General features: G+C 32.8%; 6 protein-coding genes across 10 annotated transcripts in view; 4 read left to right on the top strand and 2 right to left on the bottom strand.

Annotated features, from left to right (window-relative positions):
• LOC104890221 (hypothetical protein) overlaps window positions 1-6,135 on the top strand; it is a 6,842-nt gene extending 707 nt beyond the window's left edge. For 2 of the 3 annotated variants that reach the window (XM_010675619.3, XM_010675620.3), the window contains exons 2-15: window positions 1-97; window positions 1,699-1,818; window positions 1,971-2,030; window positions 2,102-2,197; window positions 2,445-2,525; window positions 2,612-2,730; window positions 2,903-3,004; window positions 3,124-3,240; window positions 3,515-3,571; window positions 3,789-3,855; window positions 5,002-5,055; window positions 5,146-5,235; window positions 5,410-5,442; window positions 5,728-6,135. The exon at window positions 1-97 is cut by the window's left edge and continues 22 nt beyond it. In XM_010675619.3, coding sequence (XP_010673921.1) covers window positions 83-97; window positions 1,699-1,818; window positions 1,971-2,030; window positions 2,102-2,197; window positions 2,445-2,525; window positions 2,612-2,730; window positions 2,903-3,004; window positions 3,124-3,240; window positions 3,515-3,571; window positions 3,789-3,855; window positions 5,002-5,055; window positions 5,146-5,235; window positions 5,410-5,442; window positions 5,728-5,847 — 1,131 coding nt within the window. In that variant the 5' untranslated portion in view covers window positions 1-82 and the 3' untranslated portion in view covers window positions 5,848-6,135. The remainder of the gene's footprint in view (window positions 98-1,698; window positions 1,819-1,970; window positions 2,031-2,101; window positions 2,198-2,444; window positions 2,526-2,611; window positions 2,731-2,902; window positions 3,005-3,123; window positions 3,241-3,514; window positions 3,572-3,788; window positions 3,856-5,001; window positions 5,056-5,145; window positions 5,236-5,409; window positions 5,443-5,727) is intronic. The other variant, XM_057394503.1, reaches the window with a different exon arrangement.
• A 15,598-nt stretch (window positions 6,136-21,733) lies between these two features.
• On the top strand, window positions 21,734-22,960 carry LOC104890286 (uncharacterized). Its single transcript, XM_010675706.1, has one exon. The coding sequence runs from the start codon at window positions 21,734-21,736 to the stop codon at window positions 22,958-22,960; it is 1,227 nt and encodes a 408-aa protein (XP_010674008.1).
• A 799-nt stretch (window positions 22,961-23,759) lies between these two features.
• On the bottom strand, window positions 23,760-30,054 carry LOC104890223 (zinc finger CCCH domain-containing protein ZFN-like). 2 transcript variants are annotated; one of them, XM_010675624.4, is made up of 7 exons: window positions 29,573-30,054; window positions 28,418-28,590; window positions 27,582-27,644; window positions 25,990-26,109; window positions 25,601-25,891; window positions 24,912-25,223; window positions 23,760-24,377 (listed from the first exon to the last, which is right to left on the bottom strand). In XM_010675624.4, the coding sequence occupies exons 1-7, from the start codon at window positions 29,703-29,705 to the stop codon at window positions 24,096-24,098; spliced, it is 1,374 nt and encodes a 457-aa protein (XP_010673926.1). In that variant the 5' UTR covers window positions 29,706-30,054; the 3' UTR covers window positions 23,760-24,095. The 2 variants fall into 2 exon arrangements, with proteins under 2 accessions (XP_010673926.1, XP_010673925.1); XM_010675623.4 differs by having other exon boundaries at window positions 24,912-25,229; window positions 29,573-30,046.
• A 6,276-nt stretch (window positions 30,055-36,330) lies between these two features.
• Window positions 36,331-47,433, top strand: LOC104890287 (putative pentatricopeptide repeat-containing protein At3g23330). The gene is made up of 10 exons (XM_010675707.4): window positions 36,331-36,760; window positions 36,843-36,911; window positions 39,213-39,332; window positions 39,493-39,591; window positions 39,748-39,820; window positions 41,493-41,578; window positions 42,146-42,229; window positions 42,409-42,468; window positions 42,687-42,872; window positions 45,088-47,433. The coding sequence occupies exons 1-10, from the start codon at window positions 36,656-36,658 to the stop codon at window positions 47,431-47,433; spliced, it is 3,228 nt and encodes a 1,075-aa protein (XP_010674009.1). The 5' UTR covers window positions 36,331-36,655.
• A 117-nt stretch (window positions 47,434-47,550) lies between these two features.
• LOC104890224 (CRIB domain-containing protein RIC4) lies at window positions 47,551-51,846 on the top strand. Of its 2 annotated transcripts, none has more exons than XM_010675627.3 (4): window positions 47,551-47,689; window positions 49,772-49,904; window positions 50,012-50,158; window positions 51,281-51,846. In XM_010675627.3, the coding sequence occupies exons 1-4, from the start codon at window positions 47,678-47,680 to the stop codon at window positions 51,547-51,549; spliced, it is 561 nt and encodes a 186-aa protein (XP_010673929.1). In that variant the 5' UTR covers window positions 47,551-47,677; the 3' UTR covers window positions 51,550-51,846. The 2 variants fall into 2 exon arrangements, with proteins under 2 accessions (XP_010673929.1, XP_010673928.1); XM_010675626.4 differs by having other exon boundaries at window positions 47,553-47,689; window positions 49,727-49,904.
• Window positions 51,847-52,462: 616 nt separating this feature from the next.
• On the bottom strand, window positions 52,463-55,039 carry LOC104890225 (photosystem I reaction center subunit XI, chloroplastic). Its single transcript, XM_010675628.4, has 2 exons — window positions 54,757-55,039; window positions 52,463-53,065 (listed from the first exon to the last, which is right to left on the bottom strand). The coding sequence occupies exons 1-2, from the start codon at window positions 54,913-54,915 to the stop codon at window positions 52,574-52,576; spliced, it is 651 nt and encodes a 216-aa protein (XP_010673930.1). The 5' UTR covers window positions 54,916-55,039; the 3' UTR covers window positions 52,463-52,573.
• Between the last annotated feature and the right edge of the window lie 2,625 nt (window positions 55,040-57,664).

Below are 57,664 nucleotides of genomic sequence, written 5' to 3'. Positions count from 1 at the left end.
TGGGAAAGACTGAGATTGAAGATTTTGTGTTTCTTATGAAACTGATGTTGAGAAATAGAATTGAATTGTAAGACAAACAAACATGGCTGTGAAGAACGTAAGTGTTTTTTCTTACATATTGACATTATTATATTATTGGGTTGTTGTTTTTATTATTATTATTATTTTGTTGATGGAATATTTTTTCTTTTTTCCATCTATTGTCATTTGATTTATCAAAGTCTTTGCTGAACTGTTCATATCTGCATGTGGGTACAAGTGTTTGATTTGTTTTTTTTATGATTGTGTATTTCTTTGTTATATACTCTCTCGGTTTCTATTTGTTCTTCCTATTCGGAATCTTATTAAAAGACGGAAAAAAAAGTCGAAGTAGGAAAAACTGAAGAACATTTTGGAATCAGAGGGAGTATTTTATCATTTGAATCAGTAATTGTTTATCATGGTATCAAATTCGGAATTTTGTTGCTTTTGTTGTTGGATGGATTATTACATTACTATAGTATGATAAAGGGAGTTACATATTTGTGTGGAGGATCATTGTAGGAAGTTTACTGTATTGTTTCAGACTAATTCTCCTCTTATCATTCCAATTGTTTAATGAGCAAGACATTTCTGATTGATTTATCTTCTATTATGAAAATCTTGCCTATTAGTCTATTAAAATAGTCTGCACAAGTGATTTTTCTGGTTTAGACAGCAGAATTCTGCTTCAATGTGGACTTTCTTCGTATCTATACTTAATCCGCGGAATATCAGTTTATGATGTTGCAAACACTGGTTTTGTTTACCATACTTGGTCAAATAATCATACTAGAAAGTGAAAGAAGTAGTAGTATCATTTTTGGTAATGTTCAGCTGTAGTTTCTGTGAGTGTAGTGACATTCTTGGTACATATGAGGATTCAAGGGTCATGGTTATTGGTTATTGGTGATCTATAATAAATACTTTGTTTATGCTTTTTAAGAAGGGATTAGAGCTTTAGGTCTTAGGGAAAACGAACGTATATGATCGACTTCTGCATCACCTCCTTAGCACTGGGAATTGGGATGAGACAATGCGATATAGCAGTAGTGAGCTTCTTTGGTGCTACTGAGAACATGTGCTCCTGGATGTTGTGGCAACAATTTGTAGAAGTATGAGGATGGCCGCCTTTATTTTCCTTATTAGATTGTTGTCACATTATCTGGGAGATATATAGTTTAGGTGCATCTATTTTTCTCATAGGCAGTATGTGTTAGGACTTAGTACGTAGTAGAGCAGCTTTTAATGGTAGGTGCTTATCTAGGATAATTGGTTAAATTAACCCATGATTGACTTAGCTTCTTTTTTCAACTCCAGGCTTCTCAGGATAAGGTAAGTTGCACTCGTATTGCTGGCATTTCATGAATAAAATTGTCTATTATAGTAAATTAGTATCATTGGAAATTGTGAACACCTTTGTTAGCTATGCATTTATCACAAACGTTAGAAGATTAAAGAAAGATATCTTCCTTTCAGACATTCGATGTTCTTATTCTCTGCATGAATACGAAGTTTACTCTGTCTATGGACACTGTTGGGGTTTTGATGTATGAATCAAGATTATTTTACTGAATCTTGATTGTGCCAACTGTTCCAAGTCTTTAACAGCACATTCAAGTTATTTCCTTGTTATAAGACTTTACGAAACTGATAATATCATGGTATCTTGAATGCCAGATTGTATTAATTTCTGAAAAAAGCCGAAGATCATGGATTTGCAATGTTTTTCAAGCAGCTTCTGCACTTGTTTTAACTTACGTTATAGGAAGTGTGTTCATTTTACCAGTTTACAGACAGGTATCTTCTGTACCCTACCAAAATTCTACTTATTACGTTGCACTCTAAGCTAAGTTCGTAAGAGAAATTGCTGCTTTCTTCTAGTCCTCCAACAGATGGTTTGCGGTTACACTCCAGTAACCTTACATAAGTAATCTTGTCTTTCTGTGCAGGAGACTCCGAAAATGGCATTAGCTGAAAATATGGACATATTGCTGGGTAATAGATGTGAGGTCTGTTTTACTTCCTATGCGGTAACTAGTAAAATGGGTTCCTTTCATCTTATGCTTTTTCTCTGTTTTAGAACCAGTGCAGACCACGTGGAAGCGAGTCCTTGCCTCAAGGTATAGTTGCAAAGGGTTCCAATCTGGAAATGCGACCACTATGGGGACTACCAGAGGTATATGGTGTTTCTTTACGTTTATTTAGTGAGTGAGGCTATTTGCCAACTGCTAACCACACATGACACAACAAGGGTAAAATGAAGAAAAAGAAAGTTTTTTCCTTATTCTTATCTGTTCTTTAGCTCAGTGTTGGAGAGTTTTTCCTATTTAGCTGAAAAAATCTTTTATGTTTTGATACGTTTTTAAATATCATATCACAACTGTCATGGAACATTTGATTTTGTTGTACATTTACTTGAACAGAAACGTAACTCGTCAGTTAGTTTGCTGGCAATGGCTGTTGGCATTAAGCAACAACAACTTGTGAATGCAATGGTTAGCAAGGTAATTATCTCAACAGTGTTCATCCTGGCTTACTTCTCTAGCTCAGGTACTGCATTACATTTTAGTCTTTGAATGTGGTATTGCAGTTTCTCTCGAGGGGTTTTTCAGTAATGCTTTTCCATTATGATGGTAAAGTCAATCAATGGAACAACTTTAGTTGGAATGATCGTGTCATACACGTATCTGCAATAAATCAAACTAAGTGGTATTACCCTCGTCTAATTTAGCATTGCTTATTCTCATGTGATAATTACCCTTTTGGCTTATTCAAAGCATATTATATCATGTGCTATGCAGATAGTAGGTCCAAATGGTGTCTTTGATATTAGATTAATTCGTATGTTCTGACTTTGCTCAGGTATTTTATGATGGTATAGGTGGTTTGCAAAGCGGTTCATGCACCCAGATGTAGTTGCTGCCTATGAATATGTTTTCCTCTGGGATGAAGATCTTGGGGTAGACTATTTTGACCCTATACGGTGTGTACTGTCCTGCACATTTACAGCATGAAACGTTAGCCTAGGATGAATTATTATTTGTAATTACGTCAATGAGTTAACTTTGTGTAGAAACGTGTGTAAAAATATCTTTATTGTAGGTATGTGTCGATTATTAAAGAGGAGGGGCTTCAAATCTCCCAGCCAGCACTTGATGGTAACAAATCAGAGGTGCATCATCAGATCACAGCTCGTGGAAGGAGAGGAAAAATTCACAGGTTATTGCTATATATATTATTGATACTCCACTGTTTCACTTTGACTTCCTGATGTGCACTTGTACTTGGGTTGCTTACTAGTTGCTTGTGAATCAAGCTGATAGATCTCTAACTTTCATGCATCAATTTTATATTCTGCCTAACTATCTCAAGCTATCTTCCGAAAGCAAGTTAAGAGCTGACATATGAATACTTGAGATAGTGCAGAATCTTTCTATTGGCTCTTCTGTTCTCGGTTGTTGTAAGCTAACTGGAACTAATTTACGCTTTGCAGGAGGATGTACAAGCATGATGAGTGCTATGAAGACAGTAAAGGTCCTCCTTGTACTGGGTAAGCTTATCTCTAACTTTTAGTTGCCAGTACCAACTCCAAGGCCCTTATCTGAACCTTTTCTGCAACTTATATTTTTAGATGAAAAGAACGTGAATATAAAAATGGAAACAAAGGATAAGAAAATTGAAAATATAATCCGTTGGCGCTCTATAAACTTTAGGACGTAGTAAGGAGTCTAAGAGCTGATTCTTCAATAATCTTACATGCTTTGCAGATGGATAGAGGTCATGGCTCCGGTATTCTCACGGGCAGCATGGCGTTGTGTATGGTACATGATTCAGGTATGCCTGCCTTTTAATCTATAGTTTTCCTTCTTGACATAATGTAGGGAATCTTGTGAATCATGTATTCTATGATTGATATCTTTTGCCCCTTCATTGCTTTGGTATCCTGTCACAAAGCTGTGCTTAATTGGCTAGTATTCTAGATCATACTTCCTAACTTGTGGTGAACAGAGACTAGTCTCTGATTATGCTAGTACTGTGCTTATAAGGTGGGGAAAAGCTCATAAAATTGGAATATGGTGTGTGTTAAGAGAGGGGATCTTGAACTTTAACTGTAAGAGAGGATGGTTAAAGATGGTGGAGACGTGAGAGCCTGGTAGGTGCGGGATGTATAGGGCTAGTCCCAGAAGAAACTAAAATACTTAGAACATTATTAATATCAAGTGAAGTTCTTTCGGTGCGGGATGTATAGGGCTAGTCCCAGAAGAAACTAAAATACTTGGAACATTATTAATATCAAGTGAAGTTCTTTCTCATAGACAAAACTAGAACCTTATATTATTAACAAGCCATGTTGTGTTAAGTACTTGGAATAACAATCTTAAGTGACTTTTGTGTATGTGCTTAGTGCTTACTTTCTTAGTTTCTTTCACACATGTATTAGAGCCCTGTAAATGGGGTCTTACGGAGATATTAAACGAAACTAGAATACTTGGAATCACAATCTCATGTGACTTTCTTTGATGTGCTTATTTTCTTGCATACAATTACCACTAGTGCAAAGGTGATCATGCCTTGCATCACTTCCTGTAATTAACTACTAATCACTCACCTTATAGGAACTGCCAAGGATTTCCTACTCTACTGGACTTCTTATATTATTAATTATTAAACTGATCATGCTAGAAGCTTAATCACATGATATATTACAAATAAACAAAAAAATGTAAAAATGGAAAACCTGATAATAGTTGTACCTTCTCTATTATATCTGCGTCACTTGATTTATGGAGTAGCATACTAGAACAGACCATTAGTATATTAGGAAAAATTAGAACTTTTTTTCTGAAATTCTAAATTAGTTGTGTGAATATTAATTCCGAATGGAGGCAATATTATTACTAGTGAACAAAGGTGTGCCTATTGGATGGTGCGGTGGAGACGAGAGACATTATTCATGTTCTTATCCAATGTCATTTGCAGAATGACTTGATTCATGCTTGGGGTTTGGACATGCAGCTTGGATATTGTGCGCAGGCAAGTTCCTGATGATCCTTTTCTGGCACACTTGTTTTGTGCACTTTCCTCGTTTAATTATAAGTCTTTTTTTCCTTTCTCTGTTAACAGGGTGATCGCACCAAAACTATTGGGGTTGTGGATGCCGAGTATGTGATTCATCATGGCCTTCCTACACTAGGGGAGCCGTTAGGGACAAAGGTTAGATGTAGCTCATTCCTTGTTAACCTGTACCCCTTCATTCATCGGACTGCAAATGGTTGATCAACATCTGATGCGGAACTATATTGAGCTATTGAAGTACTAGTTTTCTTATCTAGGAGGAAAGGTCAGGCTCTCAATTGTATCTAACCCTTTCGTGGATTTCTTTTGCAGCCTAAACTTCATGTTCTTGACGAGCGGATTGAAGTAAGTCTTCTGGATGGATTCTTTGCTTTCCCAATTATTATTTATCCTCATATCAAGTCAGCCTTTTCATATGAACCTCTGTTGGAATATGTTACTATAGGCAATTCAACATGGTATCATGCAGCATGATTTGTATGTGTTTCGTCACTTTCGTGTGCTGTGTGTGTATATATAGGTGCATTTGTATGAATGTACTTTAACGACAATAGAGCATAGCATATAGACCAATTTTACATTAATTTGGTTGATGAAATACTGAAATCGGCATCCTTGAACACTTCTCAGGTGAGGAGACAGTCCTACAATGAGTTCAAGATTTTCAGAAGACGGTGGAATAAAGCTGCTCTAACGGATGAATGCTGGACAAATCCCTATCCGGAACCATTGAAGCCAATCTTCCGGTAGCAAGTACAGATTACCAAGATTGCCTTTATACAGAGACTAAGAACATACAACGGTTTATCGATAGCTTTTACAGAAATGAAGACTGCTAACTATTTATCAGGATTCAGGAAGAACATTTTGTACAGTGGAGTTTGTATACTGCCAATTACAGCGTATTGAAGCTTTTGAGTATTCTTTGTTAGGTTTGAATTATGTGCCATATTTGGCTTGCATATGTTATGTATACAACTATATATGATACAATTTTATCATGGCAATCTTAATACATGACCATTTTAATTGTAGAAATTGTTGTGTAGTTCTGTCATGGTTTGAAGACAACCATATAACAGGATATGTACTTTTTGTGTGATAAAATTGCAAGTTCTTTAGCTTGCAAGTACTTATGATTAGAAATCCTACTCCAGATAATACAGGATTTATTTGTACTTGTGATGAGAATATTCAAGTTGTAACAACAGTAATATCGACGAAATTCGATCTTAGGTCATGGACTCATGAGAAATATTTAGTACTTACACATTTTTTCCTTGTAGACTAGAAGTAGTTAACATTCAACTAAGTTGAGTCATTAGTATGTCAATCTTGCATTCTTGTGTTCCAAGGGTTATGTAACCATCTTAATTGCATTAATATTCAAAATTACCTAATAATGCTTAGTACTTTTATTTTTTATATAAATTTTTATTCTTGGAGATGTCCCTTTGTTTTTGCTTATCAATAACTAATCCACTAATCTAATGTAATCTTATGATTCTCATCTAAAAACAGATTATACAAAATTACCACATATATATATATAGAAGGAAATGTGATAATAAAGGACTGGATCACCAATTTTCGTTTTTCAATTCATGATCATACAATATAGTAATGGTACTAATTATGCAATTTCGCATATACTGTCAAATTTGTGATTTTTTTTTTTTTAAATTTTGTTACCATACATTACAACTTTAAAGGTGGTATTGACTTATTGATTGACAATTAAAATATCTGAAGGAAATTACATGTCTTAAGTTATTTCTGATCATGATAAAGAGTCGGAATATTTCATGCAAATTACATAGTATTGCACTATTAAGAAAATGTGCCACGTGACGCTCTCCCTAGGGAGTTTTAATTTGATTCATGTAATCCATGTAAAATAAAAAAATTAAGAAATTGCATAGTATAGAATTTGATCCCGAGACCTCAAATACATATACTAAAGGTTTAACTACTAGGCTAAGTTGTATTTAGTATTATTATTATAAAGTACTATATTAATAAATGAAATGTTTTCTTACTCGGAGTATAGCCCGAGCCTAATAACTAGTTACTCATTAAATTCGTCTACCAAAGGACCCTCCATAGTCCATAGTATTGTTCATCCAGCCATCCAGATTCCAGATATTGCCATGAAAAAAACATGTGGTGTAAAAGAGTTCGTTGATTGTGATGATAATTATAGAATATGAATTGCTATTACTATTATTATTTTAGAGCTATAATAGTTATGTTGCTCAGCCAATTAAAGCACATCTAAAATTTACACTGATCTATAATAAATAAATAACACTGAACATTATTGACTTCATCACATAACATTTCAATGAGTAAATGGTAGTCTAGCTTATAGTATTAACTACTAAAGAGGATGGTTCAATTGGCATTAAAATAGAGACTTGTACCGGTCAGAAGAAGAAGAAAAAACAGACTTTTTAGGGGTGCATTACTTTTGCTTTTTTAGGATAACTCATGTGTTATTCGGACTTTTTATCTCACCTTAAGTATTCGTGTCGGATCTTTGATACTCTGACATAAATGAAAATTTTGGACATTCCTTTTGTAGGCCAAAAAATTAACAAAGTTTCATAAATTAGTCGAATCGGACACTCGAACATATACTCTTGTCATAAATGGGTACCGAAATACGAGCAACATAAAACTTCTTCTAATTAGCTTAATGATGATTTCATCTAAAAATAGAATGTACTTAATTTAATGATATTGGTTTTTTTTATTGGCCATAAACCTTAATAAATTCTTCCTTTCTCTGAGTGTAATAACCTAATTATTACAAATTTTTAAGCTTTCGGGTTCAAATTAGTTCTTGTCGTGGGCGATACGCTTCGGATTATTTACCAACGTGCATTTAAAGTCTTTAAAAATAGAAATAATATCTTATCTTTAAATGTTTTTTCCCTCACAAAGACCAACATGAGTATTGTAGCAATGTATCGTAGTTGGTTAGTGCATTATTAGCATATCAAACGAGAGGTCATAGGTTTGAGTCTCATAACAAACGTTTTTATTGTTTAATGTCTCATTTGATTGTGTGGGGAAGAAGGGGAGTTCATGTGGCAGCATGACATTTGTTTGTCTTGGATTTTAGATATATATAGATATGTGAATCTTTTACCTCAATAATCTAGAAAAAATGAATTTTTTAAACTGAAAAGTCGCAATGATTTTTTTTAGTAAAGTCATTAACCAAATACTCTTTGACTGTAATAACCTTTTTTTTAGCCCCTTTCGGGCACCCGCGGTAAGATGAATTTTCTCTGAGCTGCCTCGCACAGGGCCACTCATCCAGAGACCCAACAAGCCCGAAACCCTCTAAGTTTTTAGGCCCATGATATATTTCGAGTAATAATATCTTTCATTTATTAAGTTTTACTTTAAAATGATAACATCGCTCGAGTATCATTTAGTTTAATGGTTAATACTTCAGTATATATGCTTGTGATCACGGGGTCAAATCTTATACAATACATATTTTATCTTATTTATTGTATGTGGATTACATGGAGTTAAACACTCTAAGGAAAACGTTAGTAGCATCAAGGGGAAAACGTCAGTAGCATCGTTCCTTGTTTAGGAACGCATTTAAATATATTATTATAGATCTTTGACCATTTACAAATAAATATTATAAAAAAGTAATATTATAAAAAAATATATTAAGACAAATCTAACAATATCTCATATTATAGTTTTTATATTGCTCGAGTATTAACCTAGTTCGATAATATAATAAATAAAAGACAAATAGGGTTGATAATCTCAAAAACACTATGCCACCATTATTTATTTGTTACTTGTAATTAGCTTTTTTTTTCATATTTATTCAATTTAAGGGTTGAATTAGTCATACATTATGTTCTTTCATCAGTTTTTCTCCTTTCTCTATCTTAATATCACCTTTTTTCCACAATATTAGTTGTTTATCATTTCGTATTCGACTTACCTCAATTCACATGAAAAATGAAAATTAAGCACCATGCATCTTCTTACCATGTGTGCACCTTATATATAGAAATGTAGTGATTTAGAATAGAAAGCTTAACCTTTGGAAAATCATTGTAAATTGAGGTGTCAATTAGGTTGTGTCGAGTCTACTTCGTATTCGCGTCACTGACTAATCATATTAAAATGCCTCGACACTAACCCCACCATTATAACTAAATAACTAATCGTGTTGAAACCCCTTGACACTACCCCGACCCGTTAATTAAGTGGTTACTATATCAAACCATTTAACCTATTTATTCAACTCCCTAAAAAAATTTAACAATAAATTGGTTTCTATGTCAAATATTCATCAATCCATATTTATTTAGGTAATAACTCAATGGTATATTCGAATGATTAGAGAATTAATTAATGTTTTGCCAACTTACCCTAAATAGTGCTAAAATGTTACATTTCCTTATATGTTAAAGTTAAACGTGTAAAGTCCTGTTAGTTTCGGGTTTCAATCTCAATACTAACCCAACCAATTTATTAAACGGTAAAACATGTGTTGACCCATTTATATAAACGTGTTAAAAAACCTTAACACTAACCCATTTTTATCGTATCATATTGTCGTGTCGTATCAATTTTTGACAGCTCTAATAGTAAACTATATATTTATATGGCAATGAATACATTACTTCACAAAATAGGATGTGATAAGTGTACGTTAGAGCACTATGGACTACATTAATGAAGAAGAGCTTGCAAAGTAGCAGAAAAAATGGGGAATTGTATGTATAATGCCTCTCCAAGGCTCCAACTTTAATTCTCAACAAACTCATTCAACCACCACCCACTTCACCGAGTGATGCATGGACTTTGGAGGCTATTCATCCTAGTCCCCACCATTGAGGATAAACACTATAAAATAATACTTCTTAAAATGCGTTCTTTTCACCTAAACTTCTAAACCAATCCAAAAGTCCTCGTGATGTATCTAAACTCAATAACCTATGGCTTATTAACCCATAACTCATCGATCTGAATCGAGCCTATAATATTATTGTACTTGTGAATTAAAGTTGTGCCGCATTTATTAGTGTTCAAAATAACTTATCTGAATATATTGGTCCTAAAACACGTCATATCAAAACTCATCTAAACATGTTGGAGATGAACATAATCAACATGAACTTATATCTTAAATTGAGTGAAACTAAGGTGAGGGAAACATGATATTGTGGAAAAATGGAGAGTTTAACACCAAAATATAGGTCATATACTCTCCTAGTGACAATTAAAATTGCAAAACAGAGGGCTTTGCAAAACATGATATTGACAATTAACATAGTAAATTTCAATCATAAATATGTTAATTACGTAAACAATGGATAACTTCATAATATTCATTAAGCCAAATCCAACATTTACCCACGTAAATATCTGAACTTTTATACACAAAGTGTTGATTGCATGCACTATTGACTATACACATATGTCTAACGTCCTTTAAAGTTTGACTCATAAAAAGTGGAGGAATTATAATTTAAGAAGACTAGTCATAAACTCATAATGCATGTATATTAATATGTCTAATGCTTCCTCAATCATAATGTTCATTCTTATCAATTTGTACCCACATGTATCAAAAAATATTTGTCATCCATCGAAGACATTAATGAATGAGTCTACATCATGTTATGGTTACAACTATGTACTCATTTAGAAACCATTAGGAGATAAATGAAAGTGTGCAAGAAGCCCAACAGTACAATATTCCAAAAATATAAGCGCCCATAAGATGTATTATTCTAAAAAAAAATGTACTTCATATTTCAAGAAATCACTCTTATTTTTCACCCTTAATAACTTTCTTAGTGATCAATCTTTGAATAATCAACTTTCTATCTTTAATATTCCAACATTCCAACATTCCATCTTTATTTTTTACAAGTTAGGGGACTAATTTTCATGTTAGAATTCAGACTCCAAAATCTTCGAGACGACCCTGATTCAGACTTTAAATCATGGTGAGAATAGAACCCTATACTAAAAGTTGGAGGGTACCGCCTCTACCTAACCCCAGTTCACAAACCCTGTGTAGTGCCACCTACTAACTACCCACACCCATCCATCTACCATGTTTACTACCAATACCATCACAATAATTCAAGGCACCATTGGGCACCATAGTTGCAGAACTTTCAATGTACAAGTACTTCTTACCAGGAATGATTGGAGTAGCTAGTAAAACCACTCATTTTTTATTTTGAATTGGTAAGAAGAATTCCTCCTGACACCCTCGCACAGGATCCCCACGCAGAGGCTCATTACAAGCCAGATACCCCCAAACCCTCTCCCCTTTTAAATCCCAAGCAAATGTTTAGGGTAGGAATTGAACCCTACAGGCCTACACCCTGCTAGAAAATATGGGAAAGCTCACCACTTAAGCCTACTCCAATTCCTTATAACACCACTCATATATAACATGGAAAAGGTTTGGTGACCACATTGGTATAATCTCATATAGAAATTTCACCTAGATCAAGTAACATATGTGATCAACAAAAAGATCCAATACGAAATCTTTTCGCTAAGCTTATTTGCCCTTGTGTGGTCTTAATAAGTATAAAATTATCGCAGCTTATAGTAGTTGTAAATTTAGTGTGTGCTTTCTTTACTTGCTAACTTAAATTCAACTCATCTGAATTTAATTTTGATAAATAAATTGTTAGATATAGTTGTGGTGGACTATAAATATAGTGCATTTACAAAGATGCCTTCTTTATAGACAATATTTAGCTAACTAAGATTTAGCTAGATAGCCCAACTCATTGACTAAATTGTGAAAAAAGCAAATTAAATATAACAAACATCATTAATACCATACCACCACTTGTCCCCTCTATTTAATCACAAAAAAAGGAAAGTTGCCCTTTTTATCCATCTAATGGAGGATGTTTAATCCTTGACTAGTAATTGTAATTTAATAAGCTAAAGTAGAGGTGATCATGGGCCGGATTCGGGTCATGTCGTGCCTTAAAAAGCTCAATGGTCGGTCTGAGCCAAAATTCGGGGTAAAATTTTGTGTCCAAAACCCGCTATTTTGGACCAAAATGAGCAGGCTATTCGAGACAAATCGGGTCGGTCATTTTTAGCTTGCCCGGAGCAAAAAAAAAACGCAGGCCAAAAAATCTGCCCAAACTCGCCCAAAAATCGGGCCGGCTAAAGTTGATCAGGTCTAATGCTAAAGATTGTTCTTCGAGTTGAATCTCACTTTCTTTATAAGCTAATGTGAAATCACTTGTAACAAAAGGTAACACAATGCAACTCATGAAGGAGCAAGAAAAAAAAATTGAAAAGAAAGGATCACATTGAGACTTCATAATTACAATCAATCTTCTTTTAAATCCACTAACAAAGATTCTAGCATAAAATAATAATAATAATAGATAAGTTGTATAAATATAATCCTTCAATTACATTAATCACAATCTCCACTATGCACCTTAATTAACTAATACTACAAAGTACAAACATAAAATATAAAAACTAATCTAGAACTAAATCTTTGGGTCACTGCTTTTTCCAGCCAAACTTTTGCTACTACCATAAACAAATTTTCTTCATCTTTTTGTGTCAAAAAATTTGTTTTTCCCATTTCCCAAGAAGATGATCAGACAAACTGACAAAAAATCATAAGAAGTAGCAAAACCTTACCTGGAAATAGCTGTTCTTCCCAGTGAATAATATAGTAAAAATAAACATAGTAACAAGTAACAACAACATTAATTTGCAAAAATTAAAATTCAAAAAAAAAAAAAAAAAAAAAAAACAAGAACAGATATTCTTCCCATTCACACTTCCCAACTGAATTTCATAATTCAGACCCTCCAAAATTAATATGAGTAGAATTTTCTTTTTCCTAATTTTTTTTTCCAATTTTATAAATTTATTTTTTTGGGTATCAAATATGGCATCCAAAGCAATTACAAACCTTTGGTGTGAAAGAACAAAAACCAAAGGGTCTGTTTGGTATGTTGCAATTGATTGCATAACAACAAGGTGAAGGCAAGCAATAACCTTTAGCTCCACAACAAGTACAAGGTGCACAAATCTGAAAACTTCCAAGTTTTCTTCTTGTTTCATTCATCACTAACATCTTTTTCATTCTTTCTCCATCAATTAATGGGTATAATTTCATCCCTTCTTCAATTGCATTTGTTGTATTTCCAGATGATGAAGAACAAACTTCATTTGCCTAATTTTTTTTTTTTTACAATCGACAATAAAATCAAAGAAAGAATCAATTTTGAGACATACCCACAAAAATTAAACTCAAATTACAAGTGGGTTTGTAAAAAAACTTACATGGGCATACTTTAATTGGTTGGAATTGAAGAGGGTTGAAGAGAACTGCAACAATAGTAAGAGAGAGAAAGTAATCCATGAAATTGAAGTTGCCATTTTTTGTTGATTAGATCTGAAAATGAGGGTTTTTTAGGAGAGTTAAGTAGAGAATATTTAAGGTTTTATGAATTGGTGGAAGTTGGGAAGTGAATTCACATGAATCTAATAAAGTTGAAAAATTAGGGTTTATATTTGGGGAGGTTGGGGGTTTTTAATTTTAATGGTGATGATCTCAAGAGAGGGAGTGTGTGTAATGTGTATTCACTTCTACAGTATAAGAACTCTCACTGAAGAGTGAAATTTTAATTTATTAATTTTAAGGGTTATATTATATACGACTTAATTGTATATAAAACATAAATACACTACTTAAAATAAAAATAAGTTGTGAATTTATAGAATTTTTTTGCATCAACCGATATAATAAATGATCAATTAATACAACTTATTTCAATTTTTAACTTTTTTTATACAGCCCTTAGTGTTGCATATAGCTTTTCTCTAATTTTAATTTTTTAAAAATTTTTTTTTTATATTTTTTCTAATTTTATTTTTTTCATATTTTAAGAGTAGAGGAAAAAACATGAGGGAGATGTGTGGAATTTGTAATAAAGATGTGGGGTAAACATGTCCTACAATACAACTGTGTGGATTTATCATTATCATTATTTGAAGCACCATAAACTTGCATTTTCCCTTTGATGTTGACACGTGTCAATTCTAGAGAGGTGTTAATGATTTTTTTAATTTGTGTCTCATTTTTTCCTTTTTGTTCTTCTTTGAGATTTGACTCTACTTTTTCACATTATTGGCCATGATTCATGAAGCTGATAAGAATGTGATTCCAGGAGTATATGTCAAATCAAATCAGACCAAATCTTGATTAAGGCATCAACATGTAATAAGGCTAGGTTGTGCTTAAACTTATTGAGGATTATTAGGGTGTGTTCTTCTCAACTTAAAAAATTAAGTTTCAGATTTAATAATTATAGATAAGGTATAATCAGGGTAATAAGTTCCAATCAGGTTTAATAAGGTCCAATAAGTTCCAATCAGATGCAATAAGTTCCAATCAGGTGCAATAAGGTCCAATCAGGTCTAACCAGGTTCAATCATATCCAAATAGTCAATGTTCAATAAACATTTGTATTATTATTCATTATTTTATTATTCATAATTTCATATCACTATTAACTTATTTTGTTATAATTAGAATCTTAATTAAAGTACCACAATTATTATACAGTATTATACTTGTATTAGTGTCTATTATTTTATTAAATATTTGTATTATTGTCTATTATTTTATTATTCATATTACTATTAGCTGATTTTATGTTATTATTGGATTTTTTTTATAAAAGTACCACAATGTATAATATTATACTTGTATTATTGTCTATTACTACCTCCGTCCTTTATTAGTTTACCCATTTTGACTTATAACACTATTCATCTTTATTACTTTGACCGTCTTTGTAATTTATATGTAAGGAAAATATAGTTATGTGTGAAGTATTTGATTATTCATATTACTACTAGCTGAGTATAATATTATTAATAATAATATTATAATCATGGTCAAATAATCAAGGTTAACAATAATAATCATTATAATTACAATATTTTACAATTCGTCTTTAAATAAGGAGTTAATGCATTCTACTACCTTCAAGTAAATGAAAGTGGAGTGAGAATTTTTCATATGTGCCAATTTTAACTTGTTAGCAATAGATGTTAATTAACTTTTGATTTTCTACTAGTGCTTTATAAAATCAAAACAAGATTATTAGATATATTAGTGGTGAAAGTTATGTATAGGCAAATATATAAATGGTAAAAAAAAATTGTTAAATTAATTATCATGAAAGATAGTTAATAATTATTATTTTTTAAAGGACGAATTTTAATAATTATTACTTCATAATAAATTTTGAGGGTTAGTATTTACATTAGGGGTAATATTTATGTTATTAATGGTCAATTTTTTTTGTCTAATAAGGTCAAATAAGTTTCAATCAGGTCCAATAAGGTCTAATAAGTTTCAATGAAGTCCAATAAGGTCTAATAAGTTTTAATCAGGTCCAATAAGTTGAATCAGGTCCAAGCAGCTTTAATAAGTTCCAATAAGTTCAGTTCAGGTTAAATAAGTTTAGTTCAGATAAGTTCAAAGCCAATAAGTTGAAGAGAATCCACCCTTAGGGTAGTTTCATATTTATTGTAACAATTCTATTTTTGGTTAAAAAAGTAACTTTAGTTGACCATATTACCCTAGACAACGTCGTGTAATTCGAGATGGTACTCCACTAAGCTACCACCCCTCCCTCATAAAAACTGGTCATCATGTTTCAGGTAAGTAAATTTTAAAAAGATATAAATCCTTATAGTACTTCCTTTCTTATTTTGTGAATCAATTTTTTACCGTTGAGTTGCTCAGATTGAATCTATACTAATATATTAAAAGGCGTGCGTAAATCAGGAACGGTGCCACGTGGTGCTCTTCCTAGGGAGTTTTAAATCATGTAATCCATGTACAATAAAAAAAATTAGAAATTGCATAGTATAGGTTTTGATCCCGTGACCTCAAGTTCATGCACTAAAGTTTTAACCACTAGACCAAGTAGTATTTAGTGCTATTATATCAAAGTACAATATTAATAAATGAAAATTTTCTTACCTGGGGCATAGCCCGAGCCTAATAACTAGTTACTATAATTAACCCTGAGTTATTAATAGCATCTATACAAGTATTTTAAAAGGACGTGGCACTCTCCCTAAGGAGTTTTAGTTCATGTAATTTATGTACAATAAAAAAAAATTAGAAATTGCATAATATAGGGTTTGATCCCGAGACCTCAAGTACATATACTAAAGCCTTAATCACTAGACTAAGTTGTATTTAGTGCTATTATCATAAAGTATTATATTAATAAATGAATTTTTTTTTCTTACCCGGAGCACAGTCAAGATTTAATTACTAGTTTTCATACGTATCTTGTATATTTCTTGATTGGATACAGGGGTATGAGCACTATAGACTGTTGGATCGTTTAAATCCAATAATTGTAAATCACCCCATACAATTAGTAAATAGTAATATTATTGTAATTAGTTGCATATTCTTCAATTAAAGGCTATATATGAATATGTCATGTGTTTTTATTCTTCTTTTGACTTTTTTCTAACTAAAAATATTAAAATAGAAAAAACAGCATCCAATATACTAAAATATTCTTCATGCGTAATTTTTTTTATAGATTCATCATGAGTACTTTTTTTTAAGGAATTCATCATGAGTACTTGGATACATAAGGAACTAGAGATTAGTCTTCTATGTTGTGGAGATCTCCTTCTCTCTTATCGGAGTTGTGAGTCTAGTTTTTATTTGTAGATATGAGAAATTATTCTCATTGGTTGAAGTTCAAAACTTTCAACATGAATGTATTGGAATCCCAGATGCACTCAATCTGGATAGATCAACAATATTCTTCTCCAAACTATGTCAAAATGATAGACGGTTCCGGTTCATTGTAGTTGCTTGGGACAACAAATACAAGGGACTTGCGCCACAATATTCGATCCGGTGCATTGTAGTTTCATCAAAGACAAAATTAATATGATCTTATTTAATTGTATCCTGTTTTTCTTTATTATTTATTGACATTATTGTAGATGTTATTTGACCTTCAATTAATAATTTTTTTAAAAAAAAAAACCACCAGAGATTAAATAAGTAACCGACGCCTAAAAGCCCAAAACAGAGGAGGAACACGGCTAAATTTCCGTAAACATCTACTTTATGCCTAATGGGCTATGGGATAGTGGCTAGTGCTACCCGTTGCAAATTGCACCCATTGACCAATATTAAAATATTAATCACAATGTCTTAGAGTCCATTCGTTATCTTTTTTGTTTTCAATTTCAGTTTTCATTTTTCAGGTTTTTTGAAAATTAAAAACCATAAACCAGAAACCATAAAAAGTTATTTCATTTTTTAGTTGTCAGTTTTCAAAATATTCGCAATAAATTTGACTAATTTTTTATTTATTAGAAGACATATATCATATGATTTTGAAAATCAAAAAACCACCATAGCTCTTATTTTTCATCTTTTGTTTTTCTTTGGAGGTTCATCTCTTGAATATAGACCAACTAAACCAATAAAAAGAAAGAACTATAAATTTTAATTTTATAATGCCTTACTAATGAAATATACTTCCTTCATTTAGAAATAGTTACACAATTTGTATCGTGTTTACTATTCACATCTTACACTTTGTTTATCTTTGGTAATTTATATTTTAGAGAAAACATAATCTACGGGATCTTGTTAGATTTGTCTCTATGTATACTTTTTTAATTTAAGTTTTTATGATTTTTATTTATTAATAATTTACAAATATATGAAAAGGCGTGGCGCTCTCCCTATGAAGTTTCTGTTCATGTAATCCATGTACAATAAAAAATTTAGAAAATTGCGTAGTATAGGGTTTGATCCCGATACCTCAAGTACATATACTAAAGTCTTAACCACTAGACTAAGTTGTATTTAGTGTTATTATCATAAAATTATTATATTAATAAATAAATTTTTCTTATACGGGGCATAGCTCGGGCCTAATAACTAGTTAATGTATGAAATCATGTATTGCCAAGCGTTAAAACATGAAAAGGTGCAACTATTTATAGATGGAGGAAGTACTCCCTCTGTTTCTTTTTAATTGCTACATTATGTTATGCACTTATGCACAAGAATTTAGGCAAGTCACTTTCAAGCTTTTTGGATTGTACTTATAGACCCACTATAATGTAAAATAATAGGTTAAAGTGAAAAATAGTATTTTTGGGTAGAAAAAGAGAAAAATAAATATAATAATATTATTTTTTGATGGACTAAGTAATCCAAATAAGGAAAGTTTATATAATGTAACAATTAAAAAAAAATGGAATATTCAACAAGACAAAAGAATATAACTATATAAGAGCTCCCTCGTTTATCTTGTGGGAACGATTTTCTAATACTTCTTTTCTTTGCTGTCAAGGATATCTTGGCCTAATGGTTAAGATTGAGGTGTTGTGAACGATAGCTCACATATTCGAATCTCCTCTTCCCTTCTCTGTACTGCCTTCGTGACTCATATGAATTTTTCAAAAAAAAACTTATTTGCTTTGGTTAAATGATGACGAAAATTCCAAGCACTTATAGAAATTCAACATATACTTCTCCATACCTCTTTTCACCCCTCAAAAAATTAGCTAAAAGTTCCAACAACTTTTCTTAATTATGTAGTTTACTTGGCCTCCTTTTCTAATAAATTATTTTATTTGGATTTCTGAATTTCATCGTAAAATGTTGTTTAGAGCAAGTTTTAATTTTATGATTATATACGAATATCAAATCTTTCTGTTTGGAGCAAGTCAAAGTAGTTTATTTTAAAGAAATAGGTTAATTACAGTCAAATTTATTTTCTGAATAATATTAGAAAGGGAAATGAATTATTCAGGCCAAATCACCTTTTCCAAGCGTAGGAGTAGCCAAGTAAACAAATTTCATGTTATTATAAAAAAGAACTTTTAGATATTGTTTTGTGTTTCATACATGGGTCCAACTAGAAATACTAGTGTGTAACCAAATAGCTGCATCGATATGTTGATATATCAAGCTTGTCTCTATCTAGTAGTTAAAGTTCGTATTTAAGATTTTGAAATCATGAGTTATTCCTACTAGGGTTACATTTAAGTGTAGATTAGTTCTCTTAACCTTCCCCATAACCATTTTCAAATTGTTAGGTTTCATTGGGCCGAAAGCTCCTTAACAGACAACAGTACACGTCAATTGTACACAATTAATGTATCTAATAATCTAATATAATATCTGTTCTTAAAAAGCAATATAGAAGAAAAGAAAAATAGATTGATATATATTGTAATCTTTTGGACTGAACTTAACTGAACTGCGCTGAACTGACCTAAATTGCGTTAAATTGAACTAAATGAGAATTGTGAGAGGAAATTATTGAACTGAACTGCGTTGAACTGAACTAAATTGCGCTAAACTGAATTGAAAATAAGTCAAAAAGAACATAATCTTTATAACCTTCTCGAGTCCTTATCTAGGAGAATTGAAATGCAATAGTCAAAATGTAAGTTTAAAAGTTGTGTGAAATCAAAAGGTTTGAATTTTGCGAGCATGAATGGGTTGAAGACCATATCAAGTTTGAGATTGTCAGATTTGTTTTCTTTTTCTATGTCTTTTGCTTATGGTTAGTTATCAACCTTTTTCTATGTCAGTTTTGTTTTCTTGGTGTCTAGCAAAGGCGTTAAGTATGTTGTAATACCTTTCTCTGGTAGTTTAGCAAATACTACTTCACTAAGTGTACTGTGCTTTCGTTGATGTGTGATGGCGTGCAACACATGCATATGGGACGATATTAATGTCTTCAACAATAATATTGGATATCATGATATATCGATGAACGTTTTGCTTTAAAAAAGAAAAAAAACCTTACCAGAGAGTTTATGAAGTGAGAAGAAAATATAAATATGGCGGGTTTGAAAAAAAAACGTTCTCGTCTTGTTGAAATATTAGGTGCGTTCGAAAATAATGGCGTTCTCATCAAGAAAAAAGGAAAAATTTGTAGGTTCGAAAAAAATGACGTCCTTGTTTGACCGGCGACTGATGGATTCAAAAGGATTGACGTTTTCATCAAGACAAAGAAAATTATGGATTCGAGAAAAAATGGCGTTCCCGATTTATTGAAATATATATTTGGTGAGTTCGAAAAGAATTGGCGTTCTCATCAAGAAGAAAAAATTTGACGGGTTCGAAAAGAATGGCGTTCCCAACAATATATCTATTTAATTTGATTTGACTTAATTTTTTTGTTTCTTAATCGTAACGTTCTTGTTAATGCCGTTGCAATTACGGGAGGGTGTTATGATAGATTTAGGAGTACTTTCTAAATCTATCTATGTAGAAGTGTTTACCTAGCTAGACATATCTATCTACAAGTGTTTATTTAGAGATAATATTTATTAGTATTAGTTTGTTTTCCTAGTTCTACCTGAGTTAGGTTTTATATGATGTACTATCAATTTAGGTTAATAATAATACAAACTTTTCCCTTTCAATTTATTTTGTCACATGATTATTTTGAACTCTAGTTTTATTTTTATCTATATAAAGTGATCTGATCTAAATTATTTAAAATTTAATCTGCTCCGTGTTTTTTGGGTCTAATATGATATGCTAGTGTAGGTACTTAGTTTGAATTTTTTTTGACAATATAGAATCATAATTAAATCTTTTTAAATTGGTTTCAATGTTCATAATTTTTCATTACCAAAACATATTTAGTAAACAACTCGGCAAAAATTGAGAATATGGTTTGATTATATACGAACAAGATTAGACAATGAGTACCTGTACTTACTAGATATTCTTTAATAAAATTATAGAAGTATATGTTTTATAAATCTTAAAGTTGTCCTAAAACGAGTTATCTTATTATTATTTATGATAATATAGTATATATGTTTTGAAATTATATATATCTTGACAATAATTTTCTTACACAGTACTTAAAAGTGACGGGGAAAATTGGAAAAAAAAAAAAAATCTAATTAAGGCTATCATTCAACTTCAACCTAGGTACTAGAGAAAGATCGATCTACTACTCCTATTAGAAAAGTTGTCATACATTAAAACACATAAAACAAAAATTAAAACTAGAAACTTGGCTTCCAAGGACTTTAGGTTAGTTGCTTTATTTTATAAATTACAACGTTAAACTTAAGGATATTAGTAAAGTACACCTTGTCAAACTTAAACTTCTTGAAAAAACACTCACCTTAATTACTTTCTTCATTCGTTCAAAAAAAAAAAAAATACTTTCTTCAAAGTAAATAAAAGAAAATACCTTAATTATTATGTAAAAAAAAAAAAGGTTAGAGATCGTTATCCTATATATATAGTTCAGATATAACTCTACTTTGTAAAGTTTCCCTAAAACCGATCGAATTCGGATTCTTCATTAATTATATATAGTTTATGATAAGAAGTCAGAACCTTATACTTACATACGTCAAATATTTAGCTTCAATAATACTCACCTTTCCTTAGCTTCTCTCACTTGTTCTCAGTTTTTAGCTTCTTGTCGCCATAATACTCACCTTTCCTCCTCTCACTTGTTCTCAGTTTTTAGCTTCTTCTCGCCATAATACTCCCTCACTCGTACGAATCATCAACGTAACCATGTCTTTTAATGGAGAATTATTTGAAATTATGTCATGGTTATCTGTAAAAACCTTACACAGATTATCAATTATGACAAAAACTTGCAAAGATTTTCTATCTGAAACCTACTTCATTGAGAGACAGTGTCAAAATTCATGTTCGAAAACCGAAGAGTGCTTGATAATTGAAGAAGATTCATGCCTAACTACCAAGGTTAGAAAACTACAATTTTCCTTCTTATCCAAACCACAATCTTACAATGACATCCCAAAAAAATCCCTTAAGTTCTTAGTTAAAAAAGGTCGTATTTTAGCGTCAAATAACGGCTTAATCTTAGGTAGGATTGTAAACTTCAAGAAAGCAACCGAGTTATTTCTGTGCAACCCTGCAACAAGAACTTGGTCGACTATTAAGTTGCCTAACAAGGAATTATCAAGGAGATATCAAACTGATGGAAGTTTAAATATTACGTTGGTATGTGGTAATGCATGTAATAAAGAAAATATTAAGTTTCCATTAGACTATACTCTTTTGATGTTTACCATACATGATATAGAAGATTGGAACAGTGGGTATGACATTTTTATCTTGGAGGCTGGTAGTAATTGGGTACTCAAACATGAAAATGTCATAACAAGTCGAAGTTTGAATTTTGATGAACAAGTTTTTGGTATAGATGGTTTGTATATTTTATCAAATTATGGAAGTTGTTTTACGCGAGATCCTTTCCCTCATCTATTTCATTACAATGTTGTACGTGAGACTTCAAGAATTATAAGAGTACCGCAAGATAGTGATGATCAAGATAATTTTGATATGAATGCGTGTACTTTTCGGATATTTGGATGGGAGCGTAAAATTAGAGATTGTGTGTTCGAGTCTCTTTGTCTAGTTAAGTGTTTTGTTACGATGATCAAGATTTGGGTACTTGAATGCAATAACAAGGAGAACGAGAAGGTGAGTACATGGCAGTGGTTGATTAACATAGATATCGTAGATATTTTGGGCATCAAGGAAATTTCATCATGGACAAATAGCTTCATTATTTTGGGGAAGAATCTGATATATGCTGATATAGATGGCAATGTGTTACAATATTGTTTGGAAGGTGAGAATTATGGTAAGCTGAAAGTAATTTGCAAGTATGAAGATAGTTCTAGCCAAAGGTTGCGTTTCAATTCTTACTCCACCACTCTTCGCCCTTGCATCAAAGATTTGATCAAGCCTTCTCGTAGAATTAAATAATTATTAGTCGATAGTTAGGGTCTGTTCTGTTTTGTTCAACTTATTTTAACTTATATAAGATCTTATAAGATCAGATAAGACAAGACAAAATAAGTTGAACAGAATAGACCGTCAGTGTTTTTTAAGTTTATGTTGTTTGCATTGTTAGTAATTAGACAAATGTTATAGCTATTTTTTTGTTTAATTGCAGTAAGTTTCATTTTTTTTACGTACGATGGAGTATTATTATTGAACCATATTTTACCAATTGATTTTTCAGATTAAAAACTAATTGTATCTAATTTTTGCTATTCTATCTTTTTCTTTTTTTTCCTTACATTGTCTACAAATTAAATTAGCATGTAGAAAATATTTTTTTTAGTTGAAGTGAATGGAGCATAATTTCATGAATAGAAAGTGAATAGAGCCTAATTGCGTACCTTTAACTTTCCAAAACATGATGTTAACTTCATTTTTCTCTAAGATGAATGAAGATAAGTTAATAGAACATCTTATCTTATATTATTTGATCTTGTAAGATCTTATATAAGTTAAAATAAATTGAACGGAACATACCTAAATTTGCCATATTTAACACATATACAACTCTGGAATCCAGTTCAAATATTTGACATAATACACAAGTTTAAAACTTGCATGCATTCAACATTCCAATACTTAGTTACTGACTGATGATGAAATCCAGCATAAATCCACCAAAAGTTTCACCCTCTATCTAAGCTTTGTTCAAGCAAATATATAACCAAAATGAAAAAAGCTGCATTCTGAATAATGCAAAAAACAAAACTACAAGAAAATCTACACTGAAAAATGTAAGGTTTTTCATAACAGAGAAACTGATCAAATTGTTCACATTGGTTTCACCAAAATGTGACAATAATTTCAGATTTATACAGCACATGAGGGAAGTAAATTAAGAGAGGCGCCGTCAAAACTCTCGGCTGTAAATGTAATACATCCATTTTTTTCAGTGAATATATAGTAGTAAATAGTTATGTGATGAACTTAAACATGAAGGGGAGACTGTACATCTTCAGCAATTGGGAAATGAATATACAGGTAAGCTCCTCTTTATGCTGCAAAAGATTGCAAAAAGGGAGAAAACCCACAAAACTTCTTCTATTAGAAGGAAGTTTTATCTATCAGTCTCAATGTTATCGTCACTGGATTGGATGTCCCTCGTTTCTGACAAAGTAAGCCTTCGATTCTTTCCTGGACCTGACTCAACCAGCCCTTCTGACGTCAATGTTAAGCCACCAGATGCTGAAGATGATCCTAAATAACGCCGCATAGCGGAGGCATCAGTCGCTGTAGGAGATACATTGTATGCGAAAATTCCCATTGGATGGTCGAACTTGCAGTTCGGACCAAATTTGCAAATACCATATCGTGAATAAAATATGCATAATGGTTCACCCTGTTGAGAAATTAAGACATAGTATTCAATGAGTGTGCATCATGAAATTATTGATGCTCCAAAGGAAAAAACAGTAAGTTAACAAACTTGTTCTTCTAAATGTCACTTAACTAAGAAACTTCAACATCTTCCTAAATCCTAAAAGAGATAACAATCGCCTTGTTTGGCAATGATTGCATTGATTGTATTCACTGGTCTTACAATCAGCTGATTGTATTAGTGGTTTGTATAAAAGTGATAGTAAAAAAAGCTGACAAAATATTCCATTGTTTAAAATGCACAACAAGGACAATGGCACAATATATGTGTATTCTTTTTGGTGAGGTAGTAAAACATCGGATGATTTGGCTGGTCTATCCTAAAAAATTATCAAAACTCCAAAGTATGCTCAACCCTCCTTTTGCCAAAAAGGGTCGATGGGAGAGATGCCTAACAGCTAACACGGAAATACCCATTCATCAAACAATATTGGACATGAAGCAACCAACTTAGACTAAAAATAAATTGTACAGCAAAAGAACTAGAAGAACCTACCGGACGCAATGGCAAGCCCAAAGCACTCAAGAGACAGTCAGGAGCTGGAATTAGTCTTTCTCTGGGATGATGGAATCGACAAACTGCGCCAAACTTACAATCACCAGTCTTCATGTAATATTGACATTCAGGTTGTCCAGGTCTCTCGGGGAAAACATTGTCTCTCTGCAGCGCGTAATAACCCACAGGGACAGAGCCAGAGCGATATGAAGAATATGCTCCCTGAGAAGCAGAAACTGGAGATTCACTCTGCCGTGCAGTTCCATAACCTGGACTGTTTCCTGGTGTCTGCTGCTGACCGTCAGATCCCATCTGACCCTAGTCACAATTAATATGTAGGTGAAGTATACAAAAGCGCCAAGATTTCCTTCAAATAGATCAAAATAATAACATTGGCAGCTAAAACTTTTAACTTCTAGCAATCAGCCAAGAGCTAATGAATTAAAGCTTCGGAAGCTGAAGTAATGCATGAAATGCTAAAGAACATAGATTATTCTAGTAGAGAAAGGCAAGTAGAGGCTCTCATTCAGCAACATTAACAGCTGGTTCATTGATGGCCAGTTAAAAATCACAAATTATCCTTATGAGAACGTTTCTCAACAATGCCAACTATCTGAAAATAAAAGAAGGTTCCTATCTTGCTCACAGTTTGGCATCAACTAGTAGAAAAGGCTAGCAGCTTAGCTTACCATATAGGCATTCCATCCCGGAACGGAGACCACTCCTTGTGGAAGAATCATAGGTGTGTAACTTGAAGGGCCTTGCCAGCGTGGACTAGGTATAATTGAGGCTCTTGACAAAGGCCAATTTGTTAATCCCCCTCCTGGATATGACTGCTGTCCAGGAGTTGTTGGAGACTGGACAGGAGGATACACTGAAGAACCACGGAAAGAAGCAGATGGTTGAGGGTGGTGAAACTTACAAGTGCTCCCAAATTTACATTGTCCTGTTCTTAAATAGTATGCACACTCAGGCTCATTCTGTTGAGATACAAGCAATTGACATGAAAATTATATTTAAAACCAATTAAATATTAGAAAGTCAAAAAAAGAAGCTGAACACCAGCAATAAATTATACCGGGCGAAGTGGATAGCCTAAAACATTTAGAGGAACTCTTCCAGCGATCCCAGCTTTGTCTTTAGGATGATTAAACTTGCATGTTGCTCCAAATTTGCAGGTTCCAGTTTTCAAGTAGTACTGACAAGTTGAAGCGCCACAAGAAAAACATTAGGAAAGACTCTAGTAAAATGCAAAAGGGATTACTGTAAGTTTTATCAATGAAGGAACTAGAGAGCGAGGGCAGGAGAAAGATAATCAACAAAATTTTTCGCTTCAACAGTGACTGCGAACAAAAGTCACCCACAATAATCCTCAATCATGCTAGTATTTTCATTGCTTGCAAATTTTCCCGCTAGCATAAAGATATCATGTATGCTCACTTTTCAGAAGAGATGGAAATTGAAAAGTATTGCTGTTAAGATGTTCCTGCAGGTCAATTAATAGAAAGACTCCATGCAGGACATATAACAGAGTTCCTACCCTTCCCTAGACATCCAACAAGACAGGGAGATTTGAGTAAGCCAGCACTTTAATCCCTGTGCTCAATAAGAGCACTCCTCAAGTTATTCCGTAGAATAAAACGACATGAAATCCTGTTTATCAGGCTTCTTGTGTTGAGTATTACATGCCTAAGAATAATAAGAACCCATACATAAACCAATAAATCAAACAAGTAATTCAAACTTGTCCATGGTTATACTGTATTCACAAAAAGAATCACCGATAAAGATCGAAATATACCAATCACTGAAATCATCAATCTTCGGAAAACCTTCTCATATTAAACCCATCCAACCCACTCCACTGAGCAAGACAATGCCAACTATAATCTGTTTAAATTTTCTGGATTTCCTAGATGTCCAGTCCAGGTCTCTCATCTGCAGACTTTCAAATTTTCAAGTACTCGGTGCATTTAATCTTTCATCAACTATACCTTTCACTTCAGACGAGATCTATGGCGTGTTACTTTCCTTTATTGGCACGTCAGGGTCCTCCTATCTTGAAGGGATTTATTGAAGTGGCTAGATTATTTCACTCCTGAGCATATGAACTTGTCGATCAAGATTCTTTACTACCTACTCAATAGTTAATACTTCAACTACTAAGAAATGCTATCAAGTTTTGACTCGTAACAAAAAAAGTCTACTTTGAGATGTTCTCATCATCTTGTAGGTGCAATACATAATGCAGCCAAGATGCAAGTTAAACCTCAATACCTCATCCCAAAAAGTGAGTGGGATTCCCAAGCAAGAATGTGTCAACCATTATTGGCCCCCGAGTAATTCAAAGTTTTCAAATGACCAGGAGGTGAGACTCTCCAGCCAAAAGACTTGATATCACTTAAACAAGCAATAGGTTTTCTATGTAGTGGTTCAACAAGCATTGATCTTTCCAGAAATATCAGGCACTTCATGTTTCTTTTAACAAGCAACAGCAGTAATTCAACACATCCCCACCTTTGAAAGAATCCAAAGAGAGGTCAGTCACAAATAATAAGGATGCATTTAAACAAAATCAATCCCAAGAGATTTTCCAAGGCGAATATGCATTCCCTTTCCATAATAATAGATAAAAAAATAGAAGTGAAGAAAAGGAAAGTATATACTTGCCTGGCATTCAGGTTGACCGGTCCTTTCTGGAAACTCCCCTTTCATTCTTGCGGTGGCGAGAGCCTGCATTAAAATAGTATCTATCAAATTCATCAAACAGACATCCTTACAAGAAAGAAAACACCTACAAAAAAAAAAAGGAAGCCATTAAAAAGAAAGGAAGAACTGAAATTAATCTCAAACCAGCATCTTCACCTTCCAACCCAAGATGGCAAGCAATAATTCTCAGGTACCTAACTTAGCACCACTTAAAACCCTACTCAACAATAGTTCCTTGTAAGACTATGACATTGAAAGATAAGGAACTTACTTCCACGACAAAGTGAAACAGAGAATTGGCAATGCAGATAGCAAGATCAGATCACATAAAAGGAGAAAATGCGGCTGAAGTAAACAACTGGCTTGTTAGAGTATGAGATGAAGGAGGTAATTTAAGGTTTCCTAAGTTACTAAGTAAAAGTTTTTACCCAATGCTTCTCTTCTTCATATACAACATCTAACAAAATATTTTACATCCCAAAGGATTTATATGCAACAAAGTGACATGATGATGATGAAATAAACTCTAAGTCTATAAATGAGGAAACCAAATCTAACCCCAAATTGTAGGCATCATGATTTTGTCCCAGCAGTATCTACACAGAAATCTTCATAAAGTTATATTCTTGTGGTCTTGTTTATGAACTTTATCATCAATCAAGATGCTAGCATGCCTCATATCAAATTATAAATGTAAAGCAACAAGAATCTGAACAGAACAGAAAGTAAAAGATAGATACTGTCCTATATTTGCAACTAATATCTTATATTTGTACACAGTAGATGGAAGAACTTACTAGCTTCCTGTTAGGAGGATGATTAAAACGGCATGTCGAACCAAATCTACAAAGTCCTGTTCTGAGATAAAAGGAACAATCCGCTTCCCCTTCACGCTCAGGATATGGACCAGGTGGATAGATCCCAGTGTCCATTGCTTCAGTAGATCTCATATTTACTTGCCACATTGAATCTGACATATAGACACCATCATTTCAAATAAGAAAAATTACACAACTTCTATCAAAATTTAACATTAACAGGGCACCCATTAATCTCACAGAACGTTTCGCAAGCTCCATTGTCACTGAACTCAAAACAACATCTTTCACTTTAAACCACCATGAGAGAAAAACATTGTTCAAAACTGCAATGCTTAAACTACTTTAAGGCATTCGCATACACGAATCAAGTTTCTTCATTCAAGGTAACTTCAATTATGCTTCTAGCATTCTATTTCAAACACACACACACTAGTTTTTACTTTTTAGTGAAATTGAGGAATGCATATCCAACAAAATGCAATTTCCTTCAAAGTTAGAGATTAACTAAAGCAAATTCCAAATATGTAATCAACACATCAAAGCAAACTAAAGATAGATAATATTATGATCAAACAAAAGTACAAAACAAATGCATTACATTTACAAACTCATCAAACTTGTCATCCAAAATATCAAATTATAGTACTTCAATTCTAGTGACTCATATTCCATAAAGTTTATCAAGTGGCTTTAATTCTCCGCAACCCCTCACCCCACCAAAAAAAAAAAAAGAGCAAAATGCCTATTTCCACTAAAATCGAATTTTATGAAAGTTACATTATGATACCCAAAATTCCAATTTCACAACCGATCAAACCCAACTTCCCAAATTAATAATTCATAAAAAAAAATTAAAAACCCAGAAAAAAAATTGGGAAAATTTCAGCATAACATTAAAAAAAGGGGGAAATTCAGTCATTCACACACAAATAATCCGATCAAATCAAATTGTAAATTACCCAAATTATCAATTTTTAAAAAAAATTAAGGACCCAAAAAAAAGGGGAAAAATTCACACACAACAAATTAATCATAATTAAACATAGTAATCATACAGCATTTGACAAAAACCCAGAAAAAAGAAACAAACTTTCCAGAAATTTAACATCAAAAATATATAAAAAAAAAAACCTTCATCTAAAAGAGAAGATGATCCAGAGTTAACGGCTACTGCAGAAGGTCTAGAAATAGAAATTCCAGCTGCATCATCATCATCATCACCATTATTATTACCAACAACAACAACAACATCACGAAACGCCATCGTTTTATCAAAACCTCCATTCAAATGATGACATCATTATCATCATCATCATCATCACTACTTCTAGTACTACTACTATTATTATTACTTCTCTACTATTTCTTCTTCAATTCTCATTCTACGTCAAATTATATTTAATTAGATACTCCAAAAAAAAAATGAAATTCCAACAAACCCAGAAATAAAATTAAAAAAAGAGGAGAGAGAAAGTTGTTTGGAGAAAAAAAAAAGTGGGAAGAAGGGGGGAAATCTTGTTCTCTCTCCTCCACAAAATTCAGAGTGGGGGGAAAAGAAAAGGAGAGAGAGTGGAGAATAAAAACCAACCATTTTTTCTTACAACCAGACAAAACCTATTTTCTCTCTTTTTTCTATTTTTTATTTTTTTGTATTTTTATTTGTTTTTACTTTTAAGTTTAATACAGTTGTTTTTTTATTGTGTTTGATTTAGTTTATTTAGTTTTTCACCCGCGTGTTTAATAAAACGGTTTATTTTACTCGCGGAGATTTGGAGGTGAGAGTTACGCGCTAATAGTAGAGTGTACTTGGTGTAAGGACGCGTTTGGTTGATGGTCGACAATCGACATCCTCTTTTTATCTCATCAAAATTGCTACAGTCTATCATTGTGCTGATTTGGTACATTTATAAGTCCACAAAAAAAGAAAATTATAGTTGGCTGATTATAAAAATTCGTATCAAATAGTGTAGTCTAATACTCCCTCTGTTTCCTAAAGATCTTCCCACTTACTGTTCCTACAGATACCAAGGAAAATCAAGTTGTGTGGGGCATGGTGTGAGTAAAGTAGGAGAGAGAAAGGGGTTAAGATAAATAGACAAATAACAAGGGGACGGGGTTAAAGTAGGAGAGAGAAATGGAGTAAAATTGAATTAATAATGTAATGGTAGACCATATGATAGTGACATGAGAGGGTAAATAGGGAAATTTGTTTTGCCAAATAAGGAATAAAGCAAAAGAGGGAAGATCTTTTGGAAACACCCTTAAACGGAAAGAGGGAAGATCTTTAGGAAACGGATGGAGTATTTTGTTTTATCATGCACCCTATTCTTGTAATTTTGTGCCATTGGCTCTCTTCTTGAATGATTCGAAGGAGAAAAATACTTCGTTGGTTTCTAGATATATCATACATGCAATATTTGTATGTTAAACAGTAGGTGATATTTTAGTGATGTTGGCATTATATTCGATTTTAAAGGTTATGGAATTGAATTTCACACATTACAAGAGGAAATCTCAAATTGATTTCATCTTACCTTTTGAAAGGAAAACTTGTCGAAAACAAAACTTTTAGAATGTCCATTTTGCAAAATTTCTTTGAGATGAAACTTTATACATCTTTTTCGGCGTTGACTCACATTTATATAATTTAGCAATTTGAAGACTAAGGGTATGTTCTCTTCGGCATACAACAGCTGAACTGAACTGATTGGAACTGAACTGAACTGAACTGAACTGAATTGAATTGAATTAAATTGAATGTAATAAATATAATTGAATGTAATAAATATATATATAATATTTAAACAATATTAGTATGAATATTAAATAATAATTATAATGATAAGTAATAATAATGAATAATAATAATAGTATTTTGGATATTTTTAAATGATAGTTATAAATAAATAATATTAATAATCATAAATTAATAATAACAATAATAATTAATGATAATTAATAATTATTATTATTTGTATTAATATATTAATACTTGATGATGATTATATAATAATAACAATAATATCTAAGAAGTAAATTAATATTACTATTTTAATAATTAAATTTAATAATATAATAATATATAGTAATAAAAATAATGATTGGATCGGACTGCGAAAATTGCATCATAAACCGTTTTGACGTGATTTGATTGGTTTATGGGCTAAAAAACGTTGGTTTATTTGTGTTTTGACCTAAACTATGTTCCTCCTAATAATAATAGTAATAATAATGAGTAAAGCTATAATAAACAAAATAATATATAGAAACAATAATAATAATAATAATTAATAGTAATGATGTAAAAATAAATAATAATAAAAGTAATTAGTAAAATAAATTGTACCAACATAATAATAATATTTAACACAATGGTTTTAAAAAAATGGAGCTGGACTGAACTGAACTGAAAATAAGCTTGGGAGAACAGACCCTAAATAAAATATAATTTTTGGATCAAAGATTCTATGAACTTGGATTTTATTTTTATAGAAATGAGAGATTATGAATCTAGAAGGAAATAAGAGTGCAAATAGGGGAGAAAAAGAGGGAAAAGGTGGGTCAATGTCGAAAAGTCACGATCAACGGCGAAAAAGAAACACGAGGTTTCATTTAAATGAAGTGATGAAGTCAATGTTTACAAGTCTCAAGGCTTATATTATGAGACGAAGGGAGTACTTGTTAAGCCACTTTGAGTGGAGAGTGACATCCGCTCTCTCTATTTATTTTCTCTATGAATAACATTTTAGTAAATATTATGATTATTTATTTATTTTTCGAAAAAAATAAACGGCTTCTCATTATAAATTTTAAAATTAAATTTTATGCTTACCTTTTAGACTACTTATAATCTAATGTTTTGTCAACGTAGTTTTTGTTCACAATACTATAAGAAAATGCCGATAAAAATGCAATATTACATTTAGGTTTTAAATATGGTTAGCTCAAATTGTCCAATATCTAATAACTTCACTTTATTTTCCCATCACCAATTAAATTCTAAACTTTCACTTTCGGGTATTTATTTTGTTTTGTCTAACAACATCATCAATCACTTCCCTTTCCTCCATTGATCTTATCTTTCGTTTTCTCATCCACAAATAGATTAGAGTGAGCAATCTCAAATGACAAATGTAAAGGAAAGTTGTAAAATTAAGTATTATTTTTACTAGTTCTTTTTTAAAAAGAAGAGATTTTTTTGGTTTAGGATGAGAAGGACATTAGTTTATCATTTTATTGCTAAAAACACTAATGACTTAAAAACTTGTAAATTTTATCTCACTCACTTGTGGCGTATCAAACATTATGTTAGTTGGATGGTTTAGCAAGTTGAAAACTGACTTAAGAGGACTAGTAAAATAAGTGCACCACTTGGCCAACATATTATAATTTTATTTGTGTCCAATTATCAAATTAGTAAAATAAATAAATAAATAATACTTAATAAATATTCGTCTTTATATATTACTCCCTCTGTTTTTTTATCATTCTCACTTTTCTGTGCGCGTCTCCCAATACACCTCTTTGAATTTAAATATCTTTCATTATATATTAGTAAAAATTATAACGATTGAATATTAATAATGTACTAATTGAGACGAATCAAACAAGATCCCACATGACTATATTTTTTCTTATAAATTGAACAAAATTGAGAAGATTCTCTCTAAGTATGAATAGTGTCAAGATTCCAAGTGAGAAAGATAAAAAAAAAAACAGAGGGAGTATTTCAATGTAGAAAATATATTATTTGAGAAATTTCCTATGCCATTTAATTTTTATTCTAAAATTGCTTCATTGAGTAAGGTTATATTTTTCTGGACTGAACTGAACTGCGTTAAACTGAATTGATTGAAAACTGTAAAAGAAAACTAGTGAACTGAAAATAAGTCCAAAAAAAGCGGAGTTATAAGGCTATGTTCAGTTCACCTTATTTTTGCTTAATTCAGATCTAATCAGATCATATCAGATCAGAAAAAATAAGTTCATATTAGTTCAGATCATGCTTATATTTAAAAATCATTATATCTTTCATTACATATTAGTAAAAATTATAATAATTGAATATTTATAAAGTATTCATTGAGACAAATCAAACAAGACTCCACATGACTATATTTTTTCTTATATATTGAGAAAAATCTAAAAGATAAGATCTTGTAATCAGATCAGTTCAGATCATATCAGAAAAAATAAGCTCAGATCAGATAAGTTCAGATCAGAAAATTTCAGATGAACTAAACATAGCCTAAATCTTCATCTGACAAAGTATTTCAACCAAAGGAAGTAAGAACAAAACCAACCAATTGGTGCAAAAATAAATGTATAAACCGTTGTCTAAATCAAAACCATGACATATAATACAGTTCTTTTAGAACTTTCTAAGTCTTAAACCAAACAACTAGGAAGTAGTTAATGCCACTTTACGTATAATACAGTACATTTACAACTTTTTAAGGCTGACGCTTAAGTTAAACTATGTTTAACTACGACACGTGGCAACATGTAATAGCGAGTACAAAGATGTTAAACTTGAGAGTAAGGATCTGTTTGGACAGAATAACTGGGGAATTTATTTTTTTTAATTACAAATGTAGCAGGTGTCCACTGTTTCACAATACTTTTATCTTTTTATTAGTGCTAAAGATTTTCTTACACTTCCCATGTGTCAAAATGTGACTGGTTACTAGAGGTTTTATATATTTATACAATATATACATGATACATCAAACGAATACCATTTCGACTAACTTTTAATCTTACTTTAAGTGTCCATATTATTATATTTGTACCTTTTAAATATTGAGTTTTTTGTAATATATTTTAATAAGAATGGAAAAAAAATGCATAGCAAATTCGGAAAACCATACCAACTCGAGACAATGTCCGGGTCCAAATACTAGTTTATATTTTGTGAAATGAATGATTATACTTTATATGGTTATTGATTGGAGGAAGTGAAATTTACTCCTACTTTGATAGTAAAATCATGGACTGTGGATTGTATCAGATAATGAGAGGGACATTTTAACAGAAGGTATGGACATATTTATATTTATATTTCCCATTTTACTTGGACTGCATTCAATAGCGTTGTTGGCTTCATATTGGTTTTCAAAGAGAGTAGTTCATCTTTGCCAAATTTTTCGTCTATGATATTTTTTTCCTTTAAGTATTGTTAAAACTTTTGGATAGCTGAAAGCCTGAAATTAAAGAGAATTGAATTGGATTTTTTGATTTTTCGGATTGGATCAATGTGGGTGTTGGTCAATTTAATTACGCAAATTTGTTAAAAAAGAGCTTAATAGGTCGGCATCGATTATGTACATTGGTGTACGTGGGCCGGGTCGGGCCTGTTCATGGGCTCGGCTCACAAGCTTGGAACAATGGCGGCGGGCTAGACTGGACCCGAGTTTGTGGATGGTGGGTCGGGCCAGAAATTTATGGATTTTGTCCGCGGGCTCGTGTCTCTTGTGGGCCTGTTTCGTGTTTTATGTTGTTTTTTATATATATTCTTAGCAGCTTTAGACTAAAAAATAAAGAGAAGGGGGTATTCGGATCGCGAGTTGGCCTACATGCTCTATAGGCGGGCTTGTGTCAGCTTTGAAATAAAATTTCTTGCTCGTAACATGTTTGCGGCCCACGTAACAGATAACGGCCCAAACCAGACCTAAATTGAGCCCAACTTATGTGTCGGCCCGACCCGTGCCCACATCTACCATTGAAGATATTTTTGGTTTATGAAACCTTCACATGATATTTGTAATGGTACTATAAAGTATAATGCTTAAAATATGTACTTGAAAACATCTTATTAGTGGTTATAGTTGCTAATGTGGGACCATCAAGTTTTAAATACATACCCTTACTTTTATTATTGTTACTTTTTAATAATAAGGAAAATGAACCTTTCAACCCTAAACCTTTACACCTTCTCGGCATGGTATATTGGCATTATTGTATTGAGGATATAAACTGATCAATTTCTCAAACAGACGAACACCATGCTTAGTAAGATTCGAACCCTCAATATCTATATGATATAAGGTAAGAGTCTTGTCTAGTGACCAAATAATAATTGGTACAAACCCTTACTTTTATTGGTTAAGCTTCCCCCATCATACACTACTATGTACCACTAACTACTAGCCCCCACATAATTAATTTTTTTATCTTTCATTCGTTCAAGCTTCCTCATATTTTTCATATTTCCTCCTCATCTATCTTTCTCCACTAGCAAACGAGTCTTTGACATATGTCAACCACCGGTTATTACCATTATTAACAGTGGTAAACATATTAGGTCGTGTTCACTTCATGTTAAGTTTGTAGTTAAACGAGTTTTCTCCTAACCAGTTAACCCTAATCATCCCCATTTGTTATGATTAACAACTATCAATCTAATTCAAGCTCTTTGACAAATTATTCACTAGATCCATTTATTAACTTGGTCATCAAACACGTAACCATAAAACAAATAAATTAACATCATAAATCAAAATGCCCTTTTTTATACGCAAATCAAGTGATTTAGAGTAAACCGATCGAATAATAATATCAAGTCAATCGTAAAAAATATTTAAAATACTTACTTTTACGTACAAGTAAAGCTTATATTACTTATGGGGTAACAAGTAAATATGGTGGTGGTTTATAAAAACTAACACTAATTTAGCTCAACAATTTCAAATCACATCAACATCTCTAAGGCAGACAATATATTGAATTAAACATTTTGTCATCTTCCTTTAGACAATACTCGATAATTATGTTTTCAAATTTCTCACACAATTTCAAATAATCAAATTATATCCATCAAAACACCAATATATTAAATCAACCTCACTCGAATTAACTTTCGACTAAATCAATCTCGAATAACTCGCAAGTTGCAATGTCTGGTTACCTGCCATTGGAATTTGGAACCATTAAATAATCAACCAAGAAAGAGAGTGCGAGGAAGGAGAGAATCCTCATTGATTTTGAATCCTATACAATAATAATAACTCACTTTCTTTGACTTAAGATCTTGTCTTTCTTCACTCGTTTTCCCCCTTTTCACTTACTATAAGCGAACCCTAAATCCCTTCCCCCTTTTCTCTTATGATTCCAGAAGTTCATTTTTCAATTTCACAATTTCAACGCAGATTCTCGTAGATCTGATTTCCCTCATTTCTACTTTCCCCCTTATTCTTTTTCTAGATTTGGGGGAAAATGGGTCTGCGTTTAAACCCTAGAAATAGTTCGTCGACTTTTTACTTCATTCTTCTCTCTATATTTTTGATCAGTTTGTTGCTTGTTTCTACTATCTCAGCTCAGGTAATATGATTCTTCATCTGTTAAATTATCCCATCTAATTTTCTACATTTGAAATTATGTCAATTTTTACCCAATTGTGCAGGAATCTGGTGCTGATGATCAGAATGAGAGGGTTGGTGGATCAATTAAGGATCTGGGACGACGTAGTAAGGTGAGTGAGATGCGTTTTTTTGTTTGTCTAATTTTGAGTAATTTGAAGTATGAATTGTGAATTAGTATGGAAAAATTGGTAATTAGTAGTTATTTTTGGTCTTGATTTTTGGATATTTTTCCTTGTTTATTTTCAGGATTTGTTGTTGTTTGTGATTGCTTTATTGGGAAATTATGTGTTCAGAGTATAATCATCTCAATTTTGCATGACAGGATTTATTGGTATTGATTTGGAAGAGATCAAATGGACAGAATTTTGGGATTGTCATGAATATTGTTTAATTTCCTTTGCATGTAGCTTTGAGAAAATATTGAAAGATAGATTATACTACTAGATGACCTGTGTTGCCGGTTAGTTTAGCCGGCTTCTTTAGTGTTAGTTGGCCTTGTAAACCAGTTTTGATAGGTGGTAGTTCTTAAAATTCACCGGTAATTGTTGGTAGTTTTCCCAGTGAAAATTCAATATAATTCATCTTCATGTGGTTGATTAGTGTCCATCCTTAAAATTCAGATCCCTACTGAAGGAAAATGTTGAAACAGATAGGAAGAGGTTGAAAACCATAACTAGAAAAGAAAAAAGAGAAAGAAAAGAGTTGGGGTGGTAAGGAAGAAAGCTATAACTACACTATTGTTAGAGAAACTGATGTTTAGAGAGATATGAAATTATATATAGGAGGACCTTTCGGGATTATTCTGTTTAATTTTGTGTTTGATAGGATTGGTGAGGTTGAGACATTGTTTTTATTTATAATGCTTGAAAATGACCCGGTTATGGAAAATGTAGCAAGTAAAAAAAAGAGAGAAGCATCTTTCTGTTCTATTCTTTGATCATCTACGTTAGGGAAGAGTATGTAGCTTTTTGCCAACTTTTTATCTTTTTTTGGCATCTACATGTTGGCATTGCCTGATAATTACAATGCTTTCATTGCTTTGTAATTTCAATCATAGTAGCAAGTAGCAATTTGTGGTGGCCTTGGTGGGGTCTACCTTTAATTCTTTTGAAGAGTAAGATACTTTAGGAATATAAACTCAATAGGGCAGCAATTGTATGACGGTTTGCTGAAAACTAGTTCTTCCCTATGTTTTCCCTGTGGCAGACTGGCAGTATCCCGCCTCAAAGCTGCAATTTGAATTAGTTTAGTATAAAGGTATTTACAATTTACTGGAGGGACATATGTCTTACCAGCGTTTGCGCCTTTGTATTTAAAGACAAAATCATTTGGTACTGAAGATATAACCTCATAATAATTGCTGCATGTTGCTTCATGAAGTGGTGTATGTCCTTTTAATTTTTATTATCCGCGGATGGGACAAATGTGCAGTGTACTGCTTTCTTAGGCTTTGGATCCTTTGTCATTGCAAGAAATTTGTAATTACTTTCATGTTGCTGAGTTTGAAGCATAAAAACAATATATGGTGGATATTACCATTAGAGTCGTTTTGGAAAACAAGCATGGGAAGCCAGTACGTGAAGGACATTTTACAAGCAAATTGAGGCTGCAAGAATCTAGTTTTTGCTGTGAAGTTATTCCGAAAGACTCCTATGGTGATGGCCACTATATCTTTGTAAAGTTTTGAGCTCATGCAGCATCAAAGTTCGTGCAGTTTTTCTGGTGGCAATTGGCCCATGAGGCAACAACTTAAGTCTGTGTTTGGCTCCTTCCATGGATGGTGAAAAATTTGGAAGGGTGTCGTCACTTCATGTAGCAACATGTACTGACAATTTTATCTTTGCTATTAATGCATATATTTTATGACAATTTCTGATGTAAATGATATTGGCGAGGCTTGTATACGCTATTGCTTAATATATAGTACTTGTGAGCTGTGGCAATGGGGGATGTCTTTTGTGCTCTCAATTCTTTATTTTGAGGACCTCAGCAATTCGAAACTTCCCATTGTGCAATCTTTTTTTATCTGTTATAATGTTATACTAGACTTGCATAAAATGCTCTATTAATCATTTGCCTAATATGTTTTAATCCCTCCATACTCCCATCTTACATAATTTTTCTTCTGTTTCTGTTTTTCCTATTTAACTTTTGCTTTTCTTCCCTTTTCTAATTTTAATATTCCAATGCACTATTAGTCACTCTTGGTAAAATCCCACTCATCAATGGCTCTCCATGATAATTGTGAAATCTTGACGTGAACAATGTTCAAGGGTTGGTGAGACTCTAGAGTATAATATTTTGTCTGCATTGGTGGGGGAGTGTTTGTGTATAGACATGTTTTGATTCTTCTAAAATGAGATTAAGCTATGGATGTATTTCAAGGTCACAAATATAGGCTATTGTTGCAGATTGTGCTGGAGCATCTGGGAAAAGATGCTCATTCCATACATTTGGGCATAAATTTGGACTCTGGTTTGGGTGTTTTCGATGCCTTTTTCGCGAGTTTATGTATGATACTTGTGAGCGAGGTTTGTTTTCTGGCCATTATTGTAATTATATTTTGACAGTTTTGTGTTCCTGTTACTATTTTACTTTTTCTTCTCTCTATCTTTTCATACAGTGTTCACGTCCAATTTCCTGCTAGATTATTTTCAATGTTGGTCTTACTAGCTGGTGAATTTGTGATAGATTGGAGATGAGACATTTATCATAGCAGCTCTAATGGCAATGCGTCATCCGAAGTCCATTGTTTTGTCTGGGGCTCTGAGTGCCTTGGTTGTGATGACAGTGAGTTTTTTCCCTTTTAAAACTAGTCAGAAATTTTCCTTTGTCTTACCTTTTTGTTCTTCCATACACAATATCTAAAGCCACATGCTTTTGCAATTTTTAGAGATTTTGTTATGAGAGTTGGTGAGGCTCAATCTGATGCTAACATATCAACAGGTGCTCTCCACTGGACTTGGTAGGATAGTTCCAAATTTGATATCGAGGAAGCATACAAATAGTGCAGCTACAGGTACACCTTATATATGTTGTCAATAATGTTTAGGGCATCTTTACTTAAATTCAGGTTCTTTCTTTTCCTTTTTCTTCCTCCCCCCCCCCTTCCCTCTTCCGATAACTTCTTGTTTGTGTGGGGAATAGTCAGCATTCTGCTAATTTGCTATTTTCTCTATTGACTTGAAGGATAGATGTGTTGTTTTCTGATTTCCAAATTGAGAAATGCTCAATTATTAATCTTCTGTGCCTTTAAAATTTCGTTTGTCAGGAATTTTGCGGTAATTTGTAGGGACTTGTAAGCAGGGGCGGATCCAGCGTGGGTTCAGTGGGTTCAACTGAACCCACGTGGATCCGCCAAAAAAACTGGGTTTTATAGCAAAAGCAGAAAAATGATTATATAGAAAAGCGCCTGCAATAATTAAATACATTATGTTGTATAGCGCAGTGGTAATGTGCGGAAGCTTGAGAATTGGATTTTTGTAGGTCGGGGGATCGAATCCCGGCAAGGGTAGGTGCAATTTCATTTTTTTTTCCTTCCTCCTTTTGTTTTTATATTTCAGTTTTTGTTTTTTCTTTTTCTTCCTCCTTTGTTTTTATATTTAATTTTTTTTTTTCTTTTCTTTTTCCCTTTGCTTTTATATTTCAGTTTTTGTTTTTTCTTTTTCTTCCTCCTTTGTTTTTATATTTCGATTTTTTTTTTCCTTTTTTTCCTCCCTTTGTTTTTATATTTCAGTTATTGTTTTTTCCCTTTCTTCCTCCTTTGTTTTTATATTTCGATTTTTTTTTCCTTTTCTTCCTCCCTTTGTTTTTATATTTCATTTTTTTTTATTATTATTTTCTTCCTCCCTTTGTTTTTATATTACTACTACAACTTCTTCCATTTTTTTGTTTTATTTTTCTTATTTCTTCTAATCCTCCATTTTTTAGCTTCCCTTCTTTACAAAAATTCCCCTCTCACCAAGTACTTATACATTAAATATAAGTTTTCATATTTATTTTACCTTAAAAATAATAGAGTTTTTAATACATTAGTTGATTGAACAAAGAGGAATATATGCAGGGAGATTATGTTCATTTTTAATACCTAAATTTAAAATAATATTTTTATATACATGTTTGATTATTATCTTATTGAAAATTAAAATTGAGATAAATTGTCTAACTCAAATTACAATCCACCAATATAAATCGTTTAAACGCCTTTAAATATAAAGATTACTATTAAAATCTTGTCGTTTGCGTGCATATAAGACTAGTTTCAGCTATATGCATGTTTGAACAAGTTCGAACCCACGTGATTCAATTCCTGGATACGCCACTGCTTGTAAGGGTTAGTTTGCTCTTCATCTAGAGCTATAAATTTTTTGGCTAATTTTTGATGCATCCTAAGGTATTACAATGTGCTGGTCAAATTGATTGATACAATCAAGTGGTAGCAAACAACTAGCCATTGTGTTCCAAACTTCTCTCTTCAATTTGCAAAACATCCCTTTACTTTGCAATTGCTAGTTCATGTTGCGTGATCTATTTCTAATCAATTTATTGCATTTATTATTTTGCCTATCGTCTGATGATCCTCTGGGGAAATCTAGTGCGTCTCAGGAAATTTTGATTGTTGTGGTGTTAATACTTCCATAATCGTATATCATTCTTACTATTTTAAATGTATATATGGTTTCTCAATGCAGTTCTTTATCTATTCTTCGGTTTGCGTCTGCTTTATATTGCTTGGAGATCTGATCCTAAAGCATCCCAGAAGAAGGAAATGGAGGAGGTATGTCACTGTTCTTTTCTCTATCTTTTCTTCAAAGCTTCTCGGTGCATGTGGATGCTTCTCTTTTGTTGTTTGCCATTTTATCTTTTCTGGGATCCCCAAGTGGGTTACTGGGATGTCAATTTGTCATAACTCTCTGATGCTTGGAATGAACAGGGTGCTTGTGTAATGGTGCAATATTCGTTTACTTAATTTTTTGGGTGATGTATAACTGCTTTTTAGTTGCATTATTATATGTCGAACCTTAAAAGAGTTAAGACTGCATGGCATGACTGTTTAATGTGTGGCACTGATATGAACAGAGTACTTTACTAATGTTCTATAGATGACCTCTTTTCTTTTTCTTTCTAATGATCCTGTCATTCTTGGATTAGCCAGATTATTAGACTGAACTTGTCCCCAACGTGCCATTATAAAATATGAAACACCGAGGCTTGTCTGGCTTTTGCTTTGAGTAGCCATTTGCTTTCTGCCTGCAATTTTGGAATGTCAGTGTTTTTATTTAAGTACTTCCAGTAGTTATTGTCTGTTTAATTTAGTTGTATTTTTTTTGAAAATGTATATTAGGTTGAAGAGAAGCTAGAGGGAGGACAAGGAAAAACATCAATGCGCCGTTTCTTTTCAAGATTCTGTACTCCAATATTTTTGGAGGTACGCTTGAAACTGAATATATTAATTAATCTAGAATCGGAACATCCAGACCTGAAACACTCTTCAGTAGAGAATACTTATGGTGTTTCCAATGTCATTGAACCTCTTGGAAGTGTTCTTTTATCTTTTAATCACAACACGGATATGATTTAAAGTTGGTATCTTTATGTTTTCTGCAGTCATTTATTCTGACCTTCCTGGCCGAGTGGGGGGATCGTAGTCAGATTGCTACTATTGCTGTAAGTTCAACTTCCCTTTGAATTATGAAGTCACAGGCATTTTATCTAAATGGAGTTTTATCTTATTTACAACAAAAGCAGTAAAGCTGGAGCTTTTGTACAATATAATGGATTTGCTTTTATGGTCCATTTCTGGTGCTTTCATACAATATTTGATTTTGTGGTGGCTAGTTGCAGCTTTAATTCAATGATGAGATGATATTTTCTTGATCCCACAGCTTGCGACACACAAAAATGCTCTAGGCGTTTGCGTTGGGGCCACACTAGGGCATATGGTCTGCACATCAGTGGCCGTGGTGGGAGGAAGCATGTTGGCGTCCAAGATCTCGCAACGCACAGTCGCTGCTGTTGGTGGCTTCCTCTTTTTGGGATTCTCCATATCTTCCTATTTCTATCCTCCACTATAAAAGAAACTAACAAATTTGTTGGCTATACATAATTCATATACATGTAGCGTCTTTTCTCTATTCTTTCTTTTTCCCCTTTCTTTTCAGAATCTCCTTTACATCATTTTTCTTTTTTCTACCGTGCCTTTATTTTTTTCTTTTATAGGTAGCACATTTTTCATGCTCATCTAAGTTTTTCTTGCTGCCTTTTCATTTCTCGGGGGTGTAAAATTTTATCATGTAAAGGAAGAGAATGTCTCTCAATTTCTCTCTATTATATGAACTGCAAATCCATTAATTCAAAGTTAGCTGGAATTGAATGTAGTTCCTCCGTAACAAAATCGATGTTATACTTTGAAAATTGACTATTTACCTACTACATTTGATCATGTATTTTAGTCTCATATAAAATCAACCGTTATTATATACTTTGTTGTTGGATCCGTTTCAATGTATATTTTCGTAATATTAACTTATAATTTTTACTAATGTACAATTTAAGTTATTAATTGTCAAAGTACTGCATCGACAAACGTGAAAGTTAAAATGTAACATATGGAAGAAGTATATATTATGATTTGTTCTTAATCAATATATGTTTATCCTTTGATTATGTGGGTATTCTAAACAATCCAGCAACATGAAGGCATATTAAAAGTCCCTTACGAAGTATTTTGAAAATTTCCGATATCATGTGAGTATTTTAAAATTTTTCGCTAACCATTTGAACCCTTTATCATGGATTTCTTTTAATTTTTGCTTATATAATTTTTCTTTACTTATTATTTCTTCCTCTACATTTTAATTTATTGATGTTAATAATAAATATTCCAAATAAAAGTCAAATAATATTATTAATAAATGTTGTCGCGTACACCCTATCTTCAACATCGAAATCAACCTTAAAACAATAAAGATATAAATATTTACTACAAATCTGTAATGAAGAAAATTTAATTTATACACACTCAAGCGGGACTTCTAATTCATGGTTTTAATTTGATTTCCATTAATAAATTTGGACAACTTGAAATCCTTCATATTAAAATCAAAGACTTCCACAATTCGTGCTATAGTCATCTTGACATAAAAAACTTATAATATTTAATATTATGTTGATTATCGATCTCATTTTCCATAATTAATCAACTTAAAAACAGAAAAAAAACTCAGAGTATAAACGAGAACTAGTTCTTGTCCCGGATGATACGTCTCAAATTATTTACCAACATGGTCAAAAATAGAAATAATATCTTGTCTTTAAATAATTTTTTCTTTCACAAAGACCAACATGAGTGTTGTAGTGTAGTTTTTTTTTTTTGAAAGAAGTATTGTAGTGTAGTTTTTTTTGAAAGAAAAGGGATTTCATTAATATTTCGCCAAACGGCACTTACAAGTCATTTTTGAAAAACATAAAATTCTAATAGAAATACATATCACCCTAGAAATGTAAACATCACAGATTTGACTTAATTTTGCCTTAATAAAAATCTTCATCTGAAGCAATGCAATCTGTGAGTTCGCTCTGGTTCGGCATACGATCTGCAGATGCGGAAATTTTGGGATGAACGTACTCCAATAGTCTTCCATAATTTTACAGAAGTTGTGAAACCCTAATTCTTCATGTTGAGTCTCGAACTTCAACAAATGAGAATAATTTCTCATACCTAAAAACAAAAGAACCATACTCACAACTCTCATAGGGGAGAAGGAGATTTCCAAAACATAAACTAAAAACCCCATAAAAGGGTTTGAGAAAATCTCATAAGGAGATACTAATTTATTGAACAAAACAAGAAAATGAACTAAAAACTGAAAATAAAAGGAAAAAAAAGGAGCTTACCATGGATGAAAACATCCATGGCTGCCCCCTAATTGATGAAGAAGGGGTAAGAGATGCTAGGGTTTTAGAGAGAGAAAAGGAGAGGGGAGGCTAGGTTAATAAATCTATCATTCTGATACCAAGCATTGTAGTGTAGTTGATTAGTGCATCTATACATCAAACGAGAAGTTATAGGAGTTATAGTCTTGAAACACATATTTTTATTACTTAATATGGTATAATTACTTCAAAATGAGTCATATTTAAATTGAAATATTCTCTGATCAATTAAGTGGATTTGAATTCTATGAGACTATGAGAGGAAGAATTTACAGAGAACATGAAGAACTGTTATTTGTATGTTGTATAACAATTCCAAAGTTGTATAGCTATTTTAGAACTACTATCTAAAATGCGATGAACTCTACTCTTTTACGTTCTAAATTCTTCCATTATTCCATTGCTATCAACCATTGTTTCAATCCTTCTATAATCTTCACTTCTTCAATCATTCCATATTCAACTCAAAATCAGATTTTCTGGGAACAATTTCAACGATCAAATGTTCATTTTTCCTCTAAACACCATGAAAAACCCCCACAAATGTTGGGTTTTATTAATAATCTCAATGATGAGCTCACTCTTAAGACCCTTCATGGAAGATTAATCAAGAATGCTTCCATTGTTGATTTGGATGTTGGGAACTATGTGTTAAGTGTTTATGCAAAGTTAAAGGATTTGGGTTCTGCACAGAAGGTGTTTGATGAAATATCTGAGAGAAATGTTCGTACTTGGACTGTTCTGGTTTCTGGGTATGCTCGAACTGGGTTGTTTCGAGTTGGGTTGGATTATTTTGCTAGAATGCTTGTTGAGGGAGTTTGTCCAAACGGTTTTACGCTTTCGAGTGTGTTTAAGTGTTGTTCTTCTGTAGGTTTGGTTCATGATGGTAAAGCAATTCATGGGTGGATACTAAAAAATGGGATTGGTTTGGATGTTGTGTTGAGGAATTCTATTATTGACTTTTATGTGAAATCTGAGGAGCTTGATTATGCTAACAAATTGTTTGAGTTCATGGATGATGTCGATACTGTTTCGTGTAATATAATGATTGCTGCTAATATGAAAAGTGGTGATGTGGAGAGTTCTCTTGAATTGTTTAGAAGGTTGTCCACCAAAGATGTTGCAACCTGGAATACAGTTATATCAGGTTTGATTAGAAATGGGTTTGAAGGAATGGCATTGGAACTCCTTTATGAGATGGTAAAAGAAGAAGCTTGCTTCAATGAATTTACATTTAGTACAGCATTGGTTTTGGTTTCCTCTTTATCAATGCTAGGGCTTGGGACAGAAATACATACTCGATTGATGAGACTTGGATTCTATGATAACGAGTACATAAGATCGTCATTGATTGATATGTATGCCAAGTGTGGGGTGATTGAGAAGGCATCAGTTGTGTTCAAGCAAATGCATCAAGGTTTTCCTGAAAAACCAAGCTTGAAGATAAATGGTAAAACATTAACTGTGGACACTGTTTCTTGGAGCTCTATGGTTTCAGGATATGCCCAAAACGGGAAATTTAAAGAAGCCTTAGCAATGTTCTGTCATATGGTCACTGAAGGAGTTGGAGTGGACAAATATACTCTCACTACCATTGTCTCTGTATGCGCTGATTATGGGTTGCTTGATTTTGGAGAGCAGATCCATGGCCTCTTACATAAGATTGGACATGAATTCGATCTAGTTTTGTGCTCTTCATTGGTTGATATGTATTCAAAATGTGGAAGTTTAGGGAATGCTCAGAAAATATTCGATCAGACTACCACTAGGAACACTATTCTATGGACTTCAATAATAAATGGATATGCTTTCCATGGGCATGGTAGAGTAGCAATTAGACTTTTTCAATTGATGGTGGAGGAAGACATTCAACCAAATGAGGTAACCTTTGTGGCGGTTTTAACTGCATGCAGCCATGCTGGGCTAGTTACTGAAGGTCGCAATTATTTCAGAGTAATGAAAGAAGTTTACAACATGATGCCTGGAGTCGAACACTTTACTTGCATGGTTGATCTGTTTGGCCGTGCTGGCCTCCTGGATGAGATAAAGAACTTCATTTATGAGAACAATCTATCACATCTTAGCTCAGTATGGAGGGCCTTCTTATCTTCTTGTCGACTTGAAAAAAATTATGATATGGGAAAGTGGGTGTCCGAAAAGTCACTTGAACTAGAACCATTGGATGCAGAACCTTATGTTTTGCTGTCGAACATGTGTGCTACCAGTAACAGATGGGAAGAATCTGCTAGGGTTAGGAGTTCAATGCAGTATAAGGGTGTTAGAAAGCACCCAGGTCAATCTTGGATACAAATGAACAATCAAGTTTATACTTTTGTGATGGGTGATAGGTCTCATCCACAAGAAGCTGATATATATTCATATTTGGACAGCCTAATTGGTAGACTGAAGGAGATAGGTTATTGCACTAATTTAGAGCAGGTTACGCAAGATGTTGAAGAGGAACAACAGGAAATGTTTCTCCGTTATCATAGTGAGAAGCTAGCTGTCGTGTATGGTATCATTAGCACGACCAGTGTAACACCAATACGGGTCATGAAAAACCTTCGAGTTTGTACAGATTGCCATAATTTCCTCAAGTATACTTCTCAGCTTTTAGGTAGGGAAATAATCGTCAGAGATATTCGTAGATTTCATTATTTCAAGAATGGACTTTGTTCTTGTGGAGATTACTGGTGAGCCAGAAAATATAGTATGATGGCACCTAGACGGGCATGTACTGGTGACATCAATATGTAGCGACAACGTTTGCTTATTGTCATTATAAATAGTCAAAGACCATTAAGTTCTCAAAGTAGTGCATCTTGATTGATAGTTGATGTTATTATGTTTTTAGTGCTCAAGGTTCAGACCAAAGGTTCAACAGCTCTTAAACATTCTGATTGTTGAAGGCCCTGATTCATTATCTTTCAGATACTTGGCCATGTTTGGACAGGTATTTTGTTGCTCATAAATTCTTTCAGGTTTTATGTTCCTCTGTATTTTATTACTCTGACAAGAACTATGATCACCTTTGTAGCAACATTCTGAAACAAAACTTTCTAAATAAATTAAATCTTCATCCATCTGGGCATCTTCCTATGTTTGTCTGCACCTTTTTGTGTAAGATCTTCTAGTTGGCTTTTTTATTTATTGTTTTTTCTCTTTGGTTCCAGTATATGTATGTAATAATCTATGGTGGATAACAAGTTAGTACAGTAGTATGTGTCTGGCAAACAATATTTAACCAAAGATCTCATGGAAGTATATATTTTACAATTCTATTACTCCCTCCGTCCCAAAATATAGTTCCCATTTCCATTTTGAGTGTCCCAAAATATAGTTCCCATTTCCATATTTAGTTCCACATTTTTTCGTAATTTGTCTAGAAAAACCGTGTCCCATCATTTATTTGCTTCTTGAATTTTGTTTTTTCCTTTGTTTATTCAACCAAAATGTTACAATTAATGCCCTTTCACCAATTATTCTCCACTCTCTCTCCTAAAATCATATTTTCCCATACAATATTTATTGAAATAAACAAAAGATCTTTACTATCTCTCTTATATTCTACTTGCATAAATTACCGTGAGAAAAGGGAAATGGGAACTATATTTTGGGACGGAGGGAGTATAAGATTTCAGGAAGGTTTTGAAGTGTCTTCTTTGAACTTTGTAACTGCATATTCAAGTGTTTTCCCTGATCAAGCAAGCTTTCACTGCACTTTTATGCACATGTTTCTTTTCGTGCACTCTCCCCTGAATTCTTTTTCTGGGCATGGTTTAATGAGGTTCAACTTTCAATTAGGAAGTGCCTTACAGGTCAAATCCGAACTTACTGTTGTTAGGTGTAAAAGATAATGCATCATTTTGTGTTCTATGCTACTATCCCATTGGTGCCATCTTTTACTCCAAATCAATTATGCCTATATTCTTATTATGATTACAGTTTTGTGGGTAATCATGCTAATCATTCTTAGATCTCTGCTTCTTATTTTGTTTTTTCTGTAGCTGGTTTTCATGAGAAGATGGATAATGGACATGATTTCAAATTGATTCAGTATCTAACTTTTCATTTAATTTATCTTAGAACAGCTGTAAGCTGACTCATTTAAGGCTTACTCTAATCAAAACTTGCTTGCTTGCTTTTCTGTAATAGATTTTTGTTACTGTCTAGCAAAATTGTCCTCTATCAAATTACCTGACCTATACCGGAAAGTCGGAAACTAGATGTCCCGATTTTGACCCGATCAGAAATTGATCTCACCCGACCTGAAGTTTCGTATGACCAGTATTTGGTTGATATTTCCCGAAAAATAAAATCATATTAGAAGACCTGAACATGACCTGAGCCGAAAATTAAATTGTTCTTCTTAGAGTAAGGGATGATTCATTTCTTGACGAGTCCTGCTATTCTAATTTGCTCATGATTAGGTACTTTGAGATGAAGAAATGCCCAAAATCACGATCACCATCAGTTTTAGCTGTGGCTTTATATACGTAATATCGCTTATGTTCCACTCTTGGAGATGGAGTACATATCAAGTAAAGAGAGTAGTAATGTTTAGAAACCAAATACTAATTAAAATAAATCTTTTGGTGGCTTTTCTCACACGAGAGGTTAGTGGAACAAAGAAAGAGGAGCCCACCTACTATAGCAGAGAACTTAAACATCAAAAGTTAGATACTAGGATTTAGATCCATAATTGTTGTTAAGATCTGTCCTTTAGCTCTAATTTGACATTGATATGTTTACACAAACCCTGGTATTTTCAGTTTTACTTTATATACATTAATGTTATGTTAACAGTATTCTTTCAACTTTCAACCTTTTATCTCATTCTTTTTTCTTTCCTACCAAACCAACATGGGTACTGACTTTTTCTATTGTAAAATTATACCTTCTTGACAGCAAAGCTAACAGCAGCTACTATAACAACCCAAAGCCTTTTCTTAAAATTAGATTTTCTTAAAGTACTTTGCATCTCTTTCAGTTTGTGTTGTCTTCTTCCTTTGCTGACATTGCGATGGGTGTTCAGGGTAAGATGAGGGGTCGAATGGAGAAATATGTTGTTCTTCCTTTCTCTATGGGATGTGTTTCTCAGGCCAGTGTCGCTGTGGCCGAACAAAGGCCTAGAAGAACAAAAGCGGACTTACTTTCCCCTTCATTAAGTATGATAATACTTTTCTGTGCTCTTAGCTTCATGTTAATGTAGTACAATATCCAAGTGTCTTAGATTTCGGTGTTAATATTGGTTCTTGACTCTGACTGTTTCTAGGAATCCGAGAAGAAGATGATGACGATGACAGCTTATCTGGTGAGAGCATGAAGCATTCTTCAAGGTTTTTGGCACTTCCAAGACCTAACTTGTCTACAGGAGTTAACCGGCTAGTGAAAGGTTTCAAGAGCTTGTCACAACTATTCAGTAAGTAATACTCTCAATAGTTGCTTTTGATCTCTCCTTGATAAGTTTAGATATTATTACTATCAAACGACATACAAGGCGATACAATATATCTACCCTCAGAAAGAAAAGGCGATACAATACATGTCTCCATCGTAACATACACTCCAAAATGAAAAGCATTTCTTCGGAATTGTTCTTTTGCAACATTCTTGAAGGTTGTGTTTTCCTGGGACGGTCTAGATACGAGAGAGCAACATTTTTTTATCATTTTGAACGAACGAAGCTAGTCTTGTATATACCCATCTATACTCTAATGAAATCTTATAAGGGTTTTAGCCTTTTAGGGCATCAACTTTTAAGGTGATTCCATCCTCTCATGCATGCATGTGTATAATATTTTTTATTGCTCATGGAACTCTGATGATAGTAATGTTATGTGTCTACTATCATATAACTGATTTAACTGTAGCATACTGTTTGGCAAAACTAATCGAAAATTTATGTGAAAAAATCGATAAGCGCCTAGATGAAAAGTTCATAAATCTTAGTTAGATTCCTACCATGCGTGTGCCATTTACGTGATGAGTTTATCTTTTTCTTCACCACAGGAAGGCTCACTGCATATTATAGGCTAATTCTGGCCAGGGAAAACAGTGCATGACCCTTTTTATGTGGTTGTTAGGTTATTGCACTACAAGTATCTGGCAACACAAGCGCAAACTAACTACAAATTTTACTTTCACATTGACATTTAATTCTTTTATTACCTAGCTGTATATAAAAATATAAGTTGGGAGGGTTAGCATTAGCTTATCATTTAAATTGCATTTCAGCTTTTTCAATACCTTGCCAGATTAACACCTCTAAAATAATAAGTTAGGTAAAAATTTCCATGAGCTAATCACTTAAACTACTTGAAGTTGCTGATTGTCTGATTATAGTGAATTGCATAATCAATACTTCTAAAACACACATGTATCTTTATCCTTTGTATTGTGAAAGAATCATTAGGATGCCTGTCTTTTGCTTTTTTGTTTTTTTTAATCCTTTACGATTATGAGTAGTACATAAGATATGCTTTTTTTTGTGTGTGTGTGTTGGTGTTGATCTTTTCTTCCCCTTCTTTTCTCTCTTTTCCAGTTTATGAAGATGAAATGGAAGGGTTGGGAATGAACATGGAAATAGGAAGTCCAACGGACGTGAAGCACGTAACACACATCGGATGGGATAGCTTAGCCAATAATGACCCACTGATGGGGTGGGATAATCTCATAAGTACTGAGTTGCTGGCTCACCCAACTTCATCTGCTGATAGTTTGAAGCAGTTTAATAAGCTTGCAGCAACTGCTGTTGAAAATGACTCTCCAACCTTTGTCAGTAAACTCAATGCCTCCACTTCATTAGCTTAGTCTTGAAGATTATATCTTTGCTTTTGATCATCTATACATTATATAGTATATAGTATTTGTAGTAGTATATGCCTTGCAATCAAAGTTGGGGTTTCTTGTATGATGTGGTTTGTATTGTGCTAGTTTTGTGTCATTATGTACAAATCATGACAATTTTTATAATGCACCACCACCTCTATAATCATATTGCATATTTGTATTGTGGTTGGTTATCATTGGTTTGATCTAGTGTGTACTCATGTGTTGTAAAGAACAAGTTGTGGGTTTTAGAATGAGAAAAGGTGAAGTTATCTTTAATGTTACTTGGTTTCTTTCTTAGTCAATTATGACTATCATCATATTCATTCCTCCTCCATACCCCCTTTAATTCATGAGATGAACATATCTAGCTTGTTAAGATGGCAAAAAGAGGGGTAAATATGTGATGCAACACCATGCATCCATGTCGGTTATATGTACTCATGTGCAACTGAGATCAGACATTTTTGCGGTGTTTGATTGGCCATATAAGAATTGTTCAAATTGTAGATTGTACATCTGGGTACATCGGCACTAGGTGATTCTAAATACGCAGTGTTGAAATAAGTGTAACATTTATAACCGAGTGTATACAAGAATTCACAACTGATCTCTTGTCAGACTATCTGACCTAGTCAGACCATTAGCTTTTTATGTAATTTGCTCAACTATAAGCACTTTTTTATAACTTTTTGTAGACTAATTTATTTATTTATTTCAATGATAATGATTTGTTTGGGTAGATGGTTTGATACTTGGGATGCCATTGTTCATTAGAATTTTGATTAGCACATTTTTTTTTTCTTTTCTGACGGACAATTAGCACAAGCTGTAGTTTGGTGGTAAGACACAAATTTCAACAAAATACAAGTCAAACATAGTAAAGGAGCAAAGAGAATGCAAAGTATTTCCTTGAATATACAAGATCTTTTTCCATCTTCACAAGAATACAAGTTTATCCCCTTACAAACAAAAGCATAACCTCTAATGATCTCAAACACTTCACTCACTTGAAGTAGTAAGGAAGGTCAAGAACATACATGAGGAAGTAAGCCCAAGTGACACCAGAAACGCCACCGAAGAAAAATCCTCCGGTAAACTTGGCCCACCCATCAGCGGTTTGGAGCTGGTCGGGCTGCTTCTTTCGCCCGGTCAAAGTCAAAGACGGGGCGATTGAGGGTTCTCCCTCCTTAAAGGAAGCAATGCCATACATGGTTAAGCAAATGCTAAGGATTACTACAAGTCCTACAGCAGCCAAGGAACCAGCTGCTCCAGCATACTCAGTGTTTCTTAATGGACCAGTCTTCACAAATGGGCCTACCAAAAGGAAACCATGGGCCAAGCCCACTTCAACTCCACGTAGAAGTGGGTTGACTGCAGTTCTGTAGGCTGGAAGGTTGGACAGGTACCAGGCAATCAATGGGCTGGATGTCACTGGGGTCTCAAGCCCACCAATAAATGGGTCTCCATTTAGAGGTTGGATTACTTGGTATGCTTGCTGCAAAAATCAAAGCATTATTTTCTCTTTTTTTAGGTTCATAGAAAGTTATGAATTGCAAGGATATAAGCAAAGTTTTTATTGTGTAATGCAACTTACTCTATACTTCTACCACTTAAAATAGTTAATATTGGAAAAAATAATATTAACAAAATATCCAATGGACTAATGAAAATCAAAAAGCGACTTACCATTTCCAATTTGATCAAAAATTTCGAAAAATGTGTTCGACAAGTCAATTTACTCCTTAGTTTCTAAAAAAAGCTCGAGATTGCTTTTTTTTTTTTATATATTAGAACGAGATCCTCTTCTTTTTTAGAAAATAATGGATGGAACATTTTCTAAATCGATGGTTGAAATTTGAAAATATGTCAAAGGAAAAGCAAAGGGATAATTAAGCATTAGCATATTTCTTAGGGAGTGTTTGGATCATATAATTTTGGTATGAGGTATGGGTTTATACTGAGCAAAACTTGTACCTAGTGTTTGTTTAATAATTTGATAGATTTAAAACCCATACCTCAAACCCATAAGGTATGGGGTTTTAAAAAAACCCAAGGGGGAGGTGGATTTGGCTTATATCAACACCTCTAGTCGAGGTATTAAATAGAAGAAAAAATTTCATTCCCAAATAAAATTAAACACATGGTATTAGGTATCAAGTTCGAAACCTATACCACCTTGATTTCATCCCTGATTTCAAAATCATACCACTATGTGAACCAAACTCCCCCTTATTTTCGTCTAGTACGAAATGAGAAAATTAAAATTTACAAAAATACTTATATCTAGATAAAGATTTATAGAATCTATCCAAGCCAATCAAAAACAACATCCCTTTGTTTAAAGAAATAAAGACCAACTAGTAAAAGTCCAATGTGACAGATTGATGATATAAGAATTGGGTTTAGAAACTTCAGAGAAATAGGAGGGGAGGCAAGAAGGCAGCCACTGCAGAAAAAGGAATTTAACCAAAAACAACTTCTGACCTTTTTGTTTTACTAAATACCAAAACTACCAGACATATCAACAAGCAAACATACATCATCAATGATCTAGATCACCGAATTTCAGATCTTATTTTTAGTGGAAGGTCAAAATACCGAATATGGTCAAATTCATTTTCTTTGAGTGCAACAAATACCAATATGTTAGATTTGGTATGATATCATTCTAATAGATCTCTAACATATGGTCATATAGTAACCTTTAATGTATAAGAGTCTATTCTCCCCGGCTTATTTTCAGCTGAACAATACTTTTACTCTCATATATCAATTTTCAGTTTGGTTCAATTCAGTTCAGTTGAATTTAGCTGTTTTATACCGAATAGAACATTCCCTAACTGCTAACTATTATAAGAATTAACAGTTACAACGACAATTCACAACTACCACAAGTATAACAGTTATTTTTCCGAGCAAAACTTATATCTCTACTAATTCATATAGTTTTCAAGCACTACTACCAATTTTCCGAGTTTAATATGTTCAATATCTATGTAAACTCCGTATACTTCAATTTGCACTCCCTTACTATTGAAACTTCAATATTCATAACTAAAAAGGATCATGACCAAAATAACTTATTACAAATACACTAACAACTAACGAACAGTTAATTTCAGACGATGTCAACTAGTTTAATTGATAATTAAATTTCGCGCAACCATATCTAAGAGCGAAATTTACCTTTTCAGACTGAATAGCCTTGATGGTAAAAGAAGGGTTCCTCCTAGAAGAAGGGAAACCTCTCAAGGCAGGGCCAGAAATACCCTTAGGAGCCACAAGAGTCCTAGTGGTGAACCCACTCTTTAATTGGCTAGCCATTGGTGCTGTTGTTGCTGCCATTTTTTAGCCCCCTTAAGAATAAAAAAAAGAAGCAGAAATTGAGAGGGAAATGTACCAAGGAAAATGGTGTAAGACTTAAGAGTAAATTGAAAAGAGTGGCAGTAGAGTTAGTTAAAGATTTGGAGAGAGAAACGACAGGTTATCCTGCAAAGTTGGATTTCATGGTTGTGAGTTAAGTGCCTTGATTTCTGATTGGGTGATTTGTGGATCCAACCTTATCCACTTTCATTTATCTTCAAATTTTTTTTATTTTTAAAAATGATATTATTTGTATTATTTGACAAACCACACATTTGGATGTCTTATTTTGGTGTTATTTCTTGCTTGCCTTCTTTGTTGCTAGGTATAGGGGTGTACACAAACGGATTCCGGTCCTCGGTTACAAAATTTCCCGATTTCGGGTTTTCGGTCCAGTTCAAACCCAGAAAATTCCGGTCCGAACCAGTTGGACTGTGATTTTTATTATTTTAGTAAAAAAAAAGTTTATATGTTAAAAAAAGTTAAAAAAGGTGGAGTTAGAAATTTAAAAATCTACTATGTATTACTTTAGAATTATTGTTATTAAAAATATTAATTTTTAATATATCTAATTTATAAATATATTTAAATAAAATAAAAAGATTTTTTCTTAAAAAAATATAGATTCCGGTCCCGGTCCAAAGAAAAAGGAAAATTCTGGTCCACAGGTCCAGTCAGTTACGATCCGATCCGATCTTGGACCAGTGCATACCTCTAGCTAGGCATACTTCATTAGTTCACTTGTAATCTCAAGTACTTACAATTATGTAGATATATGCAATTATTTTGATTGAATGATAAAATCACAGTAGATTTATGCATTTGATCAGTAGATTTATGCATTTGATCTAATACTATGTACTGTATATTATTATTGCCTTTAAAATAATGTATAATATTATTGATTTTGTTAATTTTGTTATCTTTTCATCTAAATTTAGTTGTTAGTGGCGTTTGATCGATAATGTCGGGTTGACATGACATGACAACTCTTTTAATTTTCCTCCTCTACCTAATTTTTTAAGGTTAAATTTCAAACACGCAAAAAAAAAGGGGTTAAATTTTCACCCTTATATTTTATTCTCCTCTAGATTCTTGCACAAACTTTCATTGGCAACAAAATGTTATAATGGATTTTCAATAAATAGCCCAATACTTATTCGCACTCAAATTAGATACAGAGGTACAATGAGTTGCATTGAGTTTTATGTTTTTGTATCAACATAACTTAAATTAGATATAAGATTTTAATATCAATAGTAAATCGAGTTTATTAATTGATATAATTTAAATTTGACTTTTCACCTATTACATAATAGTCCTTCCTATATTAGATAAGAATTTCTATATTGTATAATTGTAGTAATTAGGAACAACTATAAAGTTTTTTCATGTGAGGCATACGTTAAACCATCCAAAGAGCTTGGCCAAATCGATTCCTACGTACCCTTACCAAGTGTATACAAAATTGGTGTAACATTTAGGAAATATTATCATCGTCCCCTTCTTTCTACAAATTGGTGCACATAGTTCCACCTTTAAGTGATGTTTACTCTAATTATAGCGATATCAATGGGCTTGCATGCTGGTAGTATTTGATGTGCGCAATATAATCATAAAACTAGTTATTAGGTCCGGATTATGCTCCGGGTAAGAAAAAATTTTATTTATTAATATAATACTTTATAACAATAACACTAAATATAACTTAGACTAGTGGTTAAAACTCTAGTGTATGTATTAGAGGTCTTGGGATCAAATCTTATATTATGCAATTTCTTAATTTTTTACATGAACTAAAACTTCCTAGGGAGAGCTCCACGTGACACAGGGCTCCTAGCTACTAGCTTGGACTGTTTTCCACACTACACTTCGTGATTTGTGTATATTACGGTCTCATTTGCCGGATATTATGTACTAAGTAAGGCTTGGCTCTAGTGGTAAAGGTTTGGGCTCATGACTTCAAGGTCATAAAATCAAATTTCACTAGGGGCTCTTTGGGATGAGGTTTCCCTTATTAAGTAGGGTTGGAACTATATTTTGAAACGGAGAAGTACATGAGATGAGATAATGTTTCTTTAGTAAATAATTTCCATTGTTGTGGTCAAGTCAGCCACCTCTTATTGGAATCTGTGGTTTTACTTAGTATAAAAGTTAAAAGGTTCTTTCCAAGCAATTCTGCCAAGCCAATGAAGAGATGAAACGAGTAGAAAGATAATTTATCAAAAACAAAAAAAAAGAAGAGGGGTTCCCTTTCTCTAAACTGCTTGTCAAAGGGGTCGATCAACTTAAGTTTGAGTGAAGTAATGTTCTTTTTGAATGGGATTAACTTATAAATTCTCAAATAAGATTTTCTTATCATGATTTATGTTAAGATGAGGATTACTTATTACTCCCTCCGTCCCATATAATATAGTGCCTATTTCATTTTTGGTGGTCAAATTTTAAAATCTTTGACCGAATATTCTCATTTGTATATATAAAAAAACATATTCATGTAGGAACTTGTTAGATTCGTCTCAATGTGTAGTTTCATAATATCAACTTTTTATATTTTTTATTAATAAGGAATTGAAGATATTAAAGGTCAAAGTTACGTTTTGGAGACCGTGAAAAAAGAAACAAGCACTATATTATGGGACGGAGGGAGTATATTAAAGGAGTTACCTCGTTCTTCTGTAAATGCATGATTCTTTAAGATAAAAGGTAACTGTTTATATTAAAGTAATCT

Source organism: Beta vulgaris, chromosome 4, assembly GCF_026745355.1.
Source record: "Beta vulgaris subsp. vulgaris cultivar EL10 chromosome 4, EL10.2, whole genome shotgun sequence".
NCBI classification, from domain to species: domain Eukaryota; kingdom Viridiplantae; phylum Streptophyta; class Magnoliopsida; order Caryophyllales; family Amaranthaceae; genus Beta; species Beta vulgaris.
This window is presented reverse-complemented; position numbering and strand designations above follow the sequence as displayed.

What these genes read in the sequence shown, in the direction of transcription:
- LOC104890286 (XM_010675706.1), top strand. Translation starts at nt 21,734, where the DNA reads ATGTCTTTTAATGGAGAATTATTTGAAATTATGTCATGGTTATCTGTA.
- LOC104890223 (XM_010675623.4), bottom strand. Translation starts at nt 29,705, where the DNA reads ATGGCGTTTCGTGATGTTGTTGTTGTTGTTGGTAATAATAATGGTGAT. An exon ending in ATCTTCTCTTTTAGATGAAG is followed by an intron (nt 28,591 to 29,572) that starts GTTTTTTTTTTT and finishes TCTATATGTCAG; the next exon opens with ATTCAATGTGGCAAGTAAAT. An exon ending in CGGGATGGAATGCCTATATG is followed by an intron (nt 25,230 to 25,600) that starts GTAAGCTAAGCT and finishes AATTGTGACTAG; the next exon opens with GGTCAGATGGGATCTGACGG.
- LOC104890287 (XM_010675707.4), top strand. Translation starts at nt 36,656, where the DNA reads ATGGGTCTGCGTTTAAACCCTAGAAATAGTTCGTCGACTTTTTACTTC. An exon ending in GTGCCTTGGTTGTGATGACA is followed by an intron (nt 39,592 to 39,747) that starts GTGAGTTTTTTC and finishes ACATATCAACAG; the next exon opens with GTGCTCTCCACTGGACTTGG. An exon ending in GTCAGATTGCTACTATTGCT is followed by an intron (nt 42,469 to 42,686) that starts GTAAGTTCAACT and finishes TTGATCCCACAG; the next exon opens with CTTGCGACACACAAAAATGC.
- LOC104890224 (XM_010675626.4), top strand. An exon ending in CTTACTTTCCCCTTCATTAA is followed by an intron (nt 49,905 to 50,011) that starts GTATGATAATAC and finishes GACTGTTTCTAG; the next exon opens with GAATCCGAGAAGAAGATGAT. An exon ending in GAGCTTGTCACAACTATTCA is followed by an intron (nt 50,159 to 51,280) that starts GTAAGTAATACT and finishes TCTCTTTTCCAG; the next exon opens with TTTATGAAGATGAAATGGAA.
- LOC104890225 (XM_010675628.4), bottom strand. Translation starts at nt 54,915, where the DNA reads ATGGCAGCAACAACAGCACCAATGGCTAGCCAATTAAAGAGTGGGTTC. An exon ending in AGGCTATTCAGTCTGAAAAG is followed by an intron (nt 53,066 to 54,756) that starts GTAAATTTCGCT and finishes TGATTTTTGCAG; the next exon opens with CAAGCATACCAAGTAATCCA.